Source organism: Cydia strobilella, chromosome Z (genome assembly GCF_947568885.1).
Source record: "Cydia strobilella chromosome Z, ilCydStro3.1, whole genome shotgun sequence".
Classification (NCBI taxonomy): domain Eukaryota; kingdom Metazoa; phylum Arthropoda; class Insecta; order Lepidoptera; family Tortricidae; genus Cydia; species Cydia strobilella.
Genome location: NC_086068.1, coordinates 52,034,682 through 52,096,817, shown reverse-complemented (window position 1 = coordinate 52,096,817; position 62,136 = coordinate 52,034,682). Strand labels below are relative to the sequence as shown.

The 62,136-nt window shown below is 36.6% G+C and overlaps 2 protein-coding genes across 2 annotated transcripts; both read right to left on the bottom strand.

The window, feature by feature from the left end:
- Window positions 1–24,594: 24,594 nt before the first annotated feature.
- Window positions 24,595–32,339, bottom strand: LOC134755063 (carbohydrate sulfotransferase 4-like). Its single transcript, XM_063691540.1, has 4 exons — window positions 31,375–32,339; window positions 29,718–29,897; window positions 27,432–27,648; window positions 24,595–24,783 (listed from the first exon to the last, which is right to left on the bottom strand). The coding sequence occupies exons 1-4, from the start codon at window positions 32,097–32,099 to the stop codon at window positions 24,673–24,675; spliced, it is 1,233 nt and encodes a 410-aa protein (XP_063547610.1). The 5' UTR covers window positions 32,100–32,339; the 3' UTR covers window positions 24,595–24,672.
- A 5,408-nt stretch (window positions 32,340–37,747) lies between these two features.
- LOC134755009 (neurofilament medium polypeptide-like) lies at window positions 37,748–44,290 on the bottom strand. Its single transcript, XM_063691488.1, has 6 exons — window positions 44,154–44,290; window positions 42,483–43,015; window positions 40,112–40,196; window positions 39,755–39,850; window positions 39,377–39,483; window positions 37,748–37,976 (listed from the first exon to the last, which is right to left on the bottom strand). The coding sequence occupies exons 1-6, from the start codon at window positions 44,191–44,193 to the stop codon at window positions 37,800–37,802; spliced, it is 1,038 nt and encodes a 345-aa protein (XP_063547558.1). The 5' UTR covers window positions 44,194–44,290; the 3' UTR covers window positions 37,748–37,799.
- Window positions 44,291–62,136: the final 17,846 nt, after the last annotated feature.

Here is a 62,136-nt window from a genome sequence, read left to right as displayed (position 1 = left end):
GTGGCGCGGCGGGCCCACAGCGTTCGCGTTCGCAACGAGATCGCCCACGTAGGTATGACACTTCTATAGGTGTCAAAGGCTTGATTCACCCCGCGCCGCTTAGCTTCGCTTCGCGTGTTGTTCGCCTACGTAGTACGCTGCGTTAGAATAGCCCACCTAGATTGTAATCAGTCTAATCAGATCGCAATCGTTATTGAACTACCTACAACAATATTTAAGAATGAAGCTTTGTAAAATAAAACACCGTAACCCCAGTTTTATGAGGCTACGGGCTTCGAAACCGACACGAGCGAGGCTCTTAAATTATGATGGTGGACTTCGAAAATGTCATTCATAAGATCTGCATATTTAATTAGGTAGGTATACATTTTCGATCACGTATAAGCGGGGGCGCACTCGATGGCCACCAGTGAGTGCGCTAACTAACCTTTTGACTTGCAAATCTAGTTTCACACCAGGGGTAAACCTGATTTAAACCATTTTATCTTAATACAGGGTGGCCCAAAAATACGTTGGCAAAGTTGTTTCTAATTATTTTATTAAGTACTTACGTAACTAGTACAAAATATGTTAAAAATTAAAACTAGTCGTTTTTTATGCAACAAAAATTAATTATCTTTAAAATAGTCTCCTTTCGCTTTGATACACAAACGCAAACGTTTGTTAAAATTTTCAACGATATGCCGCAGCTTCTCCAAGGATATTTTTTCCCATTCTTTGGTAAGTGTTGCTTTTAGAGCGTTTACAGTTTTGTGTTTAGTAGCACAGGCTCTTGTCTGTAAGATTGACTACAAACTATAATCCATTGAATTTAGATCAGGCGAGTAGGGTGGCCACTCTTTTGAACTTATAAATCCAACTACTGCACACTACTGCAAATATCACCCCAAACCCCAAACCATAACTGAATCCGGCTTTTGGAGACGAGGAATGACTGCGGCTTCTCCAAGGCGACTAGAAGAGTAAATTCTGTCATTTTGGTGATTATGAGCCTGTTCAATACAAAAAAGTTATTCATCCGTAAAAAGTACATTTTCCCACTTTTCAGTAGCGGTACGTTGCTTAATCAACCGACATCTCTCCAAGCGAACTTTTTTATCTTTATCCTCAAGGAGTTGTGCTTTACGTAGCTTGTATGCTTTTAAAAATACTGTAGTTTTAATTTTGTACTAGTTACGTAAGTACTTAATAAAATAATTAGAAAATACTTTGTCAACTTATTTTTGGGCCACCCTGTAATGTCTGAAAACATGGTCTTTGTATTTCTGATTATGGGAATAGAGCGCGTAACATTGGGATTCAGGCGTAGTAAATCAAACCACTTCGGTAAAACAGTTTCATATTTACAACCCAGTCAACCCACCAATCTAATTATTTTTGACAGCAGTTATGCCTGAAATTTTAATTGCAAGAGCTCAGCAGCGTTTAAGTTAGTACCTACCTACCAACGTACAATATGAAACTCGAGTCCCTCAGTAGACCCTCAGGTACAGAAATGTGCAAATAACTTGCAAGCGTCACTTGTTTTTAATGTAGTCTTATATTAGGGCACGCAAATGGTGCTGACATTAAGGAGGGGAGGCTTATAACGAATCAAATTAGAGAGGTGACGTGTCTGTCCTAACTGAGCGAGTGTGAGAGTCTTCAGTGTTTAATTAAGGGCTCCGTTGGCGTGTTCAGATTTTTAAATTGTGTTATTGGTTTGATATTATCAGTGTGCCCCTCTTGCGCCAATATAGTCTAGAGTCTAGTACGTGTGAGATGAACTGATATTAATACTATATCAAATCAGTAATCTTATTTTTTTTTCACTGAATTCGCTTCCCGCACATTTATCGTAAGAGGTTCGTGACCAAAACTCGTAATCGTTCGATGTGTCCAGAAAATTACGAACAAACTTTATCCGAATTTTGTTGCATGCATTACCATTACCAGAATACTGTGCCGTTTTTGTTACATCTTTGGGTACTTACCTCGTTTTACATTATTTAATCTTAAATATTTTACTATATTATATGCCTATATTTATCATTGTCTAAGTAGTTATACAACACAAAATACAAGACTTTCAGATAACTTTACTATATTAGGAGTGGGATTTACCTAACCAATCACTGTAAGAATATTCTATTATATAGGTATATTAATGTATGTATGATTCTGACCTCCCGTCTTCATCAGTCGGTAATACTTTTTTGTAATAGTTTTATAATTGTATATCGGGTGTCCCTAAAACCAACGCCAAGACTTAAACGGCTTATAGAACAGCTGATGGGCTGCAAGAGTATGCAAATTTACCTTTAATGAAAATCTCATAGTTTATGTATCATCACATCACCTTTTATAACCAGGATTCTTATAAATTTGCTTTGCTTAATCTTGTAGCCTATCAGCTGTTCTATAAGCCCTTTAAGTCTTGGCGTTGGTTCTAGGGATATATGTCGCAGGCATATTGTTAAGAATCTGCCGCTTACAAACGGCGCCGTCATCATTTTATTTTATAAACGCGAAGCGGTTTGCAAATTGCCAAAGGCAATAAGATTAGTGCCCTTAATAGTGTCCACGTCAAACGTTGTGGGTTTCGTTAAGGTGACCACGGCTAAGAGGCGGCCGAGCGCGAGCGGGAGATCCAGGTTGAGGCTGACCCAATGCGCCGCCGTAGAACGAGACGCAGGCGTGCTGCGCACGACAGACGCTTGCCACCTTAACATCGACCTCCGGGTGGCAGACACGGGGGCGTCTGCCACCCATAGGGAAGAGGTCCTCGGGTTGGAAGGTATGTCAAGTGTTCGGACATGCCCTTAATGGTGGTTTCGGGCAAGCATCCACCTGGTGATGGGTCCTAATGGACAGCTGCTGGTAGGGTTGCGGATGAGTGACGCCGCGTGCCCGTGACTCCACCTCAAAGGCAGAGAGACGAACACCCCAGGTTTTTTAGTGAGTAGAAATCTCACATATCCTCAGTGTCTCCCCCTGGCGCTGGGGAATCTTTCGAACATTTTCCTGGGCAACAAAAAAAAGGTGACCATGGCTTAAAGAAAACTAACTTCGCAACTTAACATTACACTTTGGGGAATAAAGCGTAGGTAGGTAAGTAGGTAAGATCTTTTCACGGACGTCACACTAAATCAATAGGTAGGTAGGTTAGGTTCCTTAGGTAGCTTCAAATGCCCGAATGGCAAACCGCTCAGAAATAGGAGGCCCGCTTCGCGGGGCTTCATCTAGTTAAGTTGTGAAGGAAATGTTTTTTTGAAAAAAAAAAAAACAGTCTGACGAAGTCCGATTTGATGGACACCCCAGCGTTTTTCATAGTTTTGATGTGCAGCGCCACGCGTGTTAAAGAACTAATTCGACCAAAATTCCGTGGCAATTTGCAAACCGCTTCGCGTTTATAAGATGACGGCGCCGATTGTAAACGGCGGATTCTTACAAAATATCTGCGACATATACACACAATGAGTTACTTTTTCATAATAACTATTAAATTAAAATTTGTAAAAAAGAAACCCTTAGGCTATATGACAACGAAATACATTTTATACCAAAAATGCCTTACATTATTTTGGGCAAGCGCTGATAGGTACTCTTCAAACTGCTAGATCGAATTCTATGGAACATATCTAAAATTCACCGAAAGAAAACTCGCTTTCACGTTAAAAAAAACAGTATCGAAATCGGCCCATCCGCTGGAGAGCTTCGATGCCAGTGATGCAACAGACAGACATATTGGCGTCAAACATATAACAGCCCTTTTTGCGTCGGGGATTAAAAAGAAACTTTGATATCTTGTTTTTGTCCTCTTGACTGCGGCGAGACGTGATTGGACAAATTTATTATTGTAGTTCACTAAAGCGTTTCGTAATTATAGTTGAATCCCATAGTGAAAAGTATGCGATTATCGAAGAAAAAAGATAATATTTACGACGTATCCGAAATCGGATTTAGGTATTCCCTTTGTAAAACTGTGTGTTTAGTTGCCCAGACGATCCCCGGACGTTGGGAGGTTTGACTTTTTAAAACCACGGACTGCCCCTATCTTATAATAAGAAAGAATTATTAATATTAGAAAATATTAGGCAGACGTGACAAATGCCCCGCAAGGGGCCTCTATATTAAGTTACATAGATGTGCAGAGGTTACAACTCCTCCAGTCAATTGGAAAAAGTATACTCACAGGAAAAGTGTTTTCGTATTTCGAAATAAAAATTCAGAGTGGAAACAGTATTAAGCATATCTGTGCTATGCTTAATTTTTTAATAACAGTATGTTAATTACGTATACCTACCTTTCATAATTGAAATTTTCTCAATATGAACGGGTTGCCGGAGATTAGAGCCCGAATTACCGCCTATGGGAAGCAGCCTGCCAGGGAAATTTCACGTGTTCCAAATCCTTCTAGAATAATTTTCGGTATTTTACGAATTATAATGCACTCAGACTACTGTTAATTTTTCGTGGAAAATAACAAAATAAAATACAGTTATGCTTAGTGCAACTTAACATTACACTTTGGGGAAAAAAGCGTAGGTAGGTAAGTAGGTTAGATCTTTTCACGGACGTCACACTAAATCAATAGGTACTAGGTTAGGTTCCTTAGGTAGCTTCAAATGCCCGTAGTTGTTTTACAAGCTCGATGAATATTGGGGCCATTACTAAAACTACATCAAAATTGAGGGAAAAATGATGAAAACCGGTACATGAATTGGTTTATTGCCTGTTGACATCTATCGGTAACATGTATAGGTGTATGTAGGTACTCACCTAAAATTATTTCTTAGGTAGGTACGTACCTACCTATAGCGTAGTAACTATTTATTAATCTGTGCCTATAGGTAATAAAGTTCACTGAAGCCGCTCTTGCATGTGTACAGTTTACAAAAACGCAGTAAATAGATTACCTACTTAGCATTGACAACTATTTCTCTTTAATCTTTATGAAAAATAAATTTATTAATGTTGGGTAGTAGGAGGTTCTGAATTCGGTAAGAACGTCTCTTACTGTACGCTGTACGCTGTACGTGTGTGTACTGTGTCAGTTCAGGACGGGTGCGGGTGCGGGACCCCAGTTTTCCGAACAGGCTTGATGATACGTTAATCGGCCCTAATCTCTCCAAAGCTGTCACCGACAAACAAAATTTGGTTGATTTAGCTACACAGGTGGGTGTTATCAGCTTCAAATGTAGGTATTTAGCCAAGGGTTCTTAATTTCAGTACCAAGCCAAATAACAATAAAAAAACTGGTCAAGAGCAAGTTCGTTTAACTCGCGCACCGAGGGTTCCGTACAAACTGTCAATTATCTCGTGTAACTGATGTAACTATAAACACGAAATACTTTTGACCAGAAGTATAAGCGCTGGTGGCCTAGCGGTAAGAGCGTGCAACTGCTAATCCGGAGGTCGCGGGTTGAAAGCCCGGCTCGTACCAATGACTTTCTCGGTCGTTTATGTACGAAATATCATTTGATATTTACCAGTTGCTTCTCGGTGAAGGATAACATCGCCGTGAGGAAACCGGACTAATCCCAATAAGGCCTAGTTTCCCCTGCGTTGGAAGGTCAGAAGGTTGGGGTCAAAGCGGACCCCTGGCTCCCATGAGCCGTGGCAATAATGCCGGGATAACGCGAGGAAGAAGAAGGGAGACTTTTGACCAGAAGTATACTAAGCATAATTATGTACAGCGCCATCTATGTTTTTTGTTTATTATAAAAAGAGATCGAGATTGAGGTGTGATTATATTTTTACTGTAATATTTATGATAACGTGATGTCACAATTTCATATTTTTCTTTGGTTAACTTCGATGGGGGGATGGTATTTTTTTACGTTCCTTCATAAATATTTTTTTTATTGTAGAAAAATAATAAAAAACTGTTTTGGAATGTACAATTTCGGTTCTTTCAACTGATAGACTGATACCCCACTTGACCTAGTAACTAGACTGAAATTTTGCCCCCTGTTCATATTGGGCATTTTTCATAGGTACGTAAACGAAAAATACGAAAGTAAAATGAAAAAATAACACTTAAAATGTGTTTGTGGGTTAGCGTTGTTCATGACTATTCCAAATTTCAAATCGTGAGCTGCTTTTTTAATTAGCAAATGTCACAGACGGACGGACGGACAGTGTCGCAGCACAAGGGTTCCTTTTCACCTTTTTGGTTCGGATCCATAAAAACGAATTGGGACTGATTTTAGTGAATGCTATGCACTTATAATATCTTGTGTTCGGACTTTTTGTCTTGCAGATAAAATGGATATAAACCATTTCAATGTTTTGTCTTTCTAGTAATTATAGGTGGATTAAGGTAGGTATATCTAAGTAAATAAATGGACAGTGCCAGCTTGACCTAAATGAGAATAGTACATGTTAACGAAGGGAAGAAAGGCACTCACTCCTACCGAGGTTGTTTGGCGCTCGAACGCAGTGAGCGCGCCAATAGTCCGAGGTTGAAATGGCGTCTTTCACCCGAGTTAAACACTCTACTTTTCATTTCGAATACGAGGAAAGTAAAATGCATGTGTGTTTTAAAAACCATTACTAAGTGTTAATTATTATAGTACCTATTTCTTGAGTGTACTTTCAATTAACAATTTAGGCAAAAGTATAGTTATTTATGGAATGGGGAGTTAAAATATCAGAATGGATATATCATAAGTTCATAACATAATTTAAACCCAAATTTCAATAGCTTATCGTAAAAAAAATCGTACTTGGAACGTAAAATGCTCTAGTGCAGAAACGTATCATTTTCTGCACACCTTTAAGAACATCAATGACCCTCTTTTAAAGCATGAGAAATGAAAAATAATGTGCCTCTTCAATGCCTTTGCACTTGGATATTTTGGTATATTATAGGTACTTACGAGTAGGTAAAAACATATGCCAAGGCGTTAAGTAGGTTTACAACACAAGCATTCTATACCTAAATTGTATGAAACTGTAATAAATAACTAAGGTGACCAATTTCATAAACTTGAAGATAGTGTTTTTAAGTATATTTTACCGGAAAATGATGGTAAAAGATTAATTAACGAACGTTATTTTACGAGTATTACATAAGCACGTACGGCAGGGCTCCTGCAGAAACCGTACCCACAAAAAATGGGATGTTCGGTGTGAAGGTTTCAGCCTACACAACAAAAACATCATATTTAATACATATTTATTTCAATACCTAGTAAAACTAATCCGTTTTCCGATGTTTTTGTTAACTTTACGCAGTATTTTAATTTATAAATATTACATTCGATTCAAGAAGAAATGTCTGAAAACTTGGAAAAATCCAGAAGTTGATGATTTTTAGTATGTGATTTCGGACGTTTTTTTCGGGGTAATTCTAATTACTATATATTTAAAAACTTTATCAAAAGTATATCACAAATAGTGTACCTTTATGGTGATAGTTAGATGTTTCATATATCTTAATGAAAATTATATATTTACTTAAGGCGGTTCCCTGAGCCAGAAGTCGAAAAATCTCCTTATATGATCATGTTTTTCTAAGAGGCGTTAGTATTCGTAGACGTGAAAAAAATATATGTAGTTCTTGACTATATTATCTACTAGCTGTGCCCGCGGCTTCGCCTGCGTGGAATTCGGTCTGTGTCAGTAAGCGGCTAATTCACCCCTAATTTATCTCAATGTCCCCTGGAGACGGAACTTAAAGTAAAGTTGACAGATGGATACGCTAGAGGACTGTAGTCCAGATAAAATATTTTACAATTAGGTACCTACCACCAAAGATAGATATTACTCCGTAATAGATGGATACAGTCTAAGGAAAAAACGTGCCTCGAAAATCACGAAAATTTTATTCTCGATCAGAGGTCGCTACTACCTTTTGCCTACTCTCGTATAGAGGGCGTTGACGGTTTCGTTTGCTATTATTTAACAATTTTAACGCATATCAGTGAAAGAACATGGGACAAAATAATAAAAAATAATTAATGCAAATAAAAAAAATCATTTATCCATATTTAAATACACTTTATCGTATTTTTATAAATCTTCATTTTTAGTTTTAAAGTGTGTCGATAGATGGCAGTGAATTTACTGTGGTTACAAAATTTACTACGAGAAAGATTCGATTTTTTTCGGGAAGGCATGGTAACGCGTAAAAGTCCCAAATCGTTTGACATTTACTGAAAAAAGTTTTTTTTTTAAGTACCCACCTTCGTGACCATTATTAAGAGGAAAGGGCACGGCCGCTTCTCCATGCAAACGCAGTCTCCATTTTTTGGATAAAAACTACCCTATGTTCTTCCACGGGACTCAAACTATCTCTATACCAAATTTTATCTAAATCGGTTTAGCGGTTTAAGCGTAAAGAGAAATTAAAAAAAGTTTTTTTCATATTTTTTGTGTTTTCACTTGGGAATGGTGTCATTTTGATATCATAAATAAATTCGGCATACCCGATTTATACAAAAACGATACCTAACTTAGCCTAGTAGCTAAAATGATATAGTTATCAAGATAAAGTTTTTAACCCCTTTTTCACCACCATGGGGGATGAATTTTTAAAAACGCTGAAATAATTTTCTTGCTTTTTAATATAATAACGTTTTGCAAAGTTTTAAGTTCCTAGCTTAAAATAAAATTTGCACCCCAAGACAAACTTTCATCCCCCTTTCATCCCCCTGAGGGGTTAAATTTCCAAAAACGTCAAAATTAGTTTTTTGTAATCGTCTAAGAAGTTTCAAAGCATTTGTAATGGATTCAAACTTTCAACCCCCTTTTAACCCTGTTAGGGGACGAATTCTTGAAAACGCTAAATTCGCTTTTCCTGTATTATAATAATATGCCCATTATACAAAGTTTCAAGTAACGCACTCAAAAAAAAATTGATCTTAATACAAACTTTTAACCTCTATTTCACCTCCTTAAGGGATGAATTTTCAAAAACGCTGAAATTAGTTTTCTTGTATTTTAATAATATATCTTCTTACGAAGTTTCAAATTGCTAGCTTAAAATAAATCTTGACCCCCATACAAACTTTCATCCCCTTTTTAACCCCCTTAGGGGTAAAATTTCTCAAATTTTTATAGCCTATAACCTGGCCGTGGATTTTTTCGCCAGATTAGTAAAGTTTGCATCAAAATCCGTTCAGCCGTTTTCATTAGTTGCGCGGTCAAATAAACAGACAAACAGATAAACAGACAAACAGATAAACAGACAAACAGATAAACAGACAAAAATTCTAAAAACTGTTGGAATGTGTTCTGTTATCGATTCTAAGTATCCCCAGCCAATATTTTTTCGAATATCTTCCATGTACAGACTTTCGACCCTCTTCCGCTTTATTATATGTATAGATAGATAGCTTCCGATACACGAATTATGACACTTCGCTCGATACAATTAATTCCCAAAGTAACCTCTAACTGAGTTTTAATCCAACTTTACTCGGTTATTTATTATGTGATACTATAAACAAAAAAAACAATCTAACCTTAAATAGTAATTTCATAGCTTTCTAATTTCGATATTGTAAGGTAAAGTTTTTAAAATAAATAAAAATCGACAAAATTCGATCAAAAAAAAAATTAAAATTTAAACTGTTTATTACATAAGAGGTAAACATTCGTCTTTACTCAGTTACAATCTCTATATTTTGAGATTATTTTAACTAAGCTTAGCCTTAATTATATGTGTTATTTGTTTTAGTTAGTTAGTGCTTACATGTTATTTTACACATGTTATCAAAGTTGACACTTGGCGCGCATGATCTTTCCCGTTCTTTCGTACGAAATGTGACAATGACAGCGGCAAACCGATGGAACGGCCTTAAATAAGATTTAGCCTATGCAACTTCTAACACTGATTCGCAATGAAAATCGATGTTATATTTTTTTTTGCCCTTAGCAAGAAATGTTCATAAGTACCTGTACCTAATACATAAAATTTTCTACAAAAATGGTTCAGTACACTTTTTCGCTAGGATCAATATTTCAAAATATATTAAAGTGGGAAAGTTACTTATAATATACAGGGTGGACAAAAAATATGTGCATTCCCGTTGCCAGGGAGATTTTGGGATTAAATTTTGTTCGCGATTTCGCGGTTGGTCCCATAGTAAAAGTTGCCCAGTATAATCCCAAAACCTCCCTGGCAACGGGAATGCACATATTTTTGGTCACCCTGTATAAGGTCATTTTTTTTTTGTTTTTCGTAAATAACTTGTAAAACAAATATGACTGTTGTTCCGAGACCCGTGGCACGATTTAAATAATTATTTTTGTGTTAGAAAGGAACTACCTCCAAGGTGGTCCCACATTAATCTGATGCTGTTCTGATGATGGAATCCATGAGGAATTTAGGGAACTCCTACATTTTTAAAGACACGAGTATGGTGATATCGGTATTTTCTAAAGTAACTCAAGCATTTCCTCCCGAAAACCACTAATTTGATGTAGTGTAAATAGTTTAGTTTGGCACCGACTTCAAACAAATCAGTTGGTAACGGACATACTTCTTCTTCTTCTCTTCTTCTTTTCCTTTGCCTTATCCCACATTAGGTGGGGGTCGGCTCTCCTTATCCTTCGGCGCCAAGACGATCTGTCTTGAGTTGTCGGGTTGGGTAGTTGGGCTTTTTCCAATAGTTTGGCCATACTCGTCCACCACGTCAGAGGGGGCCTTCCTCTACCTGTTTTGCCTTCTGGCAGAGCAAGAGCTTTTTGCACGACATGGCCGTCGTCTCTCCGCATAACATGGCCGTACCACCTTAGTCGCGTTTCCGTAAGTTTTTCGGAGATGGGAGTGACTTTGAAGCTGCCTCTGATAAGTTCGTCGTCGTCGTTCTGATACTTAAAAACAGAAATTATTTTATTTTATCCTTTTTGAAGTCGGTTTTTTTTTTTGTAAAAAGCTTTTATGTGCAACAAAGTTTAAATAAATAACGCAACACGTATATTAATTTCGGGCAAAATAAAAAAATCATGCATTTAAGGGTTAAGTAAGTAAACAAATACAGGTATTCTGAATTTCGATTGCTAATCGTCACAATAAAAAAAATGTAGTTCCTAGCCCTACTATATGAAAAGTAAAGTTTCCGAAGAGGTGTTTATAAAATAATTCTGTGATTAACCTACTTTACAGGAATACTATGGCCGGAGCATGATGTAGCGGAGTTTTTGGTAAAAATAATTGAAGGAGCAAAAACAATGAAAATCGGTCGATATAAAGATGGAGTTCTTTGTGAAAAATGTGAATCTTTAAATGAACTGATAATGGCTTTGTACTAAAACATTAGTAAAGTGACAGGTATGTGCTTTTCGTAGTGGGTAGAGGCACCAATAAATGAACGATTAAGCGACTACCCCAAGTTTTTTTCTATAAGTAGGTATTTTAGGGTTCCGTACCTCAAAAGGAAAAAAACGGAGCCCTTATAGGATCACTCGTGCGTCTGTCTGTCTGTCTGTCCGTCTGTCACAGCCTATTTTCTCCGAAACTACTGGACCAATTAAGTTGAAATTTACACATTTGTTATTGTGACCCAAAGATAGACATGTAACGTAAAAGTTATTTAAAGAAAATATCCAAAAAATTACCATTCTCCCCCCCATCCCCCTTTTCTCCGAAACTACTGGATCCAAAATTTTGAAAAAGAAATACACAAAAGTAGGAAGACCTATTAGAAATGTGCAGTCAAGCGTGAGTCGGACTTAATTACTTAGGTTTTGTTCCGACCCCTACGGATTTTTTAAGACATTTCACTCACGTTTCATATTTAAAAAAAAAACATTGTTAAAAATTGTGTAATGTACGGAACCCTTGGAACGAGAGTCCGACTCGCACTTGGCCGGTTTCTTTACATGATTTTTGATCCAGAGAGATTTTTGATGAAGCGAGTTTAGATTAAACTACTCCGAACCCTCTAATTATTATTCAGAACCTACTAAAATTATGTGCCATAATAGGCCGATTTGCGCAGAAGATGAACAATTGAATTCCTAAAACCTCGAATTCCTACCATGAAAATTTTACAAAGAAAACAACAATTTCATCAGCATTTAACCTTTTCGACGCCGTGTCAAACACAAAAGCTGTCACACGGACGCCACGTCACCGAAATGTCAAAACTGAAATTGAACTTTTTGCACATGCACGTAGGTATGTTGCTCTGTGGTCTGTGACAGATTAATCTATCTTTGGCGTTGGACCTGCGGTGCCGATATATCGGTCATTGGCGTCAAGAAGGTTAAGTACGATACAAATTGAAGTTCCCATTTTTCGGTTTTTTACTTATATCTTGGAAACTTTGCGTCTTAGCGACATGAATCCTCTAGAATTAAAAAGCATTTCAATAGTACTTATGTAATGGCCATAAAATATTTAATAAACTGCCAGATGCTATAAAAAATGTAGGAAATGATAAAAAAAAATGTTTAACTTAATTAAACCTATTTTAATCAAAAAATGTTATTACACATTGAACGAATATTTAAATGATAATAATATAAACGAGAATAACAATAATGAATATTAATTATGTCATTTTGTAGTACGTTCGATTTTTATCCAAATGTAAATTTAATGTTTTGTTAATTTAGTATTTAAGAAAATTAGCTGTACCCTAACAGGGTGTCATGTACCTACCGACTATATTTTATTTAACACCTGTATTGTAATTAACATGATTGCAATAAATAAATGATTGATTGACTACCTACTCAAAAAGAAAGCTGATTAAAGGCCGTGCCAGGATAAGCTAAGCGACTCTGCCCCCACCGAATTTGGGCTTGTAATTTTTATGGGTGATGTGGCTTTACATTAGTAATTAAAATACATAAATTCAGCCCCCTAAACTTTATAGTTTTTAGTTAAAAAAAACTCGCAACATTAAATGCATTTTTATCGAAACTACTACGTAAAATGAAGTCAAATTCAGTCCATCGACTCCATTTTTTGTAAGCTTTGTAATGGTACCACACGATTCTCACAAATGATAATAAAATTCAGCCTACCCCTCTAAACAAATTTCCCACATAAATCAGAAGTAAGCGGTTTTGACTTATTTTTTCAGAATTTGGGATAATTACTGTGCACCACCAACCCACTGTCAACCAGCTTACCCTACCGGGTGCACTTTTCTCGACCAAGTTCACTTATAATCATTTTGGGACATAATTATAACAATATTAAGCTCTTCCGATAAAAAAAAACTAAAATTATGGGCGCGGGGGGCTATGTTTAGAATTTGAATAAAAAGTATTTATTATTTAATAGAGATACAGTTCTGAAAGTGAGGACGTTCTCATTGTAAATTGCCTCCTCTTTAATAATATTTAGATTTCTTAAATGTTTGTACTTTTTGAGATATTGACGAAATAACATCTTTTTTCCGCCTTTTTTTGTCCTTTACTTTTGTTTTTTTTTGTGTGCTAATAAACTCTTTGAATACATTTTCCTATACATCATTCCGAATCCAATGAAGTACCACACCGATCACACGTATTTTTAGGAGTAGTATCTCTATTTTTCACCATTTTCAATTTGTCGAGTAGGTAGACTAATACTTATTGATTTTTTAGTTTTGGCGGTCAACTGACGATAGGTACGTATCTGAAGCGCAGTTCATAACCTACCCAATTATAACTATCACTAACCAAATCCGGCGGCAATGGGTCAACGATTTATTTGTTTTAGATAAAGATGATAACACACAATGGAATGGAAACGTACGTCAGTGGAGCTGGACTCCGCGTTCAAACCAGCTGTTTGCACAATAACATTTGTGTTATCATATCCTCAGCTGGTAGACCTAATCTAACACTGCTTTGTCATAAATACATGCACGTATAAATAGCTCCAATTATGATAGGGGCCAATAGTTCATCTCAAACTGGTATGTATCCACTTATGTTGTTTACAAATAATTGAAAACTCTACGAATAGCTGGTACTGTACTTTAAAAGCCGCTTGATACTGAAGGCAGCAGGAGACACGAGATTTTTGAGTGTGTGATAGGTTTGCTAGTTGGTTGTCAGCTAACAATGACTATGATCTTGATAATCTTAATTGATACTGCGCAAGCAGTGGTCGAGGAGCTAACTACTTATAACTACACTTTATAGAGCAACAGAGCCCCTCTGATTTGCGCCGTAGGGACTATCCTAATTACAAAACCTGGGCTGAGAAAACCAGCTCTGTGTAAATTGCACAACTTCAATTTTTTTTTGGCGGCCTGCCCTGATTAACAGCTGGAATAACGTAAGAAAAGTGTAACATATAGGGCCACATGTAAAATACCGTGTTAATTTATTTTTTTAAGACGGATACCGATTGACGCTACTATACGTTACATACGTACCTGCCTCTGCGCCTGATCATAGGAACCTCAAAATCCACGATGTTGACGACTTGACTTTCTCGAAAATGTCTGAATAGGAAATGAGAAACATTTGCTGTAATAGAATTGCTTTACTTTTTTAAAGATATCTTCCTTAATATTGTCTTCGGTTACCGCGATAGTTACTCATGAAATAAAACTATGAAAACGGATTATATCGCGTATATTGAATTTATAATACATCCCGACGTTTCGAACTCTTTACAGCGTTCGTGGTCAACGGGTGACTGAGGAAAAATTACAAAATGCAAAAATACCCACATACTAAAATAATGAACAATCATAGACTACAAACTTTAAGGCTGGTTGTACATGCAAAATCATATACAATATACATATATATATATAGTATTCAATATACGCGATATAATCCGTTTTCATAGTTTTATTTCATGATATCTTCCTTCTCATTCTTCAGCCATCCATAATGATAGTTTCATAATCAAGACTCCCATTGTAAAATTTCAATTTTGTAGATTTCAAACAATCAAGCAACCACGTGTTCAATTGTGCGACGCCCGGGCCCGGCTACAACATCGCATGGGACATTTTCAACCTGTCGCTGTTACTCATGGCTGTGGGTGTGGTCATTGTCGTCTTGTTTACACTGTTTGTCAAAATCTACTAACAACACATATGAACAAATACAGCCTAGGCCCGAATATTAACCATAGACTGTCTTAATCAGAATTAAAAGGTTACAAAAATATATTTTTATTTATTATGGATTGGTCTGAAACATTGACGTTGGGATGTGTCATACTTTCTAGCGGTGACATGGTGTCGTACGGAATTCAAACACACATCAAAAAATGTACGAGAAATGTACGAAATTGTACGCCATTTAAAAAAAATGTAGGTACTACACGTACTTACGAGAAAACAATGATCAATCTGTCACCGCTAGGAAGCATGGGTACTAGTTTTTACGATTGTATGTTTCTCAAAATGTATGTCGATTTAGGTTGAAGATGGGTACGTTCACTTCAGGTAGAAGGGTACGTGTACTAAAACAAAAATTGGAACGGCTCATCCATTTTATTGTAACTTAAAAACTTAAGACAAAAAGATAATGAATACAATGAGTAATGCCGCCGTGCTATACCTACCTACCTACTGAGTATAACTTTTAACATTTTAATCACTTGATTAACTCTTACACTAATAAGGCTACCCTTAAATTCTACCGCTTCCAATCAAATGGGCTGAACTTTTCGTGTAATTTAATATTTTATTGCTTACAATGTCATCTAAAGATAATCTTAAATAATAAGCAATTTTGAACAATAATGTTGTTTTTGATCTAAATTTCGAGTAGGTAAGTATCTGCTACTATTAAGAAAATTAATTTACTCTATAGCTTATTAAAATCTTAAAACATAACAAAATATAAAAATAATTATTAAACATAGGAGCATTATTTATAAGAATACGTAACGTAATAGCCAATATAAGCGTACATCAGCTTACGGAATAAATTCCTCATAATAGGCGCAAGCGAAAGTTTATCGTGATCAGCTCACTCACTTCGTGTATAATCAGTACCTTATGATATGCTAATGATATGATAAAAAATCTACACTGGTTCCAGCCAGCTCCCAGAACGGCGTCACTAAACAATTATGAGTGTATAATATACAGTTACTAACATGCAATTCAATAAAAACATCTTAACTATATCACTACCAGTATTTCGTTAAGGCATAACAGAATATTTTATTATATTGTCAGATCTATTAGGAAGCATGTTCTCTTAATTAGTAATTGATGGCCTTTTATTGACTTTGTTGTATTACTTCGTAAACACATACATATTACTTAAAGGGCAATGCAATAAGCGAAATATTGTCTCGTTTGCGACACTGACAGCAAGTAATGGCAGTATTATTAGCTTTAAGAGTCACTAAAATATCGCGAAATGCTACATAGTCCTGAAACATATATCATATAACAAAATTTTCTCAAACAGGCAATGAAAAGTCGTCATTACGTGCGTTATAACAGACTTCAAAGTATCACGTTTCGGACGGAGCAACTCGAGAGAACTGTAAAGGAATTTCATACAAAATTGAAGGCCGGGAAATATTTTGTTTTATTTTAAGGTAAACATGGCGTCTGTGTTCATGATCAGGCTAAACAGCCGATTTTTTTTATAGGGCTGTATGTCATAAACCGTGCGGTGTAGCGAAAAAATAATAAAATTTTCGTTCCCCTTTAATGCCCCACGCACTAAATAACCTATCACATTGGGACATGAAACAATCATCATCATCATCATATTTGTATTATTATTTCATTGCATGTTTGAGAAAAGCACTACATACCTCGGCGTGAAAAGGGGTTGCCGGCGTCATAACTATTCGACCTCACTAAGTTCGGCCGTCTATTCTATTCGGCCGGCATCCCCTTACTTCTACGGCCTCTGTAGTAATGTACTATTAATGTTTTCAAGTTGGTTGAGTTTCTTTGATTGTAGGCAGCAATAAACACAGCTGGAAATACTGATTACATATCAACTTTCCAAACTCGCCCTGTATACTTTTTTTTCTATTTGAGCACTCGAGCTGTTTAGATATTATGTAGCTCGGCATTAAAGACCAAATGTAAGGCCGCGGAATGGATGCACGCGATCGGCGAGGCGACGAGCGGCAGATCAAGGCCAGTCATACATTGCGCTCGACCTAATGTATGAACAGCCTTGAGCGGCCGCTCGCGTGCGTCCCGGCCTACCGGCTATTCATCCCAAAATAATAAGTTTAAACTGAGTTATACCTATTACATTATTTAAACTATTTACACTCGTTCGGACCGCAGCGCAGTGCCCTAACGCCAGAATAATAATCATGTAATAGTAGTTACATTACGATACAAGTGCGAAAAGTAGGAAATTCGTAACGAGTGGCTATAAATTAAAACACGACCGAAGCTAGTGTTTTTAAATCGGCAGTTCAAACTAATCAGCATCAGTGTTTCCTATGCCACAATGAATAGGTGTCATAAATAAATCATACATCAACAGGAGACTTAACATATGTACCTATTATTTAACTAGGTTGCATAACCTAAGTGTTATGAAGTCTCATTAAATTGTCATGTGCCATGAATTGCACAGATTAACAGCTGCTCCAGGGCAAATAAACGTAAATTGTTAATTTCTCCTTAAATACTGAACAGATTGTTATACATACCTACTTAGTAGGTATAAAAGTTAGAAATACCTTAATTTATATGTACGTTTAATGTACGTCCAAAGTTTAGGGGCACGTTGTATGGATAATACCATTTAAGAACCTAGATTTAAAGAAATTTTGCACTAAATATATGCATAAGAGATTAAACTATGACAAATATGCCTATCGAAGGTCTGTTCCAAATCTCAAATCCGCAGAAAAGCGGTACTGACTGACCTACCAATGTATTTGAGGAATGGACGGATCAACCTATTTCTTGTTGTTATTCAGCCTCATCAGCCAAGAGACAATAGTGGCAAAGTTTGTTAGAAGAACTGTAGTAACACCAGTGAAAGTAACGGAGCCCATTGACTATCAGTCCGCCGGACGATATCGGCCTATCAGTTATAACAAAAATTTGACAGTTCCGAACAACTGACAGGTCGATATCGGCGGACTGATAGTCAGTGGGCCCCTTTACAGGTTCTACTATAGTATGAATTGTCTCAGATGATATCTTCGGGCTCGGGCCCTAATATGTTAAACAAAAGGTATTATTTCCTTCATGCCGTGGTTACACTGCTTACTGCTAACAGCCCCGGCATAAGTAACGGAAACAAGCCCGTTTAAAAAGCAAATTTACCATTCTACTTATATGGTTCAAATTCATTAAACAGCCCATTGCGAGATAACACGTTTGTAGGGATGGAATGAGACGCCAAGTGGAAACCAGTATTTTAGTGGTTGCAACTTATATTAGAACAAAATCAAGTCATACAAGTAAAGTACCTAGCTACAAAATATATAACATGTGAGCGGAGAGCGGTACGCTGTGGCGTTCTCACTCCTTGCTCGATCCCTCAGGGGATGTCCAACGCTAGACTAAAGGTTAACCGAGGATGAAGCTTAGGGCGGTACGTAGCGACGTTCTCACCCGTGCTCATTTGTTGGTTTACCTTGAGGTTAGCAGAGGCCGTCTCCCAAGCTAGACCGCTAGCTAACGAATGATTATCGGCGGCCGAGCAGCGCCTTTTATTCAGTGCCGTGCGCCGCTCGGAGATCTTCGCGCGCGCTCGGGTCGGTCGGTCCGCTGAGCGCAACAGGTAGTAGTGTGCGAGCGAGAAAGTATTCGGATCCGCGCGCCTCGCGAGTACTAATGTTATTCTGTCTCGCTACACGTTTTGTTATCTCCAAAGGAAAGCCCACCCACATAGTTCTCTGAATGAGCTGTCACATAAATTTGAACCTTAATACTATTAGGATAGTTGCTTTTTACGCGACATGGGTGCTTTGGCACGTGCTGAAGGCCGCTCTTAAAAGAAACAAAGGCCTTTGTTTAACAGATTTAATAATCTGTTAAACAAAAGCCTAATGGGCTCGAGCCCGAAAAAATCATCTGAGAAAATTCATACTATAACATGCATTATGGAAAGGGCTTATAATAGGCCGCGAGCCAGGCGCAATTTAAAGAGTGCCATGGCAACGAGTGACAGGAACTAGTTGATTCGCCCATTCATAGCCAGGACCGATAGAAAAAAAAACCGGTCAAGTGCGAGTTTAACTCGCGTACCGAGGGTTCCGTACAAACTTAAAATTTTTTGATGTAAAGCCTGACCAGTAAAATATGATCATGCGCCATGTTGCGGAATTTCACTGGAACTAATTTTTTCATACTAATCTGAACTGTCACCCTATACATGAGAATAACTCTTGACAATGATCATATATTACTGGTCAGGTTTTAACTATAATCGCATCAGGTTTTAACTATAATTAGCTTTGTTCATAACTATTCCAAATTTCAAATCTATAGCTTCAGTAGTTCTCGAGATAGTTAGCAATGGTACAGACAGATGGACATAGCCGCACCATAATCTTTTGTACCTTTTTGGTACGAAACCCTAAAAAGAAACAGGTTCACATCGAAAATATACATTCAGTTATCGCCTCTTTAACGCTAGCATATTTGAGTGATAGAGAACCTGAATTGGCTTGCATTTGACAAATAACCTAATATTTTCGTGAAGCAGACTTTTACTGAAATGTACGGAATTAACAGGCGTTTAATTAATAGTAAATATAGGTAAAATAAATGTCTAAAGCATTATTTTATCTGTTTACTATTGCTTCAATTATTAATAGGATAATAATTGTCCTTACAAGGTGAAAGCTTAAGGAGTAATAAAAACAAATTGATTTGTTAACACTGTTTCAAATTTCAATCGGTCCAGACTAAAAGTTTTGTTCAACAATTGACCTTTTTTAGAGCCAAGCGCAAATACGTTTAAAGTCAGTACGCCTGTCCGGAACCTATTATTACCTACTAGATACGAAAATTTCGGAACTCATGCTTTTTAACCTTTTTTTAATCTGTATCTTAATTGTTCGAGTAGGTATAGAATTATTGTACTTTATTAATTATATTTAATTACGAATAATTAAGCTAAGAAAATTAACTTAAGCCGTCCTTTCCATTTACGTGTGTAAAATGCACTAAATCTATTATCAATATAGTCCATTAGGTGGGTCCACACAGAGCGAGCAGCATCGGCATCGCGAGGAAATTGCCGCGCGAAGCAAACGGCCCGCACTAGGGCGGCAGCGTGCTTGTTTAAATTTTATTTTGCTTTTCAAAGTGTTTTCAAAGCAATCCAAAATACGAGTAAATACGAAAACAAACAAGTAGGAGATTTTGGTTGCAACATATCTATAAATATCGATCACAATACGGAAAACGGTTCTACCCAGAACCACCAGGGAATAAAAACGAATTTTAGACGCATACAATAGTACCTATGTAGTTTATGTGACTGCTACATAATGAAAGACATACGAACTAAGTGAGTTTCTTAAAAGGACCACACGAGTGTTTTAATGCGCATACACTATTTTATCTACACACATATTATTTAAACTCTATGATGTATTCACTAACCGCATGTTACAGCCACTGACATATATGTATAGACAAGCTGTCGAGAACAAATTGTGTCCGCGACAAGGGCCTGACACTCTTTGATAGAGAAAGATAGTCTTATTGCGATTCCTATAAGAGGAAAGAGAAAATAGTGCCATGCTTTGTCCTTATCACCGACCGGGTTTTTATCCATGGTTGGGTTATGGCATCATAGGTAGGAGGCGATGGCGAAATACCGAAATTTATAAGAGTGAAAGAGAAAAAGGATTATGCTGCCATACATTAATCTGTCAATATATGAATATGTCTTTCTCTTACCCCTGGTTGCTCGGTTTCATGTCTATAACTACTATACTATGTCTATGGTCCGCGAGGTGTCCGCCCGTTTGACGTCTGTCACTAAGCTAAAGAATAAGCTACCTCTACCTTCCATAGAATAAGCGCAGCTAACCAGTAGCAATCATTGAGGTGCGGAAACATTTTCTTCGAGAGGCCGCCTCTAGTGTATACATATTACCTCAATGGTTACATGAGCCGGCATTGGGGTATCGTTGGTCTCTGGCGGAACGGAACGCGCGGATATGAGGTGGCGTCTCCGAAATATCTTTCACTCATTTTACATGAAAATTTTGCAATAGTTACTTCACAAACAACATAATTTTATTCTTACAAATTAATTAGTTAAACTATACGTCAAAATGGCGGTAAATGAAAACTTTCACGCATTGCACGTTTTTTTTTTTTTATTGAGAGAAAAATAGAGTCGGGGGCCGATTGCCTTAGGGTCTTCCTACATATGTAGACGCGGAATCGGAAAAAGCCGATAGAAAAAAACCTTTGTCTGCACAATAAGGATTCTAATCGTCCGATACCAACTAACATGCGAGATTTGTCACAACTGTTTGCAATTGACCTTTCATTTCGAATAAAACGTCATCTCGACTGATCTTAGAATAGTGCTCAGGAATGCTTTTTTTTCAGATGTTCTAAATTTGAATATAATAAAAAATCGATTTCGATATTATTATTACGCAATATTTGAGCATTTTTTGTTTTATGTTTGAAGAAATGTCACGCTGTGACTTTATAAGCATTGTTCGAATTGCAGCCGAGACAAACTCGCGCGCCACCTCGCCTGAGGCACGTTTACACTGGCCGTTTGCTTCGCGCAAATATTTCTTCATTTCTTCGCGAGGCTGCTCGCTGTGTGGACCCCTCCCCGCCTATTTATTAAAAGTGCCTAATATTTAGGTATTGGAAGTGTTTAGTTATTATTTCACAAGTATAATCTTAGATAACACTTCAGTTTGAATGTCATACTTGTAATTGTAATTGTAACTGAAAAATAATTTAGGTAGGTATATTAAACTGCTGTGTCGCCTTTAGCAGACCTAACTAAGTCAGCAATCCAGAAAATCTGTTTTAAATGACAGTTTTCACTGACCAGTTTTAAGAATAATCATTTTAAGGACGATTAAAAACTAATAGGTACTGGGTAAACTTTACACCGCGTGTAAGTTCTGTTCATTATATCTGCTGCTTATTCCAAGTCGACCAAGTAGTACCGCAACGGTTAACAATGAGAATGTTATACAAACATATGAATGTTTATTCTTGAAAATAGACTGCATAAGCCCAAATATTTAGCACTTCTAATAAGTGAACATAAGGCCTTGTAATCAACGGGACTTTAAAATACCTATGTTATTTAATTTTTATGCTATTTAATATAATTAATTACGTAAAGACGAGTCTTCGCAGAATGTTCGTAGCCCATACTTCAAAATCTTACTTCAGTGGGTACCCATTTGATCTTTATACCTACTAATGCAATGTTGCGCGTGCGGTCATGGTTAGGATTATTATTATTTATAACTTATCTATTACTTGCATTTTTTTCCAATGTAAGTATTAAAGATAAAAACCATAAAGCGACTTTTTACTTTCCTACCCCAAATACCAAAGACTCGCGAAAAGTAACACATTCAAATTTAGCATCAACGTTTCAATCGTTAAACCTATAGGTAGCTACCTTACAAACAAGTGCACTTAATGAATCTCACTACGATTAGTTTAGTTCCATTTGTTGCGTTATCGATACGCGACGCGAGACAAGTCGCGGACACGGACTTAGTGCGTGGTCGCTGGCGTCCCGAAAAACGATAGGACACCATGTTATATTTCACTGTAAATCCATTTATTTCACTGTAAATCCAATTATTTAACTAAGTACTTAAGTACTACTATTACTCAAACACCTTTATAAATCAAGCGAGTTATATTCAAAAGCAACTCGTTTGCGGTTTACAAATAACACTCATCCAAATCGTGAATGTTAAAAGTCTATCATCTAAGTACCAGCCGCGGAGCGCTAATAGAACTAGATTCCTATCCGCTTTCCTAATTTTCAGCCAGTTGAGTATCTTTACTACACCTCATGAAGAAAAGTGAAGTCAAATTGGCTCCCGCTTCCCGACGAATACTATTGGCGCACCGCCACTTTTAGGTACTGTGCAAGTAATTCTTAAAAACGTGTACATTATTTTGAGTCAATGCGAATATTTCGTAATATTATACATATTAAGAGGGCCCGGAATCCTCAGTTCGAAACTTCGGGGTTTTGATATAGACGATCGTATTTATCTCATGGACGGAGATTATTCAGCTTTCTTCATCATTTAATCCGACGCGGACAAGCGTGTGCCGGACAAAGTAGTAATTACTTGTTATTTCACCAAGTGGTTAATAAAGTAAGCACTTAGTGAGTTGGTGTTTAGAGTTGCGTAACCGAATATTCTCTAGTTTGAAAAGCCACAATATAAATGTAAACGTATCACACTAGGCGAGCGCAAAACGCACCCGCCCGTCCCCTGTCTAACGTTACTGGCCGATCGAAGCCACTTGTTCGTACAATAACGCTCTCTAACTATAATACAGTGTCTAAACTGGAAGCATTAACAATTCGTCAATTCCGTAAGTGCTAATGCCTAAGCTTATTCGTTATTAAAATGCATTAAGTAGAAGAGACAAAAATTGCTCGTAGTCGTACACATGTACTTGTATACATTGCTTTTATCTATATTACCATATTTATTAATCAAGCAATTTTGACCTCTCGTAATTTAAATGGTCCATCTTTTACATTTGGATATAACGACACACCGCGGTGTTGTACACAACCTGAGCTCACTAATTACATCTAACATTACTTCATGACATTACTGGAGTCGATTTTAAAGCGCAAACATTCTACTGAGCTAATTAATTTGTTAGTATAACATGTGGAAGAGTAAGGAGTAACGCTGGAAATGCATTCAGTCTTCAGAAAATATAAGTATGAATGGCGTTGAGTGCCCACTGCATACGTTAGATTCCTGGAACCAACCGAAAATGTTCAACTTTAAACCTGTATGCAGATAAATAATAGGAAAACTAACTCACTGTCAACACTACCCAACCGCTACATTCACACCTGGCCGCTATTTACTCATGTCCTGTTTCCATCAAGACATCACTTTATTCGGTTAGCCATTTGTATGTTTGTATTCGGGCACAAACTAAAGTGTCCTTAAAAAAAATATTATTTTAGACGGTTTAGTAATACTGGTTTAGTAATGAGAACTACTATTTTTGTTACTTCATTTTTTAGCTGACCATGCAATAGCAACAATCTGGAATGTTCCTTCGTGGAAAATTCGTGGGTTTGAATCACCTTCACTAAGAGAATTTCATTAGATATATTAGAATTTACAAATCAAACAATAACTACAACATGTAAGTAAACCACAAAATTATAACTCAAAGACTTTAAGCACGTATAAGATGTGCCTTTGGGGCATTCCACGAGAATGTCCCTTACGAAATACTTTTGCCTTGTATTCAGCTAATTCAATCAAATCCGTAAAGCTCGGGAATATACTGCAATTTGTTAGCAAAGTCATAAAATATTACTATACCCAATATCATTTTCTCAGCCTTTTCAGAACTATAAGAAGAACGGCGTTTCGTAAGGGACATTCTCATGTAATGCACGCTTTAGAAAACTAGTACTTGCTTTAGAGATATTTAGGGAAGACACCTGACTGAGATTTGCCTTAACATGACGCGCTTGACTAGGCCGGCGCTGCACCTTTCATTACCAGCTAAATAAATAAAATTATACATTACCAATTTGTATATCAACAACGTGAAATAACTACAATTATTCTTACTTTTGCTCATGGGTTACGTAATATCATTGTGTGATTGAGTATCTTTTTAAGGGGTAAAAGTCTTTGCTAGCCATGTGGGACTCGTTGTGCGCCATGCGGTACCCCCACAGCTCCATAGCCTCCTTACATGCCATCTGAAATTAAATACACAAGTTATATTGACATCAAACCCCACATACTAATAATAGGTACTGTCTGTTTCATTGGCGACTCTAATAACTATCGATCCCATCAAAGACATAAATGTGAAACGTGAGCCAAGTTCAATATTAAGAATATGCGTCGTCGTTGACTTCGCCAGCAAAATAATTAAGTTCGTAACCACACAATTGCCCAGCTGGATGCCAAATTTCAAATTGCTAGGTCATCTGCTGGAAGTGGGTTAGGTTTTTGATGTCAGTCAGTGATAAAAATACCAAATTTTTAGATGTTTGTGTCTTAGTCTTAGTCTTAGTAACCGGTTGAGCTATATTCATGAAATTTGGGGTTCTAGTAAGCCGTAAGGGTCTTAACAAAAGGAACAAAATTCCATATGTTTATGTTTAATATAGATTTTGAGTTACGTAAGGGTCAAAAGTGGCTCCAAATGGTTCGTGTAATATAACACGCGGCCGCTGCGTCGACAGTTCTCTTCTTTTGACATCATTAGCAAACATTGTCGTATTTCAACCAATTTTCACAAAACCCTTACAAATTATACACCTACAACACTCTTCTCAAGGATCGCTCTACTGATAGGTGAAAACCGCAATCATGAAAATCCGTTCAGCAGTTTTTGAGTTTATCGCGAACATACAAACAGACAGACGCGGCGGGTACCAAAATCATCACTTAAAAGTCAATTCCACCAGTCATGCATAAGTTTACTTTGCAACTCTAGTGAATAATAAATTGAAGAGTTCTCATCAGATTTTGAAAGTGAAAAATATATTATTATGTATAGGGATCCCTTTATATTTATGGTACGTACGGCGGCGTAAACGTACCGGCAGTGAATGTATACGCTAACTGCAGTATTATGTGTAGCCTTGGGTCCAATACAATCGTTCTATGCTTAGATAATCGACATAACCGCAGCTGCCGTCGTCGATGGTAATGCTCACATAATTATCTCTCAGAATTCCTAAGCAGATGGTTACAAACGAAACAACTCTCATAAAATTTAATAGTTTGTCTACATTATTACATACGTCACTTTACGAATTAGCAGTGTAAACTGCATTACACTTCGTTACTTAGTGCGGCTTCTTAGCCTAAACCACAGTGTAAAAAGTATACAGTGGACCGACGACTTTGACCTGTACCGAGCTACAAACAATAATCACTACATAGTATAAAACAAAGTCGCTTTCCGCTGTCTGTCTGTCTCTGTGTATGTTTAAATCTTTAAAACTTACGCCACGGATTTTTATGCGGTTTATACCTATCAATAGAACTTTTCTTGAGGAAGGTTTTAGTTAGCACGTTACATTGTACTCTTTTTCTTGAGCGTTTCAGAGCGCGTACTGACGACGAAGCAACCTACGACCGGCCAATGGCGAATGTATGCAGCTCGAGTGCGCGCGTTACACCCCGCGCCCCTTGCACCCCACACGATTGCCCTGTCTAGACGACTTCGTCGAATGACTGTGTTGTTTTATAGACTGTGCCTCAACTATGGCACAGGGCGGACACGCTATACATCAAAAATCACTTGCGTTTCTATATGTGAACGGCACGTCTGTACACGCGTCATGCGTCATAGTGCGGTCGGCAAACGGCCGTCAATCTGGTGTCGCGGGGCGAGGTAATTCGAGTCGGGGCGGGGCGGTGCGTGGCCGTTCTGTATGATAATACTATAAGTTATTCCGTGACTATGGTCTCATCCGGCAGAAAGCACGAAACTTGACATGCATAGCAGAGCGCCTCGACTCTCCTCTCACTCGCTACTGGGTTGAAGTGGCGATTGGCAGGGCCAAGCAGAGCAGGTTGTCTGCCTTGCTTGCCCCTGGCAATAGATATCCTATATCGTGTAGGTAATATATCTAGTTTTTTAGGGTTCCGTACCTCAAAAGGAAAAAACGGAACCCTTATAGGATCACTCGTGCGTCTGTCTGTCCGTCTGTCACAGCCTATTTTCTCCGAAATTACACCAATTAAGTTGAAATTTGGTATATATGTATGTTTGTGACCCAAAAACGGAGATGTAACGTAAACAAATGAATTTTAAACATAGGGGCCACTTTTGGGGGCAAATGAGAAAATTAGAAAATAAATATTTTCAAAATAAATATATATAAATATATCAACTGAGAGCTCATTGTGATAAATCTCAAATATATATTTTTAATAATTTTAAGATTAACAGTTTAGAAGTTATTCAAGAAATTAGGCAAAAGTGACCCATTCCCCCGTCCCCCCCTCCCCTTATCTCCGAAACTATGTGGTCTAAAATTTTGAAAAAAACAATACACAAAATAGTTCTTTACCTATGGATGACAGGAAAACCCATTAGAAACGTGCAGTCACGCGTGAGTCGGACTAAAATTACATAGTTTTTGGTCCTACCCCTACAGGTTTTGTACAAACATTTCACTCACGTTTCACATAAAAACTACATTGTTTAAATTGTGTATATTACGGAACCCTTGAACGCGAGTCCGACTCGCACTTGGCCGGTTTTTTTCTATTATTGTTTTTTGTATTGTGCCACTAACATAGTTATTAGGATACTCTGTAATGTAACTAACAAACTATGGATCACCTTGATCTGAAATAAATGATTTTATTATTTATTTATTACCTGGATCTCCTCAACGTAGGTATAGTCGAGAACGTTCTTCCATCGGAACGGGACTTCACGGGACACTCTGAAAGTGGAGCTGACGCCGGCCACCTCGATATTGGTGTGCGAGTGAAGGAACTCGTCTACGGCGGGCGTCAGCCTGAGCCCTAGGAACTTGAACAGCCGGAGCGTCGTGGTAGTGGGCTCCAGGGCCAACTCTTCGTAGCGCAGTACCCTGCAAAATGAACGACTTATCTTTTAGAATACAAAATGAAGCAATGAATACAAAAAAAACCGCCCAGGTGCGAGTCGAGATCGCCCACCGAGGGTTCCGTGCAAATTTAACTATTTTTTTAAATTTTTAAAGTGAAACTTTTATTTTATTGCTCCAAATTTCGCGTAAAATAGGTATTGAAGTAGAACTGTGTCACTTTGTAATATTAAATAAATAAATGTTATAGGACATTTTTACACAGATTGACTAAGTCCCACGGTGGCCACGGTAAGCCCAAGGAGGCTTGTATTATGGGTACTTCTAAAGACAACGATATATATATAATATATAAATACTTAAATACATAGAAAACACCCATGACTCGGAAACAAATATGTATCTGTGCTCATCACACAAATAAATGCCCTTACCGGGATTCGAATCCAAGACCATCGGCTTCACAGGCAGGGTCACTACCCACTAGGTCACTACCCACTAGGTCACTACCCACTAGGCCAGACTGGTCGAATATTAAAAAAAAAAAAACTAAATGAAATTATTTTCAAAATGGCTTTCTTGGGGTAGATATGAGGATATCACGTATCATTTGTGGTTTATTTTACAAAAAAATTTGCCATATCGTATCTGGAACTTGGTATGTTTTTCCAAACAAAAAAAAAATTCAAGATGAGCTCTCAGCTCAGTGACCTTGACGTCACGTTCACTTTAGGAGCGTTTCGCGGGTGAAGTACGACAATCGGAATTTGACTATCATTTTTAGGGTTCCGTACCCAAAGAATAAAAACGGGACCCTATTATTAAGACTCCGCTGTCCGTCTGTCCGTCCGCCTGTCCGTCTGTCTGTCTGTCACCAGGCTGTATCTCATGAACCGTGATAGCTAGACAGTTGAAATTTTTACAGATGATGTATTTCTGTTGCCGCTATAACAACAAATACTAAAAACAGAATAATATTACTATTTAAATGGGACTCCCATACAACAAACGTGATTTTTTTGCTGTTTTTCTCCGTAATGGTACGGAACCCTTCGTGCGCGAGTCCGACTCGCACTTGGCCGGTTTTTTTTGACATTTGTATTGCTTTAATTTTAATGCAATTGGTCCCATGTCCCATATAGACATTTGATCCCAAAAACAAACCTGATCCATTGATAGTTTTGATATTGATACAAATCAACTCGACACAATCAATTGATAGTATTGATACAAATCTTAAGACATGGTTAATTGAAGAATGTTACTATTCATTAAATGATTTCTTTAATAATAATAATTCTTAGCAATTGACATATTTATTACATATTCTGACATTTAGTATTAACCTTATTTTTACAATTCATATAAATTTAGATTTCAAAATAGCCAAATTATTAATGATTTAAATTCTGTTTTTCTTGCTCTCAACTCTTAGATATGTTAATTGTATATAACTTGTGTACATATTGCATGTTGTGAGAGATTTTAGATTTAGGTGTATATTTTGCATTCTGCAATTCAGCTAAATGTGTGATACTTTTTTAATTTATAATGTTTAAGACCTTTTGTTAACTGCATTTAACACAAATAAAGAGCTTACTTACTTACTTACTTACCATTAATAAAAAAGTATACGGAAATTCCGCTTTAATATAGCAATTATTTACTTACCAAAGCAAAGTAAGACAAGAATGGCTTGGTCTCAATTTTTGATACTTATTTATGAAATATCATATTAAGTACAAAGTACATTACGATAAAAGTACAAAAGGTAGGATATTCGGAACGAGTGGCGATAAATTAAAACACGACCAAAGGGAGTGTTTTAAATCGACACAAATTGTACATTACCTATTCGCATGTGTATCGTACAACGTTTTACAATAAATACATATGGCCCTTCAAATTTTCGACACGCACGTATAGTGCTAGTTACCGCGCTATGGCGGTAAATTAGCACCATATGTACTGTAAATGTATTTACTAGCTAGCTAGCATAGAGATTATAGCCCTAGCAGTTTTGTGGTAGAAGACCACTGCTGTATGTGGTCTTCTACCACACCTGCGTACCAGTATGGTGATGTAACACTTACATGAGCCTGTTTGGATATTGCTGCTGCAGCCTCCCTGCAGCTACATAGTCACTTATCATATCAGCACAGAGCAATTTGGGCTGCCAGCAGTCCGGAGCTGGTTGGCAGAAGCCGCGATGCTGCCGTGACTGCATGACCCCACGCGGGTCGCGGATCAACAGCACCACTTTTACGTTAAGCCTGAAACAAGAGTAAAAAAATATTTATATAACCCGCTTAAGAAGATTTTAAGGGAAAGGGACCCTGATAAAAATGTGACCTAAGTACTAAGTTAAACTACAAATAGATGGACAATATGGATGTGCCAAAAGTATAAAGAGTTTTTAGGTATGCTTTGGGTGTACAGCTCTAATACTTTTATAAATACAAATATGGAGCTCCACAATGTAATAGATACTTACAAATTTCCTTTCGTGAAGCTATTAGAGAATGTAGATTATTATGTTTGATGCTATATCTCATGTTACTATTGATGCAGAGTACACTATGAACTATAACTAACTGTACAATAATGTAAGGTTACAAAACTACTATATGTAATGTATATAGTAAATTTTCTATATTTATTTCTATTTTATGCAGACCTGCATCATATGATGCACATATTACATAAGAAAGATAGCAGGGCCGACCTGGCATAGCAGATGGACATACAGCGGAAAGCGACTGTTTTAATACTATGTATATAGTGATGAGTAATTTATTTAATAATTTCATCACAAACAGTTTTCATTTGTTTTCATTTCTTTATTATACATTATTACTGTGACAAGAATACTGAAAAGGATTCTCAAAACAATTTACATTAGTTTTGGCTCAACATGTGGGTTATTGTCATAGGTACTATCTATTGTTTACTTGCATACATGATAATGCCTAGTGAGACTGTATTAGCATAACTCAACTGTACCTACAGTTATTTTTAAATTGGGTTTGGCTTCTTAACCATTGTTTGGAGAACAGACTATTTTATTTTGAGATTAAGGAATTTCGTATCATAGTATACCTAGTATATTTTATTATGGCAGAGTAAACTTTTTTTACTCATTATTATTTACAACGACGGGACTTAATCGCGTAAAATAAGTCTTCTCCGAGACCACGGGGACAACGCCGTCCTCGAAACGTCGGAGGTGGGTTTAATACTTATTTTACGCGATTAAGTCCCGTCGTTGTAAATAATAATGAGTAAAAATCGTGAAAGTTTAAATCAGTGTTTTTTTACTCAGGTTAATGAAAATAACTGTTTAGTTTTGCTTTCCGTCGCAAAGTTAAACAGCTCCTACTTGACAAGACACTTTATAGTGTCAAAGAATACTTAATTTACTATTAATGTATCCATTTGTAGTACTGCCAATTAATTCATTATTATTCAGATTGTATGTGCAATTGTAATTGAATTATATTTTTAATGTTTTTTCTATATTTGTAATGTAAATATTAGTTTAAAATGTGTACCTAGCTTTATAGCATACCTACCTTGACAATCTCACTATGTGTGCATATTTTTGTTTGTGTTAATGAAAATTTTGTATTGCTATTGATAAATAAATAAACCTGAATCTGAATAAATAATTAATAGGTGCAAGCAAAGCTTTAAGAGTAGTAGTAAATAATTCTGTTATTTAGATTACAATGCATAAAAACGGAAACTTACTCATGGTCTTCCAGGATGTCCCGCACCAACCTTAGCCGCAGCCGCACAATCTTCATACTTTGGAAAGGGAACAATCTACAAAACCTAGAAGTGAATTCAGCATCAAAACACAATTCTCTCTTATATTTACAGTGGTCCCATAATCTCGTGTTATGGCTGAACTGGTGCCAGTGACTCTTCCCGTATGTAAAATAGTCTTCCATGTCTTTAAAGTCACAGTTGAGCATGCCCTTGATCATGCTTAATGCTTTGTCTGCCTGTGGTGGGCCTCTGATCTGAATTATCTCGTAGCTCAAAAATGGCTCATAGTGGTAGAAATTTCCAGGAACTGCATTCAAAATATCACCCAAAAACGTGGTGCCAGACCTCCATGTCGATATAATGACGCTCCTCAGAGGCTTACCCCCCCCTTCCAAGAGTAAGTCCTCCAATTTGTTTGCCCCTGAATGTGTGAAATTGTAATTTGATAACTCAAGTTTAATTTTTCCTCTAGTCTTCTCTAATATTTTGTCAATGTTCGGTGACCCATCATAGGGGTTCGTCGGAATGGGCTGCGGAAATAGTTCTTCTCCATCCTCAATCCTCAGGAAGTTCCTAATATTCCTGCGACTCTCTGGGTATGGACGGTTGTTCGTGTTATCTGTATATCGACTTCCAGCAAGAATTAACAATACACTGAGGCCGAATGCGAAACATATCGAATAAAAGTTAACTCTCCGCAGCATTACGATGTAAACACGTGTAAAGAGAACGCCGACTAACTGTAAGGGCAGGTATATGTTTAGAACACGAGCACTACAAAGACGCACTCACTAGGTATCATTGTTTTGAAGTCTTTGGGTGCATTATAATCATAATTCTTGGCTACTTGTTTCTGCGGAAACACCGCAATGCACCCCCAGCGCCATTTTGACATGCGTGGATAGATTAAAACGTCCAAATGTCAAGTTTTTTTTTTAATCAATCTGATCTGACTGACACTGACAAACACCTATAAGCCAAAATGCATAAAATGTTGTGGAACTGTGCAAAAACAACAATTTCATTTCATAAACTAAAAATGAATAATTTTTTACGTGATTTATCACTTTCTTATATGGTAAATTTACAACGAACTTCAACACACTGCCTTTAGCTTTGTAAATTATTACCTTTACTAACACTTTTTACGTCCACACCTCTATGAATCAACTACGTGAATGTCTTGTGCAATAGCCGCGAACTGCTAAGTTTTTATTCGATTTTTATTAACCTAGGTACTACGTTGGTATTGTAATAAAATAAGAGCGATATCGATATGAGATACCCATGAGGAATGTAAGTATGAGGATATAACCAAAGCTTAGTTGTTAGGTAACGAAAACAAAACAAACATTTTACGACCAAATTAATAAAATTAATAATTATAGGTACAATGCAATTAAAAAAGATCTGAGGGCGTGCCGCGAACCACGTTCGACATGTTGCCTCTATGTCGCACTTGTAAATTCGTACGTAAGTGTGACAGGGAGGCAACACGTCGAACGTGGTTCGCGGTAGACCCTCAGTGGTCTAGATGACAATCATACATCGACAAACGCCAATCGAAAAGAAAAAATATATCGGGATAAGATCAGGATGATAGATGTGATGGTAATCACCTAATAATTTCACGTTTTCTATCAACGGTTATCACTTGGCTAGGAAATTTCGTTACGTTTCGAATTTAGATGAGTCAAATAGACGAACGGAAGGACGAAGTGGTTGGCGGTAGACCTTTAGAGTTAGACCAAGAAAAGTCTGCAACGATTTTGATAGCACACGCAGTGCAAGTGTTATTTTAAAGGTCAAACTTCTATGAAATTATGACGGATAAATAACAATTGCATTGCGTGTGCTATCAAAATCGTTGCAGACGTTGCAGACCTATCTAAGTCTAACTCTAGTTCCCAAAACGTCATAAAGATAGTCAATAATCTTTGAATTTTTATTACGATTCGAGTTCATTGGATCCACTTTTTTTAAACAAAGGGACTTATCGCCGACAATCAGACGTCAATCGAAACTTTTTTAACTATAAAAACTCCCGTGAGACTCAAACATATTAAATTATTTCAAACCGGGGCCCGCAGTACACGGCGCGCCCTCGACCAGTGAAGACGTGTCGTTGCTCCGTGAAGACGGTCCTCGTAAATTGGAACGAAACATGTCGAGCTATTCTACTTAATAAAACGTGAGTGACTCGGTTTAAAATAATTTAATATCAATCGGAAAACGTTATCTGCCTCTCTGTCGCTCGAATATGCAAGAGCATGGAGAGGCAGATAAAGATTTTCGATTTTTCGTCTTGGGCGGTAGGTCCTCAAATACCAATTTTCGCTTCTTTTGGTAAACGCAAACGGTGAACTGGATTTTTTTTAAACGGTATCAATTTACACAAACGTTTTATGTATGAAAAATAAAAGGTACCTACTTTGGTAGGTATATGTATATCTTAATATATCAATATAAAAATAGGTCATGTTTCATAGCCAAATTTCACTTTAAAAGATTTAACTTTATTAATAAGCTGTGCATTTTTTTTGACCACGGATTACCACCACGGATGACCACGTACACACAAAGATATATATAACTCCGTATAAGATAAGTAATGTCTAAGGAATAAAACCTGCCTCGGAAATCAAGAAAAAGTTATGCTCGAATAGATGGCGCCACACCTTTGGCCTATACTCGTCTTGGCGACACCGTTTAATATTCAACAATTTTAACACTATCAGTGACAAAATAACATGGGTCAAATTCACATGGCGTTCTAAAAGAAATAAAAAATAAAAATGAAAAATTATTTGTCCATATACACCGTGTTTTTTTTTCCGTTAACGCCACGTTGCTTGGTACATTAATAGAAGCTACCTGGTATATCGCTTTTTGTAAAAACCGAAAAAAAAAAATATTTTTCCTTTTTCATACAAAATAAATGAATATTGCATTGTAAAAGGTCCTTTAGTTACGTAAAAGTTAGTGTGACACATAATGAAAGAAAAATGAAAGAAAAGTAGGTAATGTCGAAATTGGCAAACTAACTCACCTCAGTAACCTTCTTGTAATGAATAGCTATCAATGGAACTCTTTACTGACGAAACTTAAAAAATAAATAAAATTTGGAGGCAATGAAGAATCTTTTACACAGGCTCAGCGATTAAATTTATTTATTGAATATCTCAAAAACCGTAAGAGTTAAAACTAGTTCTTAGAGAAATTAACTTTATTTAACCTGAAGAATCTCCATTTTTTATGTTTTTATACATTTTAAGTTTTAGTTTAAATGCTGTGTCGATAAATGGTAGTAAATTTACTGTAACTACAAAATTTACCACATGCCTAACTCTCTATATACACTCTATACTCCATGAAACACCGCAAGCTTTACGATGTGCTAATGTTAATCCGTGACATAGCAATCGCGCGCATTACGATGATTTTAATTCAAGGAAAATCTTTGTAAATCACAAATCTGTTTACCTTTAGCAATCGTTTATCGTGATTGAGCTCGCTTGCCATCGCTTATTCATAAATGGTCATGGCCGTAACCTTCGGGGAGGTAATGACCATTTACTGGATTTTTTATAAAGTTTAAGACGAATTAAGTTAATTCGTCTTAAACCTTATAAAAATGCAATTAACGCAAGCGGTTCACTTCACTTAGTCTTAAGGCAGTGCATGAACAAAATCAATGAGAGGTATGTTAAAGCTACATATACCTATGTTCCGACTTCAATGAGGGCTATCGTTTTTTTGCTCACCAGTTGGCGCCTCTGTTGATGGTGGTCCAAAAGACTAAAGAACAGCTGTCAGTCATTGAAGTGACAAGTGACATTTGACATTTCGAAGTATGGAAAAGACCACCATCTACACTAGCGCCCCTAGCGGCGAATTCATACGCGTTAGCCCTCATTCTGCTGTAATAGAAATTAACCCAAAAAAGAACAGCCGACCTCCAAAAAGATAAAGTAAAATATTATCCCTTTTAAAATCGGTAGCAACTGATATGTTTGAAGTCGGCGCCAAGCCAAATCTTAAAACGTCAAGCATGTGACAAACCGTATGTCAACCCCGGTCACCCCGGTGCGGTTCGATAAGAAAGAAAGAAAGCTGTCCATTAGTTGCTTGGGGGTTTTATTGACCTGTAGGTATTGTATTGTAACTATTTGACTTGGCACCGACTTCAAACATATTAAATTTTTGTTTTTCCTATGTACCACAACAATGTTTAAATGTAAAATGTATCCACGAATGCAGTGTCGATACAAACCCGATAGGGTTTCACGGCACTTTTCTGTCTGATGTAATGTAAGATTTTAATATAGAACAAATAATAAAAAATAAAATGTTAGAGCATACAAGGTGTTCACGAGGAAACCGAAAGATTTTAACCACCCTTTTCTGATGCCAAAAGAAGGAAAAAATGTAATAAGTTTAGGTTAAATATATTTGTACATAAAAAGTAAATATTATTGATAAACTTATCACTTAAAACGGACTTTTACTTTTTTTTTCGTAAAACCTACCTAGTTTTTACAAAGTGTCACTTGTCACTTTTTGACATCTATCAATAAGGATACTTAGACTACGTCCCATAGTGACAACATCGCTATCAAAAATGTGTTTTGCACTATGTAAAAATAAAAATCTGTTTTTTTTTAAGTAGTAAGTATTAATTCTGAAACTAGGCTAATTACAGAAAAGTTTATAGGACATTTTAGTCTTTAAATATGATCAGGAATACGCCGCTAAAATTATTCTGTTTCCTCGTGTTACACCGTGTTTAGGGATAATATTTTATTTTATCCTTTAGAAGTCGGTTTTTCTTTTTTTTAGTTTCTTTTATATTTTTACATTTTTAGTTTTAAGTTTTAATAATGAATGACACAGCATTCTGCAGGACTCCTTGGATGATTCCTCCCTGGATTTTGATGTTTATAAGAATAGTTATTTACGATACAAGTGCGGAAAAGAGGAAATTCGAAATGAGTGGCGATAAATTAAAACACGACCGCAGGGAGTGTTTTAAATCGACACGAGTTGCGAATTACCTATTCGCACGTGTATCATACAATGTTTTACAGTACATATGGCCCTTTAAACATTCGACATATCCACGAAAAGCGCTCTTTACGCACTAGTGCGAGAAAGTAGCACCATATGTACTGTAATAGCTATTTATGCAACGAGTGCGGAAAGTGTATGATTTCCGACGAGTGTATAAAGGAATACGAGTCGGAAATCATCTTTACGCACGTGTATCATACAATGTTTTACTATGCATTGTGCGAGTAAATAAAAAAAATATAATGGCAAATGTTTAATTATTAAAAAAATTTAAAACAAAAAGCACTAGTGCGGAAAAGTTCTCTTTTCCGCACTAGTGCGAGAAAGTAGCACCATATGTACTGTAAAAAAAAATTGAAAACAAAAAGCACTAGTGCGGAAAAGTAGTACTTTCCGCATGATATGGCTCCGTAGGAAACGCACTTTTCGAGCACATGCATTGTAAAATATTTTAACACAATTTACTTATTGCATAAAACCATATTTATCTACGAGTATATATGCCCATTCGTTTGACTTTTTCGGATTTTTTAATTATTATAAGTCGGGAGCGAAAAAACATATGTACAATTCTTTAAAAGATCCTTACTATAATTCTAATAATAATAATAAATCAAACTAGGGGGCATAGCGGTGGTTACATACAAATACCTATTGATAAAATAATTTGTAGGTACTAGCTACACTAACTTCACAGCTAACTTATTTTTATTGTCAACTAAATGATACTAAATCCTTCGCTTGCAATATGCATGATAATTACAATGCAGTAGCTGAGCAAGGGAAGGATTTTTTTGATAAATAAACAAAACATAATTATTTTATGTAATAAAAGAATCAATATGCACTTTTTGTAGACGGAGCTAGCCCCGAAAAACGTTTTACAATAACAAGATCAGCTGCCAGACGCTCGAATCTACCATTAAGCTAACAAGGATAGTATAGCAAACCCACTAGACAGATTTCATTATTCTTTGAAGGGATAGCTCTCCGTCTTATTATTGTAGTACGAGTACGTAGCTGATCCGTGTCATGTTATAGGAAGGCAACTAACTGAAAAACTGAAGATCTAGACCAGAGGTTTCAATTTACTTTGGCAATTTATTAAAACATTGAGAGAAACAAGACATCATCGACAAGTTAAATCCATAAATATAAAGCACAAACGTTTAAATCGATTTGTAAGGACTGAAACCGACGGACTGTAAATATTGTAATGTGTACAAGTAATAATAATCAACGCAGAGCCGATAACCTTATAAGTATGATGAAGTAAAATTTGTAGCTTCTGGACTGAATTTTGAAGAAAATAGTCAACTCAGTACCTTACTGAGTTAAGGGCACACTTTATAACCAACGATGTGGAACTTGCCAATAGTTTCGCCCAAGAAGAACCACAATCCAACTTCGATTCCGACGAGAAGCAAAAGCCAAGCTTGCTTTACAGTGAGGTCTTTGTGTCCTTTAGAACTTATAAACTCTCTAGCCATATTGATCTCCTCTTTGAGTTTCTGCAAAACGTAAACGACCATGTTAAAATCCGCTATCGAGGCAAAATACATGTATAATACCTATAATTAATAATTACAGTCCCGTAACCTAATTTTGTTCTCACCAGTAAGTATGTAGGACCACGCGGGAGAACTACTTATAGCCGACGCTCGGTAGACGCTAGTAAGGGGTTGCCCCTTCATACATAAAATAAGTTTTTGGCAAAAATTTAATTTTTCTTTCCACAGGCAACTAATACTCATCGAGACAATTTGCGTCGTTTTTTCACAGTTCCCATGGCCAACTTCTGTCTCCATAAGATCAGCTCCATGTCATCATAATTTGCCATCCGATTTACATATACATATGGCGGGCTGGTGGCATATATAATATTTACGGCAATTAACTCAATCGGCTCAATCGGATATCGTGAAGTGGGTTAAATTTAGCTTCCAAGTTTTGATCCACACTAACATACATACATACAAAACGGCAAGTTGAATAAAAGATTGTAAAAAAGTAGTTGTTAAAAAAAGTACTGAATAATATGTGAGTGCTACCCCACATTAGCGTCTCCCAAGCGTCGTCGGCGTCTTCTACGGCGTCTAACGTTGGCGTTGGCTAGGCTTTGCAATATCTGTCAATTTTTCAGATCCGAATATTTAGGATAATACGGATATGTATAAAAAAAGTTACGTTCTACAAGGATTCGGTATAAAAAGGCTATTTTTATGGATAGTAGGATTTATTTGAAATTAACGTACTGAAAGCAATATTTGTATTTATCTCGTTATCGCGTGATGTACCTAGCTTGAGGTATTTGAATTTAAATTAAATAAATGTACAATAATTTTTTTTATGACAAAATGTACAAAATGATTCATTAATTTTATTCGAAAATTGTTTGTGCTATAGGTCCATGAGTTCCATGACCAATATTTAACGGATCCGTGAGATCCAAAATATCCTAATTATCCGGATCCTATGAGACGTTGGATCCGGATTCTCGATTCGACGGATATCCGGATAATTCGGATATCCGGATCGAAAACCCTAGCGTTGGCGCAACTGAGCAGCGACGTCATTTTCATAGCGCTGACAATTATGTACCCCCTTAATCATAAAACTTTACGGGACTGATTTAGTTAAAATGTGTTTTATCCCTTTCTTACAAATACACAACTCAAGATGACAGAATCTGATAAAGACAAAAGATTCATAGCTAATTCAGGCCAGCAGCGCGTTTATGAATAACGCCAGTAGACGCCAACGCTCAAAAGACGCTGATGTGGGGTGGCCCTAAGTTAGACACTTAATTCTAAGTGGCAGTTACAATAAATTAATCTATGATCGTGTTGTATGTACTGTATACCAATCTAAAAATCTAAAAACAGTGACGAAGCTTAGAAGTTATTCAAACCTTCAGTTCACCTTTAGATGCCGGGGGTGCCATTTCTAACGTGTAATATCCTTTGGCAACCCGCATCTTTGCTGCCAGCTCTGACTTCGCCGCTCGCTCCGCCTTCTCTGTAGTACCAAAATATTTGTAATAGGTACCGATTAGGTACCAGTGTGTGGAAGGTTCACTATCTTAAAACGATGAACTAAAGGCCAAGAGTTTGGTAATTTTCTCGTACATTGCTGGTAAGAGCAAAAGGAAAATTTACCTGATGGATGGGTATGAAAACGAGCTGAAATTTTGCACACCCAATCATTTATAACGTACTTGGTATATATGTATATATTTTTTATTTCTACTTTTGCTTAAACTTAGGATATTGACCATGCATTGCGTTACCTTTAATAACCTCCATAAGTTGGCTTAATTTTCTGTTTCTTAAGGCTTCACCCTTGTAGACTTCTGCTAGTTCATAAACGATTTGCATGCGGTTTCCTAAAATATTAGGCGAAAGCGATTCAGTCAATATATTTATATAATCACCACAGGCTATATTTTGTTTTCATCCATTATACGAACTTCACCCTCACATCCACCCACAAACACAATATACTTATATCACATGCATATATAGGCTGCTTTAATCATAAAATAACCCTTCCTTTTGGCATTGTCGTAGTCGAAAAAATAGTAGGTACTAAAATACAGGTAAAATGTTATTATAATTGTGTAAACGTTGAAATAATTAATACTTACGAAATGATCCGACTATTGATTTCGCGTGTGCAGACATACCTATTGCAACGGTGACGGATTTATTTATTTTTAAACGTTTTAAAAGTATAATTCAGGTATCTTAATTCTAAAACACAACAGGGCTCAGAGTGAGACAATACAATAAACGAGTATAAATAATTATGTGACAATATGTCAGTTTATTTTTAAATTTCAGTCTCAAAGCAAGTATACTTTAGAGCAAAGAGTAAAGTAAGTAGTCTGTGTGGAAAGAGAAGTCGTGAAATGTATGGGGCCCAATACATTCCACGACTCTTCTCTTTCCGAACAGACTCTATAATAGGTCTAGTTTCCACAAGCGTGTGCATGTGAGGGACAGTGTCAAAGAGTAGTAATATCACTAATATCATAGACATAGTATATACAAGTAGTTATAGACGCGCCACGGACGACCGGGGGAAAGAGAAAGAATATTCGTATAAAATTTGGGCATCATAGGATTTTTTCTCTTTCACTTATAGATTTCGATATTTCGCCATCGCCTCCTACCTATGATGCTACCAAAGAGTAGTATAATATATAGGATGCTACCCGGTTGGCGATAAGGACAAAGCATGGCACTATTTTCTCATTCCTCTTATAGGAATCGCAATAAGAATCTTTCTCTGTCAAAGAGTGACAGGCCCATGTATAATATATATGGATGGTATAGAAAGGATACCAATCTCTTATGGCAGAATTGTTGCAAAAGTGACCGCTTTCAGCTTTAAATAATAGTTCCTAATCTGTCCGGTGGCGCTAGTTAGGCTCTGGGACATGAGTATAACATGAACCATATAAGGCAACAAATAACCCGACCAAATTACGTAGGTTGTTTTTGATAGTATTTCGGTGTATGGTGGCGCCGCCTAATTACTGTTTTTTGATGGACACTTTTCATACATAGAGATTTGGCTCCTTTATACAGTCTCCATGATAATATATATAGGACAGTGTTAAGATATTATTCTGTGCTGGCAAGAATTTACTCTATGCTTTACTCTTTGGTTTTACTCTGAAAAATAAAAGGGCCCTCCACACTCGTGAACGTGAGTGTGGAGTCTAGTTCGCTAATCAGCGAAATCGACTCCACACTCGCGTTCGCGGCTTTAAGAACGCTCCAGACTACAGTCTGGCAAAAAGAGTAGAAATTAAAAAGTGGCAACACTGCAGTGTCGTCCCGTTTTTTCTTAGATTGATTTGAAAGGGACGACACTACAGTATTGCCACTTTTTAATTACTACAATTTCTACGTAATTTAGTCGGGTTCATTGTTGCCCACCAAGCTCAAAACCATCTCGATCGGGCGTCTGCCCCAAGTCTGCCCCCTTCCCTCGTGACCTCTATACTATATTATTGTTATTAGAGTTAGACCAAGATAAGTCTGCAACGAATTTGATAGCACACGCAGTGCAAGTGTTATTTTAAACGTCAAACTTTCATGAAATTATGACGTATAAATAACACTTGCACTGCCTGTGCTATCAAAATCGTTGCAGACTTGTCTTGGTTTAACTCTAACCCATAATAAGGGGTCATCCATTAATTACATCACACGTTTAGGGGGGGGGGGGGGAGAGGGTCAAGAAAATGTGACATGTTATGACAAGGGGGAGGGGAGTTACAAACTGTGACGTCACTTTAGCTTATTAAAATTATTCCATTCACTGTACAGTTAAATAGCAAGTTTTTGGAACGGTAATCGTTTTTATAATCGTTTAATTTTCTTTCCTAATTTGTTTTGGGTTGTAAAATTACTATTTCTTTTGTCAAAAATATTTTCATAAAATATTAATAATACTTAATTCGATTTGCTAATTTCATTGAAAAAATGGGGGAGGGGTTTGCCAAATGTGACCAAGTGTGACAAGGAGGAGGGGAGGGGTCAATAAATGAACCCTAAAATTTAAACAGATTTAGAATGACGCTTACGCTTATAGACAATTGAATAATGAAGTGCGTGAAAGGGAAGCGTATATGAACATTCCATGAGGGCAAAAGACTTAAATGAAAAAACGTGACCGCTTTTGAGCTTGCGGCCTCTTGTATGCCCAAAACGCAAGGTAAAAGCTGCATTGAGGAGATATGGTGGGTAAATACAAAGATGTCGTAGGATTTTGTTTATTAACATACATCAGAACATCATAATTTCCAATATAAAACACTGGTGAAAAAAACGATACACAAAAGGAAGAGCAGCATCTCTCCCTATCTCTAGGTACCTACTGTCGTGCCTGATGCCATAGGGCCAGATGCACTAAGGTGATTTATTTTCAGAACTGCAAATTTAATAGGTATTATAAAATAAACATTTACAACCATTTTCCAACTCTTGCCAATCTCATGCAGCTTATTTCTTATCCTTCGGTGGATCTGGCTTCTTAGCCTCAGGTTTTTTGGCTTCAGGCTTTTTAGCCTCAGGGTTTTTGGCCTCAGGTTTTTTTGGGTCTGGTTTTGGAGCAGCTTTAGCTGCGGATGCTGCTTTAGAATCAGTTTTTGCAGGTTCAGCTGATTTAGGCTTGGTTTTTTCTTCAGCAGGTTTTGCTTTTACTGCATGAGCTTTTGCTGCTTCAGCTTGTTTTGCTTTTTCAGCAGCTAAAGCTTTGGCCTTTTCTTCTGCCGCTAGTTTAGCTTCAGCGGCAGCTTTTTCTTGCTTGGCCTTAAGTGCCTCTTCTAAAGCTTTCTTCCTTTGAGCGGCAGCAGCGTCAATAGCAGTTACTGATGATCGCAGAAACGAAATCATAGCATTACCGACAGCAGCTGCAAAATGTTCTATAGTTTTTCCGCCGATTCCTCGAAAAAAACCTTGTGTCATTGGTGGTACCATTTCTACTTTGGCGTATTGCCATGCTTGGGAGACACATGGTTTTGCGGATTCGCATACATCTTGAAAAGAAAAGACATTATTTTAGTACAGAAGTATAATATCTATGTTACATATATTTAAAATTATTTATGTACCTAATACATACTACAGTATTGAGTTACATAGTATTTTCGATTGGACAGTATGGGTCCACAATTTTATGACACTAGCAGTTAGAAGAAGACGATGAAGATTTAGAGCTTGAGACTTTTCCTAATTTTTGATTAACTTTTTCTAATTCTTTTTCTAGGTACTCTTTTTCTCCTTCCAACTGGTGATCTCGTAATACTCCCATTTTAGAAATTAAAAACTCTGTAGTTCTGGATATGCCATCTTCAAATTTTTCTACCACTTTATTATCAATTATAGGACGGGCGGCAGTGCCGGCGAGCAGGTTTTTAGCGGAATACCATAAATTTGAAAAAGGTCCTCTCACGGTCTTTAGAGAAACTGCAATAAAACAAATTCTGGTTTATTTTTTGACTGCAGGCGCCATCAAACATATTGACATAACACAGGGATCAAAAATATCTGAATACACGTTACAATTAAGAGGAAAGTGGACGGCCGCTTCTCCATACAAACGTAGTCCCCATTTTCCTCTCTGGATATTTACATTATAGAGAATGCTTTTACATAATTTGATGTATATTAACCATAGCTATGCCCCTACGTGACTTTTTTAAATTTTTTGATTATTGTAAAAATTAGGAGCGAAAAACAGATTTCATACAAATTTTTAAATGCTCCTAACTTTAATAATAATTAAAAATTCGAAAAATCTAAAGTAGGAGGTAGGGTCGAGCATAGCAACAAATATAATATACAACAAATTGTGTCAAAATATTTTCAATAATGTTAATATCCAGATAGGAACTGCGTTTGTATGAAAAGGCGATTTCGGGCGGGTCCTCCACTTTCGTCTTAATGCCTAGAATTGGAGCCGTGCTCAAGTATTTATGAGACCCTGATTCGCTCTGCTATTATATTGTATATACATGCAAATGACGCACATATACATTATGCCGAAAGATACTGTTACATAAAGTATATATATAGAGGAAATAGTCAAAGATTTAAATCTTTGTTTTGCCACAGTTTCTATAGTGGGGCAGCTAGCAAGTCAAGTTGTTTGTGAAACAAGTAAATTCAACATACTTAGGGCTAAATCCAGGGCGATTCGCATTGGTCTGGCCATAACAATTTAGTTGTGAGGCGTACCGGATTTTAATAAAAACTATGGGACTGCCATTTGATGTGTGATTGGTGTATTTTTGTTGACAGTGGCAAAGGTGACGTTATATATGTTTTTTTTTTACTTTTGACAACAAACTAGCATCGTTTTTCTTAAACGATTTTATTTAGCTTGACCCCGTATTTGGTCAGTGGGCTCCTTTAGGTATGTGGTGAGCACTGGCTGATGCGCGCAATCGCGCAGGCCGGTGCTGTCTTGTGTGTCAATGATCTGTCACGTCAATGAATTATTCCAATAATTATTCCGAAGATTCTGCCTAACCGTTGTATTTAATATCTAAATAGATAATGTTAGCTCAATTATCGCGAATGGAATTGTTTGTTTTCTAATTACCAATTGTTGTTTTCCTACAAATACTGTGAGAAGTAAAATAAAGCTGTTGAGTTTTAAGCTGAAGAAATTTATTGTCGCTCATCCGAAGACTATCGGTAGTTCATCACTTCTACAGGTAGGTACTTGACGTAGCACTTGGCATGAAAACGTAGCATGGTCCGACTAGGAATTTGAAGTTTATTATAGTATTGTTCCACAAACTGTCGCTTGTCAAGTATAGTCGTTCGATTTGTAGCTGGCGCCGAACGGCTTATCCTTTGTCTATTGATAAGTAAAACCGCACCTGCATAAGAAATGGTCCAGTAACTTTAACCGGTTACTGTATTACAGTTATTGGAAATTGCAATAAGATTAAAAATGAACAAATGGAAAATAATTTGCGATTTCTTGTGTGGTCCCTCTACGGTTAGTGCCGGCGAGTCGAACGCTACAGAACCAGTCAAAAATACGTCAACGAGATGCGTAACAAAGGCACGTTATCGGAGAGCGCACCTACACTGGTTTTTAGTGTTGGACTAGCCCGCGCTCAGGTGCCAATTAGAATTACAGAACCCTTTTTTGCAGGCAGTTACAAATCGAACGACTAATATCTATAATACAACTTACAAGCGAGATTCACGCTGCCGCCAACGGCGAGACACAAACGCGGTGTCATCAGCCAGATAGATGTAATACGGGCGGGTTAGGTAGTGCGATATAAAATGTATACTACACAATTTATCCGGTTTGCATGTCCAATGTCTTTTCTCTTTCACTCTTATAAATTTCGGTATTTCGCCATAGCCTCCTTGCTATGATGCCCAATTGCCCACATGATGCCATAACATTGATTAAAACATAACCCGACCATAAAAAAATGCCCGGTCGGTGATAAAGACAAAGCATGGCACTAATATTTTCTCTTTTCTCTTATAGGAATCGCAATAAGACTATCTTTCTCTATCAAAGAGTGTCAGGCCCTTGATAGGGAGCATGCATGAACTGTATAGGGGGCAACACAGCCGCGCTCGCCTCGCTTTCAACTCGCTCGCAAATCTCCAGTGTGATAGGACCCTTACACGTGACACCCTACTTTTTGAATTATTGTTTTATTGATTAGGTACTATTATATTATTACAATCAGCGCACTATCGAATACAATTTACACTAGGGTTCAGCTACTTGATTACGTAAATCGCAAACGATCAAATGATCAAATTACCTACTAAATGTGTAGTTCTATCAAACACATTAAGCAATGATGATTTGCGAATCTGCTGAACGAATCGTTGACCTAAATCAATTGTCTTGTGTGATCGCCAAATGCGCGCTTGCACTGACGAAACGATTATTATACGAAACCAATAAGAATGTAAGTAGGTCATATTTTTTATTATAATTTGTAGCGACAAAGCTTTCGGATGCTTGATTATAATGTTTTTGGGAGTATATACTTATGCAGCCAGCACAAAATAGTTATTTGTTATACAAGGGTGCAAAGTTATATTTTACCCGCGAGTGTGGAATTGAAACACGAGAAGTAAAATACATTTGCACCCGTGAGTAACACAAAACTTTTCCCCTCACTACAGCGAGGAAAGTGCAACATCCACAGGCGTTAGATCATCTTCATCACTGGAATCACTAATTTTTTTACGATAATACGAAACAGAAAACTCTGGAAGTTGTGTATTTTTACGTGTCGGAACTGTCGGAGTCGGCGAGAAAATTTTTGTTGACAATGTTGACATTTCTGACAATGCGTTTTGAAATTGCAACGACTCAACTTGTGCGTTCAGAATTACATTCAACATCATTTAAAAAAAACCAGCCAAGTGCGAGTAGGACTCGCGCACCGAGGGTTCCGTACTTTTTAGTATTTGTTGTTATAGCGGCAAGAGAAATACATCATCTGTGAAAATTTCAACTGTCTAGCTATCACGCATCATGAGATACAGCCTGGTGACAGACAGACAGACAGACGGACAGACGAAAGGACGGACAGCGGAGTCTTAGTAATAGGGTCCCGTTTTTACCCTTTGGGTACGGAACCCTAAAAACAAATGTTTCTTATGGAATTTAAGGTTTATGACTTAAAATCATTAAATAAAGCTAAATTTGGTATTTTTTATTAAATTCTCAAACCATTTATTTAATGATAATTAATATCGAACGAACTACTATTATGAGCGTTTTACGTTTTGTTATCTGTCAAAAGCTACTTAAACACGCTCCATCCAAGGTCAAATTACTTTCCCCACTAGTGGATAAAATGCGTTTTTCCCCGCTTGTTTTAAAGGATAAAAGACGGCTTTCCGAGCTAGTGAGGGAAAAAATAAATTATATTGCAGTCATATTATATCTAAGTAGAGTCTGTGCGGAATGAGAAGTAGAATGTATTGAGTCCCATACATTTCACGACTGCTCTTTCCGCACAGACTCTACTAGCAATTTCGATTACGAAGATCAATAATTTGTGATTATTTTGTACAAAAAAAATAAGTACATAAGTAGGTATATTAATAAAGAGTCTTTTCATCGCACTTACCCATAAAGGTCACAAAGGATGTTTTTCCACACAGGAGGCTTCTCCCGACATTACTCTCAAACAGAACTTAATGTTACCAGTGTTACCACCCTCCCATCGCAAAAATAAATACGCATATAAATAAATAAATACCTAACAAACCGACTGGTTGGCTACATTTTATAACTTGAACTATAAAGGGTTTTGCAATATTTGATTTTAGATTTGTATTAATACGAGAATGAATTTCCGCAAAGTAACACACGATTTTATTAACCACTGATTGTATAAATCTTGCGGATTATTATAATATTATACTTAGTTAGGTCAAAAGTTCTATCGCAAAGATTTTTGACAATCAAAAGGTTATAGGTAAGTACAGATACCTTATTATTTAAACTATACTATACAGAATGTAACGAAAATACTGGGAATCCGTTTAAGGGCATATTCGGTATCGTGTTCTGCTTAAGAAAAAGTAGATGTACTTAAAAAAAATTACGCGAATATTTTTTAATTATTTATGGGGCAGGTCGTCTAAGTCAGGCAACATTCCATACAAAGGCGAAACATTTTTCGCGTGAAAAAATGTTTCTTCTACTTTTCCTAATCAGAACACGATATCGAATATGCCCTTAAACGGATCCCCACTATTTCTGTGACATCGTGTATGGTTTGAAAGCTTATTTAATGCTGAATTACTTACAATATTATAATGTAACGTAATTTGCGGACTCAGTTTAACATAATTCTATGTAATGGTCGTGTTTGTCTACATGACAGCGTGATTATGGCCATGTCCGTCTCTTTCAATTGCGTGATGTTAAAGTGATACTAGGTATTTTATCACGTGGATAAAGCAACCCATAAACGCATGCAGTTTGTTGGATTGATATTTATTATTTAATTGTCATCATACCTATATGTTGCCGACACGTGTCAGTCATGTTGACAACTTTCAAGGGGTTTCAATTTACTATCGTGATGAAGTGATTAGGTTCAATCGTCGTAGGTAACTTAATAGGGTTAATAGGTAGTTACGCAAGCATATATAATATATCAGCTTGAAATTATCTATGTTAGGTGCTTTTAAAAAACTGGGTTATGCGGGTATTTTGTACCGGAGTGCAAAATTATTACACTTTATCCGTTACAAACGTGTACTGCGGCTGGTAAGAAATAAATATTGTAACATGGCAAACTTGTACGGTGCAAGTGGTGCAACCATCGTGCGCACTGGCCGGTGATAAAAATAAAACCGGCCAAGTGCGAGTCGGACTCGCGCACGAAGAGTTCCGTACCATTACGCAAAATAACGGCAAAAAAATCTCGTTTGTTGTATGGGAGCCCCACTTAAATATTTATTTTATTCTGTTTTCTGTATTTGTTGTTATAGCGGCAACAGCAATACATCATCTGTGAAAATTTCAGCTGTCCAGCTTTCACGGTTTATGAGATACAGCCTGGTGACAGACAGACGGACAGACGGACAGCGGAGTCTTAGTAATAGCACCCGTTTTTACCCTTTGGGTACGGAACCCTAAAAAGTATACCCATGTCGATCGTCTTTTGTTTATTCTAGGCAATTTTTTTCTCAGCAAGCTGGGTGTGAAATTGTATTATATGTAATTCTTTAATATTACTTACATCATGAATGATACAAGTGTGCTATGTTGCCATGTTGGTTATTACACCCGAGGCGATATTGTGCGCGCGATCTGGTCTGGAAGCGAGCGCCCAATAAGAAAGCCAATGTGTGTAATGACCACAGCATAGAAGATACGTGTTTCATACGATACGTTTTTAACACACTTGCGATGAAAAAACAAAACTTACAGGTATATATACTTAAATCAAATTTTTATTTTTAAAACAATTTTAACAGTATACTGTTAAATGATTATATCTAATTAATATATTAACTAATTTCACTGTTTAGACTCACTTGTTTTAGTCACTCGTGCGACATGTTTCGGAGAGCCATGTCGCGCGAGTGACTAAAACAAGTGAGTCTAAACCGTGAAATTAGTTAATGTTAGTATGTCTCACAACAGTTTAAATTCAATTATTATATTTATTAAGCTTCTGTTCCTAATCCAAGTCTTATTTGTACGTCACTGGTTTAACAAAATTAGACTTGGATTGGGTTACGATCTTACGATTGTTACGAACCGACAACCGACCTAAACACAAAAAATTGTCACTTTTCCCGCCTGATGTAACCTTTATTTCTCTTGTTACGCCACATTCCCCAATTAGCACTATTATTGTTTTTGACTGTGACCTAGCCGGGTTAGGTGTTAATATGGCGACAATGAGAGTGAGGTAGTTATATACATTTACACTCTCATAGTGTGACAAATACTTAGAATTGTAGACCTTGGGGCGTTTACGAAACGCGTTGGTTGTTGCTTGTTGTAGTTAGTTAATATTTTTTTGTTGATAGAAACAATGGCATCGACATTGTGTGTAGTGTCATGGTGTAATACTCCCTTTTTGGCGAAATTTATTTCGCCGAATTTCACTTGGCAACCAACTTTTCGCCAAAGTTTCATTTGACAAACCAATCGTTGGCATAATTACCCTTACAACGCAACCATTTTATTTCCCAACCCCATAGTTGGGAAATGAAACTGACGTACTAGGTTGGGTTAGATTAGGTTGGATTATGTAAAGTTGCGAAATGAAATTTCGCCCAACTAAAAATATGGGATAAATAGTTTGGGAACTGAAAGTTTGCTAAGTAATTTTCGCCGAAACATCCGTAAACCAGTGTCATTTTTGAAGATCTGGCATTTATAATAAGTGCCTTGCTAGTTCGTTGATCACGTTGATGAAATTTGAAGATTATTGTGCCTCTGCTTCTACGATTAACAACATATTAGGTATAAACAGAGCGCCGACGCTAGTGTTTTTAGAATTTTAATCGCTTGGTAAGTTGGTAGCTAGGATGTATTTTGCATAGCATACCTAGAATTTTTTCTAGCAAGAATGAGGGACTGACAAAATGAAATGTCGACATAACAGTTAGCAATACGTAACTCACCTCAACTCTATATGTGGCTTTCCATAGATAGGGGTTTCTCCCAAAGAAAAGAAAGCCACTGCCAACAGGTTTTTGACAAGTTTTCAGAGAATTAAATATGACATTGATGCATCAAGGCGGTTTGTTTACAGAGGAGCTATACCGGGAAACCCGAATCCGAAATTTCGCTATCTGCCTCTTTATCGCTCTAATATGCAAAAATGGCAAAGATGTTAGAATAGATAAAGAAATTTCGATTTACTTGTTTCGCGTTAGACCCTCAGATTGTGGTAGTGGCGCCACCTACGCAGAGTTTCGCGTAATATTCCCTATTCTGTCTTTGTGGGCTTCCAGTACAATTACCATTCGAAATTTCGATTTTCTTGTTTCGCGTTAGACCCTCAGATTGTGGTAGTGGCGCCAACTACGCAGAGTTTCGCGTTATTATTCCCTATTCTGTATTTGTGGGCTTCCAGTACAATTACCATTTGTTTTGGTTCTATACGTAGTAGGTATATACATAGTTATGTAGGTACATAATATTCTCAATTAAAATCTACGATATTATGATTCGTCTCGCCTACTAAGTTCATGCAAATTTTCCGTTCGAGTAAGCGTACCTATGTATTTAATGAGGTAATCAAAGGAAGGAGGTCCTTATCCTATTAATTATTGTTATAAAAGTAGGTGCTCTAATACAGATGTTCCAAAAGCAAATGTTTTTATATTTGCACAAGGAGATAACATGTTAGCATGGTACCTACCTAACTGTATTTATCTAATGATAACGCAATACTGTAAAATAAACCTAGTTGTTAAAGTGAAGGTAGGTATTCGACTCAGAATCAACTACATTTTATATGTATTTATTTATACCTAAGTATCTCTTATTGTATACGAGTATATCGTCGTCGAGTGTAATAGTGCCCACAACACAAGCCTTATTAAACTTACTGTGGGACAATAGTACATTGTGATACAAGTGTGCTAAGTTGGCCATTAGCATTACACACGAGGCGATAAGAAAGCCGATGTGTGTAATGACCAATGCACACGCGTTTCATACGATGTTTTTCAACACACTTGCCATGAAAAAAAAAAAAACTTTCATATTAATCAAATTTTAATTGTTAAAACAGTTAGTGAGTTAGTATGCAGTCTTGCATCTGTCATACTCTCATACTGCCGGCGCCCCCTCGCCCGGCCGCGGGCGGGCCGGCCGGGCCGCGGCAGACGGTCGGGGGGCGCCGGCGCCCACCAGTACGCGTGGTAAAATCTACTCGACCAATTAAAGAAGGCTCCGTTTCCATGCATATTATTAGCAATCAGTTACCTTCTTAACTCAGTCGGATTATATAATGAAAAAGCACGAGTGTTATAATATACTGAAAAAGCACGCGTGTTTAATATCTAGGATTATGAGCCAAAAATCGGTGGAATAAAAACGTCGTTTTGAGCAAGTGTGTTGAAAAGTACCTAAATACGAGTAAATGTGAAGTGAAAATGTTTTACGTTCAGTAAACTATGTGTGTGTACAAAAATAGATCTCAATTTATTTCCCGCTCGTAGCTAATATTGATAAACAGATTTCTGTAGAATTATTTCATACGTCTATCGTCAAGTGATGTAACTGGGGACAGAGGTGTAACTTAAGACATTTTTTTCTAGTTTAATTTAAGTTAATGTAGTTAGTAATTAATTAAGTTAATTTAAGGTAGTCTTATGTAATACAAATTTAATGTATTATAAGGACCCATTTGCATGCTGCCAAAAACAGCTAAAAAGGCTAGACCATGTAACTTTTATAATATCATATAATATCTATGTAAAACCCTTTTTATGTGCAAATAAATGATTATGATTATGATAAACTAATCTGATACTTACTTAGTTGAAAAATGTATCCTAAGACTGGTACTGGAATATTTCATTTGTCTAAAGTTATCCTTTCTGTCCCCAGTTACCCCACTTGGCGGTACATTTGTTCAGTTTTAAAGCAGTTTACTGAATCTACTATGGAGGGAAAAATAACTTAATGTATTTTGGTCAGTATTGAACGTTACAACATTTTGGTGGTAACACCGGAAAATAAAAATTCACACTTACCTATTATATTACCACCAAAGTGTATTGGTGGTAGCATATTAGGAATTATTTTTCTCATGAGATGTAAACGTAATATTGTTATCAGTATAAGATAAGCTATTTCTGAATATTGACTACTTAAATTAAACATTTACTTGGTACGAGTAGGTACGAGTACATGTTATACAGTTCGAGAATAAAATTGACATAGGTAAATAGAAAGACTAATTGGATGTTATTGGGCGAATACCATTATCAGACTGCTTAATAACCCGCGAAGGCTGCAAGGGAAGGCTGCAGTGGTTGTCAGTCGGCACTTACAATGCTACTCATACTGAGAATTTCATGCCACTTTACTGGGCAACGAGAAAAGCGAGGTATGTATGCTTGCTTTTATATTTTAACTTTTGTTGGGATATTGGGATTATTGGTGTTTTAAAAAAAATGCGCGAGTGGTTAAACTAAATGCGAATCTTAAATGTAAAAGTTACAAATTTAACTAGGTACCGATAACGAACGCGTTTGACTAGTTACTTCATCTTTTTCTTCTTCTCAGCATATTTGCGTCCACTGCTGAACATGTATGCCTCTTTCATGGATTTCCATGTTGTTCTGTATGCAGCGGTTCTATGCCAGGTCGGTCATGCCGTCTTTCTAATGTCGTCCCACCATCTGGCTCGTGGTTTTCCGTCCCTGCGGCTTCCCAGTCAAGGTCTCCAGTTCAATACTCGCTGGCCCCATCGGTCGCCATCCCTGCGACAGATATGGCCGGCCCATTCCCACTTCAGTTACGCAATTCTTTTAGCGATGTCGGTCTCTTTCGTGCGTTGGCGAATGTCCTCATTCCGAATTTTGTCTCGCAAGGAGATCCCGAGCATCGCGCGCTCCATAGCTCTCTGTGCCACTTTTCAACGTCCATGTCTCGCATGCGTATGTCATTAGTGGGAGGACGCGTTGGTTGTAGACCCTGGTTTTCAGTGACTGGGATTTTGGACCCGAAAACATCGCCTAGCTTGCCAAATGTCCCCATCCCAATTGAATGCGCCTACTAATTTCGGCATCCAAGGGATCAAGCATCAAGCGTTATTTTCTGGCCCAAATATACGTAATCGCTTACTCTCCATCGTTTTGCCTTCCAATGAAATGGTTACCTTTTCAGCAGTGCTCATCCACTTTGTTTAGACCAACTTGCATCGATGCCTGGCTTAGATAATATAGCATTTGTGCGAGATCTTCAGGTGTCTCTGCGAGTAGAACGATGTCGTCAGCAAAGCGTAGGTGGTTTAAGTACTTTCCATCTATTTTGATACCTATGCCGTCCCAGCTGCAGTGTTTAAAGACAGCTTCTAGTGCATTTGTGAAAAGTTTAAGAGATATTAATACGTCACCTTGACGCACTCCATGCAATTATGTAATTATTTGTAAGATCATTAATTTGAATTCGATCAATAATAATTACTTAATTAAAGCGATTAATAAACCAACATTCATACATATATGTTACGTTAAATGGTAATATTTGTGAAAATAGTACGGTCGAGTGGAAAGCAGAAAAAGTTCAGTTTACTTCGTTCGCACCTACATACCTACCTATAAGTACATACCAGAATATGGTATAAAAAGTATACAATAAAAACATCAACTTATACGAGTAATACACATGGTTTCACCTCTTTTGTTTTTCTTTACAAAATGCACTAAAGATCAAACCGAAGTTATGTGTGTAGTGTGTAAATGAGGAAACTCTTAACTGAAGTGCCAGTAAGGATTTAAGTTTGTTACATGATACGCACCTATACTGTGATACAGCCAACTATTGCATGTATTAATTGTGCCGTGTCACTGTAACATAAACTAGCGGCCAATTAGTGAATGTGACATGGTGTTAAAACACCCACTTTTACACCGCCAAATGAACCCAAACTGTCATCGACTCTCCTTTAGTCCAGAATGTTTTTGCGTCTTGTCCTCGTTCGTAGGTTCATTGCCTCCGGCGTCTAACTGGACACTTTTTTAACCGAGACCTCGACAACCACTCGATATGACATAGCGGGTGCGGCGCTATATTTTTTCTACATTTTTTTGCCTTACATTGCGTAGGTGTTGACGCTAATAAGATTTTGAGGTCCTACACTATTCAATATAATTCGAGAATGCGACAGATAAGCAAACTAAAAAAACGAAATTACACCCGTTTTGATTACTCTTGACTTAGTAAGATCAAATAAAAAATATGGTTGTCTGTAAAGTCGGTTTACGGACGATAATTTTGCGTCATAACGTCATAAGAAAACATTGATGAAAATGCCGTAACGTTTCCATGGAGATCTGTCCACAACGTTACCATGGAGATCTGTCCACCACGTGACACTTTTTCGTGCATGCTACCGGTGTTTATCGATTTATAAGACGTTATCACGTCAAAAATAGTTTAGGGTCAACCGGGATGATGACGTCACCGTTTTTTATTTATTTTATACTGTTATGAAATATTTAATTAGTGTATAAAAATCTTATTTTCCGAAAATCGTTTTTTTCCAGATTGCGATTTTTACCATTCGCAATTTTTACGATTTTTTTTTTCTATAGCTTGCTTTCCCGAAAGCATTTCTAACCATTCGCATATTTTCCCATTAATTTTATTTTCCAATAGCTTATTTTCCCGTTAGACTTCCTAACCATTCGCATAATTTCCCAACATTATTGACGCATTTTGCCAAGTAAAAAAATATTCGCCAGGAATTTGACATGGATTTTTTTCCAAAACAGAGGTGTTATTAATACAAATTGTGGTTCGCATGTATCAGTTAATTAATATTGAGCACATTTATTACTAAATATTACCAAATATCTAAAGAAAAACAAGGATGTAAACGGATTTTGTTGACTTACCGAATACACCGTGTAGGTCTGGGGAGATAGTAATTCTCAAAATAGCCAACTATTTGAATACGATTCGGTAAAACGACCTCTATGTTACGTGTTGCCCTCCAAGTAGTTCAAACCTTTATCACTAAATGGCAGGAGCTGTAGTAACTAATGTTGTTCAAAAATTAACTTAAATAGACGCAATAACCCCAAAGTGGCAATTATCCCGGTTGACCTTAAATTTCTTTTGGTCATCATCCTAGTCCAATACTACTTCAGATTAAATACAAAGGGTTTCCATGATATAAGAATTTAAAATACCTTTAAAAAAAAAGTAAAACCGACTTCAAACGGGAAAAAATAAAATATTATCTCGTTTTATATGCGCTAGCAAACTGATACGTTTGAAGTCGGTGCGGATGAAAGTGCTTGGTTTGTTGATGAAAATACTAAAACCGATATATGTATGCCTCTAAGATTTGAGGAGTTCCCTGGATTCCTAATGGATTCCTTCATCAAAACTGGGTTTTGACAAAAATGGGACCAACTTGGGACTATACACATTCAAATAAAACAAAAAAAATTTCAAATCGGTTCACCAATGACGGAGTTATGCGGTAACATACATACAAAAAAAAATACGGTCGAATTGATAACCTTAACCTTAAATTTACATCATCATCATCTGGTGTTGTGGGTGTCCATGGGCGGCGGTAATCGCTTGCCATCAGGTGATCCGTCTGCTCGTTTGCCTCCTATTTCATAAAAAAACCTCCTTTTTTGAAGTCGGTTAAAAATATATCTCGGAGGGCAGATATGAACTTCTAAATCTATTTATATGGATGCGAAAACTCAACAAATTCTGGGAAACGATGTAAGATGATAAATAAGTGTCTTCCTTCTGATATTCCAAACTGAATAGGGCAAAAGGTATGGGTAGGTATTAGGTACTATTCAAAATATTACAAAGCGTACGAGCTCGTGCATAAGGCTGTACATACTCGTACGTTTTCGTCATTTTATTTGCATATTCACAAGGTCATGCATGGTCACACATATTTAATTACAAAATATTGCTCACTATATTTTCGTTTACATCTTAAAAATCTAGCGGAAGCCTAAACAGTCACGCGTAGTCAGAAATAAAACACGTATGCTTAATTAAATCCAATTAATAACCGCGGATATTATCAATAGTAAGTAATCATTCAATAAATATTAGCTCATCATTTTGTAAATAGCATTATCCTTGAGAGTTATCGTAGTAAAGTAAATGATAGGTACCTACCTATATTTACATCATCATCATCGATTGGGTCACGACGGTGTAGGTATCTGTTTGAATGGAGGCAACCCCCCCTTTTAGCATGAAATATACTGTCCCGGTTGACAATTTTTTTATTTTTTTGGGAAAGTATACAATATAGGAAAAGTGTCAATGAAAGAAATAATCCTCATTAAATTCTCTACAAAAAAGATTATAACTTTTTTTTATATGATGCACCATATTCATGTTATAGCTAGATGAACTTCGACAAAATTTAACCGTTAAACAAACTGGTTCTCCCCATACAATTTCTGTCAGTACTATCACGTACTATGTTATATTGAACTTCAACAAGTTAATACATGAATGTGGCTAGTCTTACCAAAAAGTTGCATATGTATAACTTTATTTGTTTAAAATTTATTAAGGATTATTTCTTGCCTTAACATTTTTTTCGTAACTACTTTTCTCAAAAATATAATAAAAACCGTCAACCATTGTTACATATTTCATTCTAAAAGGGGGGGGGGGGGGTGGCGTCAGGGGTAGGGGGTAGGGGAAGGGACGCTAGTGTGCGTAAAGCACTATACCCAAAGGTATCATACTACGTTCATTTAATGCTGGCTATAATTTGTTTGTCTTCCACATACATTAGAACATAACTTGACCGAATCAACAAGGATGTAAGTCTTCACTAATCTTGATACGTAAGCTATTCCTTTAATTGGCGGAAACAAATCAAATTGTTCACGAACCGCGGTCGTGACGGGGAAAACGTTTCGGTTACGTCACTTCTCCGTGAGATGCGCTCATCTCATTGCCGACGCTATGAATGAACTCCACGGCGGGTGATAAATCTATAAGGACACATAATTAATTAATTATTGATTGCTGGCCTAAAGCAAAAGTGGGTCTAATTTTTAGATAAAAAGAATAATACGACTAAACATAGGTTTATTTTTTATTTGTAATGTTTTAATCCCATGATACAAAATTATCACATAAGGCATAAACATCTAATATATTTTTCCCAGCAATTCAACTAAACCTAAATAAGCAGAAGACCCTTGGCCTTAGTATAAACGGACGACGTTAACATTTATTCAACCCTTTTACCTCTAATACTCCTAACTATACAATACATATAAACCGGAGAATAGTCTTACACTTAGCCCATTTAATAGTAACAAAGATATATATAACTCCGTAATAGATGGATACAGTCTAAGGAAAAAACGTGCCTCGAAAATCACGAAAATTTGATTCTCGATCAGAGGGCGCCACTAGTTTTGGCCTACACTCGTATAGAGGGCGTTGACGGTTTCGTTTGTTATTTATAATTTTAACGCATATCAGTGAAAGAACATGGGTCAAAATCATAAAAATAATTCATGCAAATAAAAAAAATCATTTATCCATATTTAAATACATTTTATCGTATTTTTATAAATATTAATTTTTAGTTTTAAAGTGTGTCGACAGATGGCAGTGAATTTATTGGGGTTACAAAATTTACTATGACAGTACCGCTCTAGTATAAGTTACTCTATGATAGTAAGTACATAATATTTTGCATACCTCGGCGGAACAGCAGAGATAGTATGTGTACATATACCGACAAGTTCATTGGGTTTGTGCACAAAGTATATAATACTCGTACCTATGTAAATTTAATGGCTACTGCATCCCTGACGGATGATTGTTACAGTTACAACGCTGTGTCAATAGCGGTTGGAATGGCTGATGCAGTCTCGCTTATGGCTATATGGCGCTCATTTAAATACATAAGCGATGTTATACTTAGTTAATTATAGGTACTTATGTTTAAACCCAGCACTCCCAGCAGAGGACTAAGCTGTATCATTCGCTATTCTATTTATTGCTTTCTTTCTGAGACCTGGGTCCCTGATAAATTTTAATCAAATTCATTAGCCAGATCTCAAGTATATGCACGAATCGATTTTAAAATGGACTTGTGACAATCTCGCATCGGGCGGAACTATTTATTCAAAGCAAATAAGCTGCACTGCAATTCATAGGTTCAATAGTAGATTGTGTCACAAGGGAGCAAAATGACATATTTACGGCGAGGGCGTACAATTGAATCCTAAACGAACCGAAGGATTCTATAATACAATCCTGAGCGTAGCGAGGGATTCTAACATAGAATCCTGAGCGTAAGTAAGTAAGTAAGTATTTATTTGCAAAGAATAGTAGTGAGGGATTCAAGTATTAACGCCCAAGGTAAATATAATTTTGCTACCATGTGATACATACTGCTTTTCACATCACTTATGAGGAAATTACATACATATATTAGGTTTCAAAACATTATTATATTGTGCCTCTTAACACAGGTATTTTCTTACTTAAAAAGAGGCACCAACACTTACCTGTATAAGTAACTCTTAAACTAAATAAACTATTTTTTATTTTTTTTTTCAAGCAAAGATCGATACGGACAAAGTGCCAAAAATATGTATACACGACCTTAGTATAGGTACATACTTCTGGCACTTTTTCCGTATCAATATTTTCAGACGTGACTGTACTGACAAATTAAAAGTACGTACATTTCATAATTATGTACCTAATATCTTTTCAAAGACAGCAGCAAACACCTAAAATGATACAATGAAAATCAAGTACATTATTTTTGTAGATTTTTCTGGTAACAAATTAGCTCTTACCCCTTTGAACCAAATCTTCGGAAGAACACTATGAAGACTGATATCACTTATATTTATTATTATAAAGTTATTGATTTAAACTAAGTATTTACAATTTTATAGACAATACAGAACCGCATAATTATGCTTTGTGAAATATTTGTACAAAACTTTTTAAATAAAAACTTTTTAATTGCATAGACAAGTATGGCTGCATTTAAGGAGACCTAAAATGTCAAAATAAAAATTAAATTATTAAACTAATGTTTTTTTACGTTTCCTTGTAAATATTACGCTAATTAATTAATTTAATTAATTTAGATATGCTATTAATTAACCCATTATAGACTAGCGGTCCCATATGGTACCATTAATTTACGACTTTTATTTTCGCGTGATTGGCCAAATTGCGACGCGTAAGACGGGCTTTTATTGACGAAAGTTGATCTAGGAGACATAACGCTGCCGACTATTAACCTAAAACAGTACTTATTTACATCAGTCGCGTGTGATTGAATGTCAAAGAAGATGCATTGCAAATTTCGCGAAAAAATGTTTACGCCGTTCAAGTAAGTTACAATATTTGGTTTACTAACAGATAAATAACAAATGTTATTGCCAAATCGTTTAATTTAGTAACATTGCTTTAGTTTAATTTATTTAACTAGTGCCGGTAGGTATAAATATTATAACTACAGCGTGTTAAAGTTACTGGTACCGTACGGGATCGCTAGGCGATTCCCGTGCGATTTTTTCAACAACCTTTCGTTTTTTATCTGTTAAGTAGTTTTATTGTTTTTAGTAATACACGATAGTGATTTTACATTTTATCGAAAGATCAAAATGAAGTATTATTTAGTAATCATATTTTATCGTTTTTTATAAAGTTTTGTCATATTTTGTACACTGCGTACACGAGGCATTGGCAATTTTAGAGGATAATGAGGACATTGAGGCTGAGGAAAAAATTTATATTGAACCTCCAGATCCCGCCATCGCTTCCGATGAAGATTCAGGCGAAGAAGATGCTGGTGCTTTAATAAATAATTTGAACGGCAGACAACTCAACGCCGCATGCGAAGTCGTACCTATTCCGTCAGTCCTCACGACCGCGTCGGTCATGCCGCAATAAGAATACCGTATCTAGCCAAGAAGATGGAGAAGACAAGGGACTAAGAGGCCGCAGCAAGCTGCAAGTGCAGCTGGTTAATTGGACTTTTGTCGGCAAATAACACAAACGTATCTAACCAGATATCAAAACCTACCTCTTACCAACCAACTTCTAAATATTCCCGAACTGACAGCCGTTCAGTGACGCCATAAGGCACGATGGTCGAAACCACCTTCTCATTCCTTCTCAGAAGCGACGAAGGTCTGCGTACGAGAACTGTCAGGCTCGGTCGAGATTGGAATGCTCGAAATGTTATGTAGGATTATGTGCTGCATGCAACTACCAATTTCATGTAAAGTACCTGAACTATTTTTTTGTAACGTCTCGGAAGTTCATTTATTAAATAAATATAGTAAAACATACGTACTGTATGTTATTAAGTTGCAACCGAAGAGGCTGATTTATTAAATAAATAATATAAACATATTTGTACTCTTATTAATTTCATAGTATTTCCAAATTTTTACCTCAGTACGTGCCTAGCGGTCCCATATGGTACCAGAGTTTTTTTTCAAAACCAAAGGTCTCACAAAATTTTAATTACTAATACTTCGTTACATAAGCTCTAATAAAGAACATATTAAAAAATTACAAAAATTGGACACCTCAAAAAAACTCAGTCTATAATGGGTTAATTTAATTAATTTAGATATGCTATTAATTAATTTAAAATACGCTAATTACATTTATTGTTTACAATTACAACAAAATATTATTTGTTAGAAAAATTGTGTGCACGTAATCGATTATAAAGAAATTGTAATCGAATATGCATACTAATTTCATATGTCTTTGTGTCAATATTTCATACTGGCAACAAAATGTCCTTAAACAGAAAAGTGCCACTTTGATCCCTCCTAGGAGGGAAGAAAAGTTCGCTTTTCGAATAGGTGATGTGAAAAGGAATTTGTGATTTAGTGTGACAACAAACCTTCCTCTCCGTACAAAGGTATTAATGGTTCAATTTAGGAATCGGGTATCCCACCAAAACGAGACCATATGGCTCGCATCGCACTGTCATAAAGTTATCAGATCTCATGTAGAACCAAACTTTTAACTCTACACGCCCTAACTCTACAAACTAGGGCTTACTACCCACACCAGTTTTCTATTTGGCCAAGCCAAATATTTTGAATAAGGTTCAAGGTTCAGGTCAAAATATATGGCTTGGCCAGGTACCTACCACTTTTCTGTTATTAACTCTCCTAAGAAACAAAAAGTACTTAGACAATAAAATCTTTTTTACGTATGTTGATAAGTATCAAGTACTGTAAGTAAACAAATCGTAGCAGTTTAGCATAAATCGTACGAGTATATAGAATGAAGATCAATTTACACGTTCATAATAATCATATAACCCGTACTTACTCGTACACAAACCGCAGGACGCACAGGTAGGCTGGCCGTTTAAAAACACTGAATATATATTAATGGAAACCATTCCAGTTCGCCTTTATTTTACCACTTACTCAATCCTTAGAACTAGTACCTAATGCAGTAAAGTGTGGATGTAATGACAGAATTACATGTAATCATTATGCTAACGAGCAGTTTCCAGCACCTCGAGATCATATTACAGTGGAACCTCGATAAGAAATAATCTTCGTTTATACAATAAACTTATTTGCTCGAGATATTTGACATCAGTAAGTAAACCAAAACAATTAATTCTTACAGGACATTTACAAATAATTATGCAAGGTGTAACAAAAGTAGTGGGGATCCGTTTAAAGGGCATATTGGGTATCGTGTTATGATTAGGAAAAAGAAAAAAAAATGTTTGGAACGAAAAATGTTTTTTTTTCTATGGGGCAGGTCGTCCACGACCGGCAATCCTCCATACAAAGGCCAAAAATTTTTCACGTCAAAACATTTTTTCTTCCCATTATTTTTGTTACACCTTGTATTTTGCCCAACTAAGAATAAAATATGAATGTAGATAAATACAGGCAAAGATAGATA

Coding starts and splice junctions, on each gene's coding strand:
- LOC134755063 (XM_063691540.1), bottom strand. CDS start 32,099: ATGCTGCGGAGAGTTAACTTTTATTCGATATGTTTCGCATTCGGCCTC. Junction 27,649..29,717: donor CAATATCCAAACAGGCTCAT/GTAAGTGTTACA, acceptor TTCATTTTGCAG/GGTACTGCGCTACGAAGAGT. Junction 24,784..27,431: donor CCTACGTTGAGGAGATCCAG/GTAATAAATAAA, acceptor ATTTAATTTCAG/ATGGCATGTAAGGAGGCTAT.
- LOC134755009 (XM_063691488.1), bottom strand. CDS start 44,193: ATGGCCAGACCAATGCGAATCGCCCTGGATTTAGCCCTAA. Junction 40,197..42,482: donor ATCCACCGAAGGATAAGAAA/TAAGCTGCATGA, acceptor ACCTGAATTATA/CTTTTAAAACGTTTAAAAAT. Junction 39,484..39,754: donor ACTTATGGAGGTTATTAAAG/GTAACGCAATGC, acceptor TTGGTACTACAG/AGAAGGCGGAGCGAGCGGCG.